The sequence below is a fragment of the Mesocricetus auratus genome, unplaced genomic scaffold (genome assembly GCF_017639785.1).
Source record: "Mesocricetus auratus isolate SY011 unplaced genomic scaffold, BCM_Maur_2.0 Super-Scaffold_100003, whole genome shotgun sequence".
Lineage (NCBI taxonomy): Eukaryota > Metazoa > Chordata > Mammalia > Rodentia > Cricetidae > Mesocricetus > Mesocricetus auratus.
In genome coordinates this window covers 28,455,491-28,527,579 of record NW_024429188.1, presented here as the reverse complement: position 1 = coordinate 28,527,579, position 72,089 = coordinate 28,455,491, and the positions used below count along the sequence as shown (strand labels likewise).

The window sequence follows — 72,089 nt, the reverse complement described above, 5'->3', positions numbered from 1 at the left end:
CCTATAACCCCTATGGAAATAGAAACTGTCATCAAAAGTCTCCCAACCAAAAAAAGTCCAGGTCCAGATGGCCTCAGTGCAGAATTCTACCACAAATTCAAAGAACAGCTTATACCAATTCTTCTCAAAGTGTTCCACACAATAGAAGCAGAAGGGTCTTTGCCAAACTCTTTCTATGAGGCTTCAATAACCTTGATCCCCAAGCCACACAAAGATACAACCAAGAAAGAGAACTTCAGACCAATATCCCTCATGAACATTGATGCAAAAATACTCAATAAAATACTGGCAAATCGGATCCAAGAACACATCAAAACAATCATTCACCACGATCAAGTAGGTTTCATCCCAGGGATGCAGGGATGGTTCAACATACGAAAATCCATCAACGTAATCCACCATATAAACAAGCTGAAAAACAAAAATCACATGATCATCTCACTAGATGCTGAAAAAGCCTTTGACAAAATCCAACACCCCTTCATGATAAAGGTCTTGGAGAGATCTGGGATAACAGGGACATACTTAAACATAATAAAAGCCATATACAGTAAACCAACAGCCAACATCAAACTAAATGGACAGAAACTCAACGCAATTCCTCTAAAATCAGGAACAAAACAAGGCTGTCCACTCTCTCCATACCTTTTCAACATGGTACTTGAAGTTCTAGCTATAGCCATACGACAACAAAGGGGGATCAAGGGGATACAAATTGGGAAGGAAGAAGTCAAACTTTCACTGTTTGCAGACGATATGATAGTTTACATCAATGACCCAAAGAACTCTACCAGGGAACTCTTACAGCTGATTAACACCTTCAGCAAAGTGGCAGGTTACAAGATCAACTCAAGAAAGTCAGTAGCCCTACTATATACAGATGATAAAAGGGCTGAAAGAGAAATCAGAGAAACATCACCCTTTACAATTGCCACAAACAACATAAAATACCTTGGGGTAACGCTAACCAAACAAGTGAAAGACCTGTATCGTAAGAACTTTGAATCTTTAAAGAAAGAAATTAAAGAAGCCCTCAGAAAATGGAAAGATCTCCCATGCTCTTGGATAGGTAGGATCAATGTAGTAAAAATGGCAATCCTGCCAAAAGCAATCTACAGATTCAATGCTATCCCCATTAAAATCCCAGCACAATTCTTCACAGACCTTGAAAGAACAATAATCAATTTTGTATGGAAAAACAAAAGACCCAGGATAGCCAAAACAACCCTGTTCAACAAGGCAACATCCGGAGGCATCACTATCCCTGACCTCAAGCTCTATTATAGAGCTATAGTCCTGAAAACAGCTTGGTATTGGCACAAAAATAGACAGGCAGACCAATGGAATCGAATTGAAAATCCGGGTATTAACCCACACACGTACGAACATCTGATCTTTGACAAAGAAGCTAAAAATATACAATGGAATAAAGAAAGCATCTTCAACAAATGGTGCTGGCATAATTGGAGACTGGCATGTAGAAAAATGCGGATCGATCCATGTTTATCGCCATGCACAAAACTTAAGTCCAAATGGATCAAAGACCTCAACATAAATCCAGCCACACTGAACCTCTTAGAAGAGAAAGTGGGTGGTACCCTTGAATGAATTGGTACAGGAGACAGCTTCCTGAACATAACACCAGTAGCACAGACAGTGAGATCAACAATTAATAAATGGGACCTACTGAAACTGAGAAGCTTCTGTAAGGCAAAGGACACAGTCAGCAAGACAAAAAGGCAGCCCACAGAATGGGAAAAAATATTCACTAATCCCACATCTGACAGAGGGTTGATCTCCAAAATTTACAAAGAACTCAAGAAGCAAGTCTCCAAAACAGCAAAGGACCCAATTAAGAAGTGGGCTGCAGAACTAAATAGAGAGTTTTCAATAGAGGAGTCTAAAATGGCCGAGAGGCACTTGAGAAAGTGCTCAACATCCTTAGCCATCCGGGAAATGCAAATCAAAACAACTCTCAGATACCATCTCACTCCTGTCAGAATGGCTAAAATCAAAAACACCAATGACAATTTATGCTGGAGAGGATGTGGTGAAAGGGGGACACTCCTCCATTGCTGGTGGGAGTGCCAACTGGTTCAGCCACTTTGGAAAGCAGTATGGAGATTCCTCAGAAAAATGGGAATAAACCTACCACAAGACCCAGCAACTGCACTCTTAGGCATATATCCAAAAGATGCCCATTCATATAACAAAGATGTCTGCTCCACTATGTTCATAGCAGCTTTATTTGTAATAGCCAGAACTTGGAAGCAACCTAGATGTCCCTCACCCGAAGAATGGATAGAGAAAATGTGGTACATCTACACAATGGAGTACTATTCAGCAGAAAAAAATAATGGAATCATGAGATTCGCAGGCAAATGGATGACACTAGAAGAAACCATCCTGAGTGAGGTAACCCAGTCACAAAAAGAGAAACATGGCATATACTCTCTCATATATGGATTTTAGACATAGATCTGGGGAGTGCCAGCCTACAATCCTATTGCCAGAGAGTCTGGGAAACAGAAACTTCATTTACTGGCTGGTTAAGTACTGAGCTGAACTCAAGAAAGCCAGTATCAGAGAGGGAGGACTGATGATCAAAGGGATTAAGACTGGGCTGGTTGAACCCCCCGAAACAGCTGACCAGACAAAGGTTAACTCTTGAATCCCAGGCATCAGCCTGGGAATCCAGCATGGGACTGATCAAGACCCCCTGAATCTGGGTGTCAGTGAGGAGGCCTAGGTAATCTATTGAGCCTTGGACAGCAGATCAGTACCCATCCCAAGTATACACACGGTCTCTGGACTCCCATAGAACAATGTGAGGTGCACTCTCACCCTGAACTCTTGGGGAAGGGTCTAGGCCCTGCCCTATATGAAATGACAGACTATGGACACCCCCATGGAGGGCCTCACCCTCCCTGGGGGAATGAGGGGATAACGGGGGGGGGATGGGGGGAGGGCACGGGAGGAGGGGAGGGAAAGGGAGAGGGACCTCGTACTGACTTGTGAAGCAACCTTGTTTCTTATCTAAATTTAAAATGGAAAATAAAAAAAAATAAATAAATAAAAAAATTTCAAAAAAAAAACAAAGCAAAATTTTAAAAATCTTTAAAATTTTTCAAAACATATAAATTTATTCAATGTAACTTTATTATAAAATGAGAGTGTAAATATGAAAATCTAGGAAGCATAAAATATAAGATTTTATGCTTAGGGTTGATATAGTTAGACAAAGAAGGTGACTTAATGAAAATTTGTTCCAAGTGAAAGTCTTATTTAAGGTAGCCTCTCCACTATTGCTTAGATTCTTAGTTGGGGTCGTCCTTGTGGGTCTCTGGCGATTTGCCTAGTGCCAGCTTTCTCAATAAGCCCGTAAGGGCTTCCTCTATTAATGTATCTCTTTTCTTGCTCTCCTTCTCTGTTCTCCCAACTCGACTTTCCTGATTCCTCATGTTCTCTTCCCCTCTCCCCTTCTTTCCTCCTCTTTCTCCTACCTTCCTACTCCCACCCCCATGCTCCCAATATGCTCAGGAAATCCCCCATGGGAGGCCACACCCTCCCCGAAGAGTGGATGGGGGTGGGATTGGGGATTGGTCAGGAAAATGGAAGGACGGGTGGGTGAGGGAACTGGGATTGCTATGTAAAGAACCTCAGGAGAAAGGATATTCAGGCTGTTTTTTTAACCTGTTTTTTTTTATTTAAATTAGAAAAAAGCTTGCTTCCCATGTCAATTCCATCTCCCTCTCATTCACCTCCTCCTCCATCTCCCAACCCCCTTCACCCAGTCCCAACTCCACGGGGATCTCCAAAGTCTATCATATCGTCCCTGGGCAGGGGTTAGACCCTCCCCCACGTATGAGACTGAGAGAGCATCCCTGCATGTGGTATGGGCTCCCAAATTCCATTTTGATGCCAGGGATAAATACTGATCTATTGACTGAGGCCCCAAAGAATGTCGAGACCTCCTCACTGACACCCACATTCAGGGGGTCTGGATCAGTCCCATACTGGCCTCTCAGCTATCAGTCTGGGGTCCATACACTCCCCCTTGTTCAGGTCAGCTGTTTCTGTGTGTTTCACCAGCCCTGGTCTTGACTCCTTTGTTCATCTCTCCTCCCTCTCTACAACTGGTTTCCAGGAGTTCAGTTCAGTGTTTAGCTATGGGTGTTGCTACCTCTGCTTCCATCAGTTATTGGATGGAGGCTCTAGGATGTCATACAAGGTAGTCATCAGTCACATTATCAGGGAAGGGCATTTAAGGTAGGAGAAGGATGAGACAAAGAGAAAGCTTAAGTTCTGCTGTTATCTAAATTTCCCATATTTTAAGGTGACTTTTCCTGAACTCCACCCTTGTTAGATCTATATCCATTGTGGGAATATAAGCTACTGAAATCAAAGTCCACAAAAGAATCGCTACAAATTATTGTAAAGTGTGACTATTCTCAAGTTTGCCTGATTTTTTTTTGTGGAGGCAGGGGTTAAGGCTGACTTGATTCTACTTCTAGTGATTGTGATTGAATAGTGTAAGAGCGTTTAAACAAAGAAATATTTAACTACTTTCCAAGTGACTCTAAGTAGAAGGCAAAGTGGAATGCACCCTATGTGAAGAATATGTGACAAAGCTCATGCTTCCACTGCGTCACTGACCTAGTTCAATTGCTGTGATGAAACACCACGACAAAAGGTACTTATAAATAAAAAATTTAATTGGGGTCTTGCTTAAGTATCAGAGGGTTGGTCCATTACCCGCATGCTAGGGAGCATGGAAGAAGGAAGAGTGTTGGAGACGTCGCTGAGAGCTCACATCTAATCACAATTTCACAAGTTGCAGAGAGAGAGAGAGAGAGAGAGAGAGAGAGAGAGAGAGTGAGTGAGAGCGAGAGTGAGAGAGAGAGAGGGAGACTTTCATGGGTTTTTGAAGCCTCAAAGCACACCCCCAGTGACACATCTTCTCCAAAGGCTTCATCTACTAATTCTTCTAAACAGTCGCATTACAAATGGGGAACAAGCATTCAAAATATGGTTCTATGGGGCAATTGTCATTCCAACCACCACAGTCATGATACATACCTACAGAAACATACCTAAACATGATACAGTCAATATACAGCAAATTAAGAGCCAACCAATTAGATGGAGAGAAATTCAATGTGATGCCTCTAAAATGAGAAATAAGACAAGGTCGTCCGCTATCTCAATATCTCTTCAATATTGTACTTAAAGTTCTACATAGAGCAATAAGACAACAAAAGGAAATCTAGTGGATATAAATTAGAAACGAAGAAGTCACACTTTTACTATTTGCAAATTATATGATAGTTTGCATGAGTCACCCAAAAGTTCTACCAGGGAACTCCTAGGGATGATAAACACCTTCAGCAAAGTGGCAGAATGCAAGATTAACTAAAAAAGTCAGTAGCCCTACTATATATAGATGATACATATGCTGATAAAGAAATTAGAGAAACATCACTCTTTACAAGCCACAAACAACATACAATAGCTTGGGGTAACACTAACCAAACAAGTTAAAGACGTGTATGACAAAAACTTTGAGTTTTTATAGAAATGAATTAAAGAAGATAGAAGAAAATGGAAAGATTTTCCACCCTCTTGAATAGGTAGGATCAACATAGTAAAAGTGGCAATCTTTTACCAAAAGCAACCTAAATATTCAATACAATCCCCATAAAAATTCCAGCACAATTCTTCACAGACCTTGAAAGAACAATACTCAATTTTATATGGAAAAACAAACAACCCAGGATAGCCAAAACAACCCTTTGCCATAAGGGAAATACAAATCAAAACAACTGTAAGATACCATCTCACACCCATCAGAATGGCTAAAATCAAAAACACCAACAACAATTTATGCTGGAAAGGGTGAAGAGAAAGGGGAACACTCCTCCATTGCTGGTGGGAATGTAAACTTGCACAATCAGTTTGGAAAATAGTATGGCGTTTTCTCAGGAAAATGGGAATCAGTCTACCACAAGATCCAGCAATTCCACTCTTAGACATATACCCAAAGATGAATATTCATACAAGGACATCTGTTCAACTATGTTCATAGAAACATTATTTGTAATAGCCAGAACCTTGAAGCAGCTTTGATGTCCCTCAATGGAAGAATGGATAGAGAAAATGTGAGACATTTGCACAATGGAATACTACTCAGCAGCAGAAAAAAAACAATGAAATCTTGAAATTAGCAAGCAAATGGATGGAACTAGAAGGAACCATCCATAGTGAGGTAACCCCAGTTACAGAAAGACAAACATAATGTGTACTTACTCACATAATATGGATATTAGACATAGAGCATAGGATTACTAGCTAATAATCCACACCTCCAGAGAAGCTAAGAAACAAGGAGAAGTCTAAGAGAGACATACAAAGGCCCCCAGAGAAGGGGAAATGGACAAGAGCTCCTAAATAAATTGAGAGCACATGGGAGGGAGGAGTGGGAAGGGGAGAGGGGAGAAGAGGAAGGGTAGAACATGAGGGATCAGAAAGATTGAGTTAGGGGATGAATAGTGGAGAGCAAGAAAATAAATACCTTAATAGAGGGAGCCATTATCGCTTTAAAGAGAAATCTGGCACTAGGGTTGTGTCCAAAAATCCACAGGTATTACCCCCAAATAAGAATCTAAGTATTAGGGGAGGGGCTACCTTAAATGCCCTTCCCCTATAATGACACTAAAGCCTACCTCAAATGCCATCCTATTGTTTTCATCCAATAAGCAGAAGCAGAAGCAAAGATCCACACCTAAGCACATCCAAACTCCTGGAATCCAGTTGTATAGAGGGAGGAGTGATGATCACAGGAGTCAAGACCAGGCTGGGGAAACCCACAGAAAAGGCTAACATGAGCAAGTGGGAGCTCATGAACCCACAGCAAGTTAACTGGGTAACCAGCATAGGACCGAACCCAGGCCCCTGTGCTTAGGTGACAGTTAGGAGGTCTGGGCAGTCTATGGGGCCTCTTGCAGTGGAACCGGTTGATGGGGAAGTCCTGTGTATATGTCAATAAAGCACTGTTGGCCAATAGGGAAGCAAGATAGGTGGGATTAAGAGTTGAGGAGAACTCTGGGAAGGAGAAATACAGGAAGTCAAGATGTAGCTGCCATAGGGGTAAGAAGTTCGGAACTTTTCTCTGATAAGAGGAATACTTAGATTAACAGTTATGGGGTAAATACTTAAGTCAGAGCTATCCAATAAGAAACAAACAAGGACAACAGCTTAATAATACAACATCTTGTGTGTTATTTGGGGACTATAATGCGGCAGAGCCCAGGTGACTGGTGGGGAAAAACCAAAGCAGCTGGCAAGGAAAAGCCTTCTCTCTACAACCGGTATTTATTCTTAGTGCACAAATGGACTTTGGGAACCCATTCCCCCATGGAGGAATACTCTCTCAGTCTAAATACATGGGAGGACCTAGGCTCTGCCCCAAATGATGTGACAGACTTTGATGATCCCCAATGAAAGGTTTCACTCTCCCTGTGGAGTGTATGGGAAGTGGGAACAGGGAAGGGGAGGAGTGGATGGTGGTTCGATGGGAGGCATGGGAGGATGGGAGGGAGAAGGAACTGAAATGATATGCAAAATATTATTGTTTCTCATTTAAAATTTAAAAACATAAATAAGTGTCTAGGCTGAGAAAGTATCCCTCTATGGGGAATGGGCTCCCACTGCCCATTTGTACACTAGGGATAAATACTGTTCTACTACCAGAGGCCCCATAGACTGTCCAGGTCTCCTAGCTGACACCATGTTCAGGTGGTTTCAGAACTGTCAGTCTGGGGATCATGAGTTCCCCCTTGTTCAGGTCAACTCTTTTTGTGCAATTCCTCAGCCTGGTCATGACCCCTATGCTCATCACTCCTCCCTCTCTAAAACTGGATTCCAGGAATTTGGCTCAGTGCTTAGCTGTAGGTGTCTGCTTCTGCTCCATCAGCTATTGGATGAAGGCTGTAAGATGGCATTTAAGGTAGTCATCAATCTCATTACAGGGGAAGGGCTTTTAGGATAGTCTCTTCACTATTACTTAGAATCTTAGTTTAGGTCATCCTTGTATATCTCTGGACATTTCCTAATGCCAGATTTTTCTTTAAATCTATAATGACTCCCTCTATTAAGGTATCTCTTTTTTAGCTTTCCTCTATTCTTTGACTCAATCTTCCTGGTCCCTCATATCTTCCTCCCACCTTCTGTTTTACCCTTCTCATTCTCCTAACTTCCTCTCCCCTTTCCCCATGCTCCCAATTGTTTAGGAGATCTTATTCCTTTCTCCTTCTCTGGGGGACCATATATGTATTTCTTAGGGTCCTCATTGTTTCCTAGCTTCTTTGGAGGTACAGTCACTATATATTTTTTATTTTCATCTTCATTTACACTCATATCAATGTGTTTCAGATGTTGGCTTGTTCCTATTGTTGATAATTATTGGTAGGATATATTACCATAATGTGTAGGAAGATGACCAAACTACTTGAATTTTTATCATTTTTTATTTTAATTTTAAATAGCTTGTTTTACATGTCAATCCCAGTTCCCTCTCCCTCCCCTCCTCCCGCACTCCCCTTCCCCCCCAACCTCCCACCCTATTGCCAAATCCTTCCACATAGGGGATATCTAGAGTCTGTCATTTCATTCTGGGTAGGGTCCAGGCACTCCCCTAAGAGAGGCTGAGAGAGCATCCCTCTTTGTGCTATAGGCACACGAAGACTGTTTGTATACCAGGGATAGACACTGATCCACAGCTCAGGGCCCCATAGGTTGCCCAGGCATTCTCGCTGACACTCAAATTTGGGGGGTCCAGATCAGTCCCATGCTGGCCTCCCCACTGTCGGTCTGGGGTCCAAGAGGTCTCCCCTATTCAGATCAGCTGTCTCTGCTGGTTTTGCCAGCCCATTCTTTGCCAATTTGCTCATCACTCCTCTCTCTCTGTCACTGGGTTCCTTGGGTTCAGTTCAGTGATTAATTGTGTGTTTGCCTCTGCTTCCATCAGTCACAGGATGAAGGCTCCCGGATGGTTATAGGCTTCAAGTTCATTATCAGGAATGGGCATTCGAGGTGGTCTCTCCACTATTGCTTAGCTTGCCAGTTGGTATTATCCCTTTAGATCACTCGAGGTCCCTCTGGTGCCTGATCTGTATTCGATCCTATGATTCCCTCTTCCCCCTATTCTACCCCCACTCCCTCAACTTCCTGTTCCCCCATGACCAACTCTCTTCCTCTTCACCCCCTCTCTTCTTCCCAGGTCCCACTCCCCCCCCACCCCTCGCCATGTTCCCCATCCATTCAGGGGATCTTATCTCCATCCTCTTCTCTTGGGCACTATGCATATATGCATATCTTTTAGGTTCTTTCCTGTTTCCCAGACTCTCTATCAGTGGAAGTGCAGACTGGCACTATCCTGATCCATGTCTAAAATCCATATATGAGTGAGTACATACCATGTTTGTCTTTTTGCGACTTGGTTACCTCACTCAGGATGGTTTCTTCCAGTGCTATCCATTTACCTGCGAATTTCAAGATTCCATTGTTTTTTTTCTGCTGAGTAATACTCCATTGTGTAAATGTACCACATTTTCTCTATCCACTCTTCAGTTGAGGGGCATCTAGGTTGCTTCCAGGTTCTGGCTATTACAAATAATGCTGCTATGAACATAGTGGAGCAGATGCCCTTGTTGTATGAACTTGCCTCATTTGGATATATGCCTAAGAGTGGAATTGCTGGGTCTAGTGGTAGATTAATTCCCATTTTCCTGAGGAATCTCCATACTGATTTCCAAAGAGGCTGTATGAGTCGGCACTCCCACCAGCAGTGGAGGAGTGTTCCTCTCTCTCCACATCCTCTCCAGCATAAATTGCCTTCAGTGTTTTTGATTTTAGCCATTCTGACAGGAGTAAGATGGTATCTCAGAGTTGTTTTGATTTGCATTTCCCTGATGGCTAAGGTTGTTGAGCACTTTCTTAAGTGTCTCTTGGCCATTTTAGCCTCCTCTACTGAGAATTCTCTATTTAGCTCTGTACCCCACCTTTTAATTGGATCCTTTGATGTTTTGGAGACTTGCTTCTTGAGTTCTTTGTAAATTTTGGAGATTAGCCCTCTGTCAGATGTAGGGTTAGTGAATATCTTTTCCCATTCTGTGGCCTGCCTTTTTGTCTTTTTGACTGTGTCCTTTGCCTTACAGAAGCTTTTTAGTTTCAGAAGGTCCCATTTGTTAATTGTTGATCTCAGTGCCTGTGCCACTGGTGTTATGTTTAGGAAGTGGTCTCCTGTACCAACTCGTTGAAGTGTATCTCCCACTTTCTCTTCTAAAAGTTTCAGTGTGGCTGGATTTATGTTGAGATCTTTGATCCATTTGGACTTAAGTTTTGTACAAGGCGATAAACATGGATCTATCTGCAGTCTTCTGCATACCAGTACCCAGTTATGCCAGCACCATTTGTTGAAGATGCTTTCTTTTTTCCATTGTACAGTTTTAGCTTCTTTGTCAAAAATCAAGTGTTCATCGGTGTGTGGGTTAAAATTAGAGCTTTCGATTCGGTTCCATTGGTCTACCTGCCTATTTTTGTGCCAATACCAAGCTGTTTTCAGGACTATAGCTCTATAATAGAGCTTGAAGTCAGGTATGGTGATGCCCCCTGAAGTTCCTTTATTGTATAGGGATGTTTTAGCTATCCTGGGCCTTTTGTTTTTCCATATAAAGTTGATTAATGTTCTTTTCAGGTCCTTGAAGAATTGTGATGGAATTTTGATAGGGATTGCATTGAATCTGTAGACTGCTTTTGGCAAGATTGCCATTTTTAGTATGTTGATCCTACCAATCCAAGAGCATGGGAGATCTTTCCATTTTCTGGTATCTTCTTTGATTTCTTTCTTTAAAGACACAAAGTTCTTTATATACAGGTCTTTCACTTCCTTGGTTAACATTATCCCCAGATATTTGATGCTGTTTTTGGCTATTGTGAAGGGTGATGTTTCTCTGATTTCTTTGTCAGTCACTTCATCATCTGTATATAATAGGGCCACTGATTTTTTTGAGTTTACCTTGTATCCTGCCACTTTGCTTAAGGTGTTTATCAGCTCTAGGAGTAACCTTGCGGAGTTTTTTGGGTCACTTATGTAAACTATCATATCATCTGCAAATAGTGAAACTTTGACTTCTTCTTTTCCTATTTGTATCCCCTTTATCTCCTTTTGTTGTCTTATTGCTGTAGCTAGAACTTCAAGTACAATATTGAAGAGATATGGAGAGAGTGGACAGCCTTGTCTTGTTCCTGATTTTAGAATTTTATGTGTGTTAAACTTTCTGATAACTTCCAAAAAACATAATATGAACACAAAATCTTTCAGATAATTTGGCTATATACAGCTGTCTTTTAGATTACTTACTTGGAAAGAAAACATTGACTGTTGGGATGAACAATGAATTCATAATTTAAAGTAAATGTTTTAGGAGAATAGGAATTACATGGGAATAGGTAGTTAACTGGAATTTATATTATGGTTCTACTAAATCAGTATGTTAGCTCTGAAGAAACCGATTGATAAGACTCAAAGATAACATGTAAAGGGCAATGAATAGCACAGATCAAGGTCTTGAAACAGCATGCCAAGGTAATATCAATGGTGAACTAAAGGTGAGCTACCTCAGGGGCCCCAAAATAGATGTAAGGAGGAAGTGTTGATAGAGGTAAAAGCATATATTAAAGCAACTTCCAGACTCTCTCTTCAAGTGAGTATGCACAGAATAAAATTAATTGCCCCTTTCTCTAGTAAGTTTTTAAACTTCAGGGTATCTAAACACTTATACATGTTTTGGTATCTCATGTACCTTCTTATAACAGACTGAGTACTGGGTAAAATGGACTTCTGAGAAAAAGAACCCCTTTCTTAGAAGTGCTAACCCTGGGGGGAGGTAAAAAAAAAGAATGGACCACAGGAGATAGAATTATAACCCCATTGAATGTTAGGATGAGGATCTTGCTTCTTATCTTAGTATGTTGTTTTCCTCAGATATATGTTTGTTTCCTTGCTTTCTCTAATTAAACTTTTGACTATTATGTCAATATGACTGTGTCCATCTAAATTCTTTGTATTTGAGACTATCACAGAAAACTGAAAACCTCCCTATAACATGTCTTCTGCAGAGAAGAGATGGAAAATTGGAAAAGAAAATGGTACCATGTCCACTTTATTCTTAATTTTAAATGTGTAATTGTAATAAAAGCATATAAGGTAAAATTTACCTCCTTAGCAATTTATACACTCACAGTAATGGTAACAATAGTGTTATTATATGGTTAGGCACCAGAAAAATTTATGTTAGAATTGAAACTCTATTCTTTTAAAACAACTCCCCTTTCTCTTCCCAACTAGTTAGTCTGCTTTTGAAATATTTGTGCTTTATTTCAGTTAAGAAGTTTGAATTCTCACTCTTGAAAGCACTTAATATTTAAGTCATTTCTACAGTGTAGAAAAATGTAGAACAGCACAAAGACAACAGTAAATAAAATAAAGTCTCAAGTCAGATACTACATTTAGAAACCTCTAGCTGGCTCTATGGACCATATTACATTAGACCTTTGTGGTGGTGACTGAACAGAGGAAACAATTATACCTCAGGACATTCTCAGCCTAATTTCACCAAGAATCTGTCCTGGAGAACTTTGATGCCATTACTAGTGACAGGCTCAATCCTGTCCTCCTAGGTTAAAGAAGGAAGTTATCTGACAGCATTGTTCTGGACTTCCCTTTTTCCACTCTACTTGTCCAAGCTTCTCTTCTCTTCTCTTCTGCTCTCTTCTCTTCTGTTTTCTCTTCCTTCCCTCCTCCTCTTGCTTCCTCTCTTCCTGCCTGAGTTCCTTTTGTTTTTCAAGAGTAAACAATTATTAAGTAACTGAACCTTCTCTTCCTGACATCTAAATAGGAACGGTGTTAAGAAGATGTTAATACTCTTAGCTCATACTGTAGAAAGAAAGGAAGAAAGAAAGAGGGATGGAGAGAGAGAAAGAGAGAGACAGAGAGACACAGAGAGACAGAGAGGCAGAGAGTGAGATGGAGAAAGAGAGGGGGTATTGCTTATGATTTTATTCTCTGGGAATTTCAGGAAACATGTTTTTATTGGTAGTAAAATATGAGAGAAAATGCAAGACATTAATACTGCTCAAGTACAGATTATCTATTTCAGTTAATTTGGAAAACAGGACCCCCCCACCCTTCTACTGATGAAAAATCATGTCCTTCAATTGTTACAATTAAAACTACAAAATATTGTTGTAGGAGACTGAATTGTGTTTAGGGAAATACTGAGAAAAACAAGACAAGGCTGTATTTCTAAGGACACCTGATAGAGGCCTGCACACTCTGGAGAAGAGTCTTCATTGTTTCTACCAAAAATAAATCACATGTAATAAGAATTCACATTTATAAAGAGTAAAAAGGGAAAAAGCATTGGCAGTATGCCATTTCAAAACCCAGAAAGGGCATTTGATCGAATGATTTTCATCTGTCATGAAAAGCTTTCTGATAAAGGAAAAAGGAATCTCCCCATGTTTTTAACAGTAAAATGGCTGATTCTAATTTCCTGCTTAATGAATTACTCACATACTCCACCGAAGGCCATTTATGCTCAATTTACACTTAGGCAACCTTCGAGAACATAACACAATAATTTATAATATTGTTTCTTCTGAATTCAATATGCTCCCTTCATTATGTGATAATATTTATGTTCTCTACCTTGTTGATGAATGAAGACCATGTTAACACACAGGAGCTCTTCAATATTGCACAATGGATGAGAATGTCTTTTAAGGTTATTATTATCTGGACAATGCAAACAGAACAAAAAGATGAATGAGAAAATGTAGCACGATTTCTAATTGGTCTTAATAATAAAAACTCAGAGTCAGCATTCAGAGGTGGAAGCTGAAAAAGCAAAGAAGCAAAGTGACAAGCCACTAGAGTTCTTACCTCTACTAATGCTCAGACCAAATGGGGCTATCCTGTCTCTAGGAATCCTCAGACTGAATGCATTCTCAGACTGAGTGCCTAGAATGCTGCTTCATACTGGCTTCCACAGACTGCCATGTGTTCCTGTCTCCTCAAGCTTTGTATTTCTCTCTTTGGTCACGCATCTCTCTTCCTGTCTCCACTTACTTAGTACTGGGGTTAAAGGCATGTGACTCCAAATGCTGGTATCACCTTTGTGTGAGCTGTTTCTCTTTTAGACTGGATCTATTCGAGTAGCTCAGGGTGGCCCTGAACTAACAGAGACCTGTCTTATTTTGTCTCTGTAGTAATGGGAGTAAAGGTGTGTGCCACCACTGCCTGGCCTCTGTGACTAACTAGTGTGGCTGCTGGCATTAAAATGTACCACGACTTTGGCTATAGCTAACTATTGTGGTTAGCTAGTTTTGCAATCTAATCTTCATGTAAGCTTTATTTGTTAAATCATAAACAAAATATCACCGCAAGAAACAGCCACTGCAACCTGAAAGTGTGGCTCCGCAAGTACCCAGTCTGTTTTAGGAACCTGCTGCTACCTCTTGACATTACCCCAGCTTATTTCTCCCTGACCTGGTTCATCCAGGTCCTAGAATTTCCTCACTTAGAATATGCACAGGAGAACCAGGAATACATTGGAGACCTTACATCAAACAAAGTGATTTTAATACATGGGGAAATGTATAAATGACACATTAGGGGATGGTTTTAGGCTATTTTACCCGAAGTTGTGTTTACCATCCCCGTCTCCTTCACAGAAAAGGGGAAAGTGGTTGTCTTACACAGAATCCTATTCTTGCACCAGATGACCCCATCAGGAATAATGGATACTGAAATCTCCCTAGTCTTCTCCTGTTTTCAAATTTAGCATGAGTGTCTTGCAACAGCTGTGGGAGCAGCTAGCTATTTTGGATACCAAGGGTAACTGCAAGTGAAGAAGAGACCAGTTGGGTTTCTTCTTTGCATGTTGCTGACAGAGTTGATTTTCCCACTAATAAATGAGCTTGGCATGTATGTACAGCTATTCTGATTTTAGACCAAGTTATCACTTTCCCTGTTTTTGACCTGATATTAACTTCAAAATAAAATGCATTCATGTGCATTAAAAATGTGACAATGAAATCAATGGATATGTGGCAAGAGCAAGACTTCTTAGAGCCAGATTAGTATTGCAGCAATAAGATATATTTCACTATAAGTTTTTGCAAATCAGGACAACTCCTCAGAGGTAAAGTCAGGTGCATTTTAATTTAGAATTGCTAGCCTTCCCTTAAGGATTTCTACTTTAAAATTCAAATTGTGATGTTAAAATTGACCTTCATATTACTAATCCAGTAGCTCTGGATCATTAATTTACTGAATGATAATAACTAAATTTGAAAATTATGAATAGTGTTTCTTTTGATTATCAAAAATTTTTAATCTTTTTTTAAAGTATTTTTGCATAGTAAAATTTACGAAAGCAACTTTAGAATTAAGTGTTCTAAATTACTATGAGCTACATTATCTATAGGTAGCACATATGTGCAGCTTACAGAATAAATTAACAACTAGAATAAAACCATCAAAACAGGAAAATAGATTACTGTTGGCCAGCAAGCATGTGAACAGCCTTTGGGGACCTCATTATATAATACCATATTTCCTTTAACCCATAGTTAACATGAGACTTTAATGTTTTCCTTGATATTGCATGTATGACAAACATAAATAATATATTGTTTAACTTAACTTGAACTTTAAATAGATTCGAACAGAAAAGTGTCTTTGTGTATTAATTCAATAAAATTGTAATTGTGAAATTGCCCTTTATATTATGTGACCATATTTCATTGCTACATATCATCACATATTATTTATTTATTTGCACGTTTTTTGTTTATTTTGAGGTACAGTTGACAAAACATTGTGCATGGAACACGCTAGAAAGGTCTCTACTGAGTGAACTATATTACTAGTCCTAATTATCCATTTTATTTTTGAGAAAAATGTATGGATTTACATCTCTTTCTATGACAAGCAATGATTCAATATTCATTATTATCTGGTTGTGCCAGATACTTTTATGCCAACTTGACACAAGCTAAAAACATCTGAGGGATGTAAATGGAGATAAGAGGCCAGAGTCAAATATATAGGGAAATGCTGAGATCAGAGAGAAGGAACAAGTCACAGCATACCTTACCTCCTAAGAGTCTCCACAGAGAAGAGAGTGATATTCTGTTTGTTCTTGCTTATATACTGTTACTACCCAGCTATGTCACTTTCTGTCTGTCCATACATACCTCCAGACTGCTAAGGTTAGCTAGTGGCAGTTTCTGCCCAGGTACATCACTTCCTGCCTGTCTGTACAGACCACCAGACTTCTATGGCTAGCTAGTGCCAAGCTCCTTATTCTAAGACAAGACAGACCTTATTTGTGCAAGATATCACCACATATCCCCCTTTTGTCTAAAAAAAATAAAAATGTTATAACCAATATGAGAAAAACTATGTACAATCAGAAAAGTAACTATAAACAATATGTACATGTCAATAAGTACAATGTCTAGTCCATAAGCTTATGGCAAATTCTGAAACAATACTCCATCATATTTTCTTTATTTCTTTCTCTCTTTCATTCTCTCTTTCTCTCTTTTTTTGGCTTTTTGAGACAGGGTTTCTCTGTGGCTTTGGAGGCTGTCCTGGAACTTACTCCTGTAGACCAGGTTGATCTCAAACTCACAGAGATCCACCTGCATCTGCCTCCTGAGTACTGGGATCAAAGGCATGTGCCACCAATGCCTGACCATATATTCTTTCTTGATGAGTCCAAAGTCTTGTACCTCATTTACTTTCTATTCTAATATGCATATAAAATTATTTTAATGTATTTTAAACCTATTACACTTAATACATTTATAGTGAGTTTCTTTACTGATTCTGGTAAACAGGGAAAACTATAACTATATTATCTAGTCTTCAACTCCCTCAGAGACCCAACAAGGAATTAATACTAACTGAGTAAACAGAAAATGCAAGCAAATGACTTCCAAAGAATGTGAGAAATGACAGAAACAGCTGGATGCCTGGACAGTCATCCAAGATTACTCTGCATCGCTGGGGCATCCATCTTCAGTCAATAGGCCTAGCACATCTGACAGACTTTCTGTGAACCAGGATAACCAGAAGGACTGGACCACCTTGTCCTGGAAAGGTTTGCACTCACTCTTTATTGTGTCCTGTATGTCGAATTTGGAGAGAAAACTGTCAACAGTTGAGGTCAGGGCATTTTCTTGCCCAGTGACTTGCCTTCACCACAAACAACTCAAACTCCAAGTGGAGTTTCTTCTCTAAGGTAGATTTAATAACCTATGTTATTAAAACACATTAAATGCCATATTTTGTTCATCTCTGAAGTGTTTAAGATGATCTGTCTTTCTAATATATCAGTTTGACATTGAAAATATACCTAAAGTTCAATTGCTATAGTTGACTAATTACTAAATTACATTTCCTAATTGTCTTATAAGGTTGATAAGCAGATATTGACTTTCTCAGGGCCAGACTGGGATCCTTACAAGGCAATTTGCCCCTGTCCTGCTTTTAATGTTCTGGCCACATGGGCACCAGTATGTAAATGGAGTCCTAAATTGGTCTAGCTAATAAGTCCGGAGTCATATATAGAGGGAAATGCTGAGAGATCAGAGAGAAGAAGCAAGCCACAGCAAAACTTACCTCCTAAGCATCTCCACAGAGAAGAGAGCAATATCCTGTTTGTTCTTGCTTATATACCGTTACTACCTAGCTATGTCACTTCCTGCTTATCTGTACATACCTCCACAACTCTATGGTTAGCTAGTGGCAAGCTCCATACTCTGATCCCGAGACAGGATTTTTTTGTACAAGGTATCACCAAAGAGGGAAGTAAATCTCAATTGAGAAAATGTCTTTGTCTTAGTTAGGGTTATTATTGTTGTGATGAGTCACCATGACTCAAAGCAACTTGTGGCAGAAATCATTTATTTCACTCACAGTTCCATATAACAGTTATCAACAGAATCAGTGCGGACAGGAAATTACTCAAGGCAGGAACCTGGAGGCAAGAGTTGATGATAGAGGCCATGGAGGTGTACCGAATCTTATGGAAGCATTTCTCTATTAAGATTCTCTCCTCTGCCGGGCGGTGGTGGTACACACCTTTAATCCCAGCACTCAGGAGGCAGGAGGCTTATGGCAGGCAGGTTAGGGGCTTGCCAAAAAGTTGTAATTGAAGGACAAAGGAAATAAACCAGCTCACATGAGTGTTCTTCTCATGGCTCTTTATTCTTCAAAAACAATGTTCTTACCCAAAAGATCGCTCTTAAAAGCTCTCTTTAAGATTTCTCCTTAAAAGTTCTCTCTGATAATTTTCCCTCTATAATCTCTCTGTTAAAGTTCTTTTACAAAATTATCCTATCTTTCTCAAATATGTCTTTGTATGACCTTGAAAACCTAACTAGTATGACTATAAGTTTACTGTTATAGGGGACTCTTAATCTGTATTTCTTAATTATACAGAACATTTTAAAATGAGATGCATAAACCTAATACCATAAACAAGAGTAGAAATATACATACAGTATAACAAAATGAACTTTAAATTTGTATCAGTAAACCAAAATTCATACCAATGTAAAATATGTAAGATTAATAGTTGTATTTTGGATTAAAGTAGCTTCTATAATCTACCCTTTTTCCTGTCATTTGTATAGCACCCCTTCTTGTTTTCAGAATAAGATCCCTGAGTCTGATTTCACTTGATCACCCATTTCCTGAGAATTATCCTTAAAAAATTGTAACCAACCCCCTAAATGATGGTAAGTATTCATAATTTATTTTTGGGAATGTGGGCATAGTTTTCTAGACTACTTACTGTTGATTGGGGTGCTGATAATCTTTGGGGAACCCTGATAAAATCTGGATTATGGTCACGTAGTTACTAGACTAGTCTGTGAGGCTATATCATCTTAGCCACCATCCTTGAAGCTGTTATGGATGCAGAACTCAGAGCAAACTGCAACAGAGGTACTCTGAAATGTTGGCTTATCTGTGGCACTGATTCCCATTAGACATTTTCAGGAGGTGTTTCTCTATCAAACCTGATTTTCTTAACTTAGAATGAATCCAGAGGATCTCATTTCCTGTGGAAATTAAAGCAGAACTTATTCATGAAAGTAACATATCTTTTGACTTAAATTTTGAAGTCAAGGTATTTTAAAAATATATAAGTTGGTTTAATCTAGAAGCTTTCATAATCAAATGTCTCTCAGAAGCTATCATTTGTTCATCGGCCATCAAAAATTAAAGACAACTCAATAGCATACAGTATCCAGACTCTGAATATTTTCCACCTTTACATAACTTATTATGCTTCTTATTATTGTATTTCTTTTGTAAGGACTTTCTCTACTCTTTTCCTTTTCTCTCATAAGAATACTTATATTTTTAAACCTCATTCAGAGGGTATTATCTGAATCTTTCTTCACTGTATAGAGCTATCTTTTACTGACCACATGAGTCTTTAAACTGCTAAGTGGCATGGCTAGCTTTGGCAAATGTTTCGGCCCCATTCCTTGGTTCCTTGAGAGGCTAGCTTTATGATGAAGGTACTCTTACCATCAGCGGTGGGAGTCATGTGTACTGGCTCAACTCTGGGAAGTTTCTAGTTCCACTTAGTCACTAAGTAGTGTGCTACCCTCTGCTCATAAACCCCATCTAAATATCTGGTAGCAGCGCCTCTTAAAAGAGCCACATGTTTTTGTCACTAGTCCTGAGCCAGCAAACTGCCTTATAAAGGAACCCCACCTCTGCTCACCACCAGCAAACAGAGCTGCTACAGAGAAATTGTGCTTGACTCTGTTCTTTTGTGTGTTTAGAAACATTTTTTTAAAAAAACAGTTTTCTCAGGTTTTATGTGGAAATTATTGACAAACGTTTGAGTGAAATATGTAGTAGGACATTTCTCTCCCACCCATCACTTCTGAAATAGCCAACACAGAGGTTTAATATTACTTGTAAATAATGGGTTTATTATTCGCTAGCTCATACTCTTAAATTAACCCATAATTCTTATCTATGTTTAGCACATGGCTTCATACCTTTTCTCAGTATAGCATTCTCATCTTCCTTCTCTGCATTTGCTCTGGACTCTGACTCTGGATTGCATGCTCAATCTTTTCCTGCCCAGCTTTCAGCCAACTGGCTTTTTGTTAGCAGATGAGAGTAATACATATTCATAGTGTAGAAAAAGATTGTTCCACAGTACTACAGGGAGTACTGAGAAGGCAGACTGGGAATGAAAAGGTTTGCAAAGCATAAAGGGGGCAAGAGAATTGAAGAGGATAGCGTTAAGACTGATGGGAACTAAAGGTTATGTCAAAGGTGGTAAATGAAAAGGAGGGTATAGATCAGAGATATTGTAGAAAAGGGAAAAATCTCAGACTTTGGGTAGGAAAGATGATTTTGAATAAAGTAAAGGATTCTTATAAAGTTTTGTAGGATACAAATCTTATATATAAATAAATAATTAGCAGGCATTGCTTGGATGAGGTCTTGAAGATGTGTGATGGTTTGAATGACATGTCCCTCACAGTCTGGACATTTGAATACTTAGTCCCCAGTTGGTGGTTGTTTGGGGAAGCTTAGGACTCTGGTCTTACTAGAGGAAGTATGAAACTGGAGGTGCGTATTAAAGTTTTGAAAGACTTGTGTCATTTCTAGTTTACACTCCCTGTGCTTCCTGCTTTTGGTTCAAGATGTAAGCTCACAGCTTTCAGCTCCAGCTGCTGTGTTTGACTACAACAGTGTTTCCCTGCTATGGTGTCAATGGACTATTATCCCCCTGGAACCAAAAGCCAGTTAAAACCCTTCCTTCTGTAAGTTGCCTTGAATATAGTGTTCTGCCATGGCAATAGAAAAGTAACTATTACAACAAGCCAAATTCAGGAACTCTGGTAAGTAAAATGGTTTGGAAATATTCCAAGATCCTTTCTTTCCCTTTAAAGCAGGCTATTGTACTTATGCAAAATCTTATTTTAAGTTCTGATATTGGAAGAAAAATAAATGCAATTAGAACTTTAAATTTAGATCTTGTACCTTGTATGGTGGGCACTTAAGGTATATCAATTAGTTTGAAGTTTCCTGTGATAATGAAAGAAACACTAGTAAGTTTAAAAGCCTTCCAAGCTGTGACTTCTCAAGGTAAACTCAGGGAAATAAATTTTACTTAGGAAAGCCTTGAGGTATATCAAAATGTATGATATTTTAAGAAATAATCATGGTAATGTCATTGACTTCTTTAGAAATACCACAAGACAAAGGAACAATAGTGTATGCAAATAAGGGAAATAATACAGTCAAATCTTTACCATACTAAAAATAACAAATGCAGAGTGTAAGAGATAAGGAATTCTTACATAATACAATGAGTCCTGATTTTGTTATTCAAGAAAGATCAAAAATAGTTCTGAAACCAGACTAATATCTGAGTAAAGACAACAGAGTACAAGTGTCAGTCAGCACTCCAAGCCACATCAATATATGTCAAGGTTTGACAATTTAAGAAAATAAACTCAGATTTTATGAATAATTTTATTTATTTTTTGTTTAATGGGTTATTATAATTAAAGACAAAATAGTCAATCTCTAAGACAGAAACAGATAGGGGAAGTACTTCTGTGTATATGTTGTCTTACTGCTTGATTAATAAAGTACTGTTGGCCAATAGGGAAGAAAGAGGTGGAAACTAGGAGTTGACGAAGATTCTGGGAAATGTAGTCAAGAGTAGAAAGTCCCCATGTCATCTCCTGGGAGGAAAGGACATGTCAGGGTGGTGTCCTTGGATACATAAGTCCTTATAGAAATATATATTAGTAATTATGGGTTAATAATGAAGTCATCTGGTCATTAAGAAACCATAGCAAACATCCAACAGCTTCATAATTAATACAGTGTCTTTTGTGTTATTTGGGGGCTGAGACAGCATGGGACCCAGGCGGCTGGCAGGAAGAGTACATGTTACAAAAAATGTTTCAGAGAATGATGAAGAGGCTAACTCATGAATGCAGAGGCCATGGGATTGGTGAAACATGGGGGAAAATCAAACAAAAAGTGAATATATTTAGTAGCCATCATAGAGGATACATGAATCAAAGGTCCACAGGTAGGGGGTACAGTCAAACTAGGGAAGGAAACAGTAGGAATTGAATAAATGAATGTATGGTTGGTACTATGGAAGAACTAGAAGGCCATGTACCCCCTCCAAGTTATCATCTTCTGTTTGTTTTCCACTGGAATGCTTTAAGTTCATATTTTTCCAGTTGACATTTTTGTTATAAAGGTAGAGATTATAATTGTTCAGCCTGAGTGAGGTTATGGAATTTGATTAATTAAAGCAAATTGCAAATGCCTGAAAGATTGTTATAAATGTTCATTTATTAAGCTGGAAAAAAACTTGTTTCTCTGTTATGGCTTTGATATGAAATTGCTACCAAAGCTCATGTGTTAAAGAGTTGGTTCCAAGGACAATGTTCAGAAATAGGGGTCTGATAAAATAGTTGCAACCAAGTGTAGTGACGTACATCTTTAATCCCAGCACTCAGGGGGCAGAGGCAGGTGGATCTCTGAGTTTGAGGCCAGCTTGATCTACAGAGTGAGTTTCAGAACAACCAAGGATACACAGATATACCCCATCCCTCCAAAATATAACAAAAAGAAAACCTTTGTGTCATAAAGGTTCTGACCTAATTTAAGTTATAATCTAGTAAAGAATTTTTAATTTGATGGCATTATTAAGCGGCATAGAACGTAGGGTATGGGACACATCAGAAGTCATGAGTCATGCTCCTGAAGGCTATACTTTGCCATTGCCCTCCTCTCACTTTCCCTTCTGTTTGACAAGCAGAGACAACTTTTATCCACTCAGTATTTTCCACAATGATTCTATACCCCTATGCATGGTCTCAGAGGAAATGAAACCAAGTTGGATTGAAACCAATGAATATAGAAGCCAAAATAAGTATTTCTTCTTTTTAAAAAAATCTTTCCTGTTTTAGAGTTCTTTGGTTGTGTATTTTCTCATAGTCATGATAAGTGATGAATAAGTAGGAAATAGGAGGAAGTACATGACCAGACCTCTTAGGGTGTTTATTGCAATCATTTCATTTGAACAATTCTGCATAGAGTAGAATTGTTAAGCAGTGAATAGTGATAAGTTAATCCAATATACACCAGAAAATGAGTTTGAAATAAATCCAGATTAAGAAGTGCCTAAAGAAGGTTTATCAATGAAGTTTCAGCTAGTATATAGGTATGTCAGGGACTGAATATTTTTAGGGCATAATGGCACTATTATGAAACACTGTAAGATATGGGTAGTTAATGAGTACATTCAGCCTAGGCAAAAATCCACTAAGTATTTAACATAAATCCAAAAACTTAAAAAAATTCCATCAGGAGTGTCTTAGTCAGTGTTCCACTGTTGTCAAGAGACAGCACTACCAAGGGAGCTCTTACAAATGAAACATTTAATTGGAGTTTGCCTCCAGTTTCAGAGGTTTTGTACATTTTTATCTTGGTTGGGAGCATGGTAGCATGAAAGCATAAATGGTACTAGAGGGGAATCTGAGAATTCTACACCTGGATCCACATGCAGGAAGAGAAAAACACTGGGCATATCTAGGGCTTTTGAAACCCCAAAGCCCACCTCTTGTGACACACTTCCTTAACCAGGATGTACCTACTCCAACAAGGCCATATCTCCTAATCCCTCCCAAGAAGTACCATCATACATTCAACCATATGAGCCTATGGGGGCCATTTTATTTACAAGGAGGCATATAGAGACAGCAAACATTTAAGCTAATGAAGGTATAGCTTAAGAAGAGCTCCCAGTATGAAATAACATATAACCTATGGTAGAACTGAATGGTCAAACAATAGGTAGAGGAAATGGTCAGACAAAAGAAATAAAGACCATACATTTGTGAATGTGGAGCGAAGTCTTACTCACTATGCAGATTTGTGGAGTGAAGCCAACTTAGTGGAGGCATTGGATGTATTGGAAAGCGATTCATAGATAGAGAGAATAGCTACTTGAAAGCCTAACATAGATGGAAGTAGATGAGATATGGATCTAATAAAGTTCAGGAAGCTTAAATAGAAGACATACAGATAATCTGACAGCAAATGCAAATGCAAAGATCATGAGTATGTCTCACGGAAATCTAGATTCAAACAAAAGAGAATGGAACCAGCCTTGAAGCTTCATAATACATCCATAAGTAAAATTAGTGAATATAAATGGCTGTAGTATGTCTAATTTTCTATTCATCAAAGTGATGATATGATAATAAACATAGTATTTAAATAAATACAAATACTAATCAGTCACAGAAATTGGGAGGAAATAATGGAAAATAAATTGAAAAACAGACTATAGAATATCATTCTAGAGAGATATTAAGCATCAACCATTTAAACAGTTACAATTTTATGGAAAGGGTGAAATTTTAAAACATTAAATTAAAAAAATCAAGAAATTGATCATTTTCAAGGACAGTAAACTAAGTTTTATGTTTGCATCACTATTACTTGATTTTAAAGAAAATAGACTCATCATCTTACAATCTTATGATGAAGTCTATCAAAACAGAGACAAATTTGTCACAAATTTTAAAATATCTATATTTTTGTTTTGGTTTTATAGTGCTTTTTAACCTTTACTTTTATTTATTCTTTGTATCTTTCACAATGTGCATTCCTCTTCCATCCATCTCCTTTCCCCTCTGCCCCTGCAACATCCCTTCCCCAATTAAAGCAACATAAAATTTAAGACAAAAAAAAGAGAAAAAAGAGAGATAAAATCTCACCATGGAGACTCGGTGTGAGTCACACAGTAAACAACTTTATCCATACATCCTTACATGGAGGTGCTCATCGCAAAGAATCATTGGTTTGGTTTGATGCCCCTTATCTCTGCTATACTATCGACACTAGACCCTAACTGGGACCTTCCTGGACATTCCATTGCTGCCCTGTGTCATAAACATCTTATATCTCTGGGTCCTCAGACTGACCCAGACCCCATCTGTGCCCCAGTAGATCGCAGATAGGGTGAATGTTGGGGTGGGCCAACACTTAACACTGGTTCTGGGCCTGAGTAGTTGCAGGGTTGATCAGGCTGTCAGTTTCCCTGTCTTCACCACCCGCCTGAGTTCTCCAGCATTACTCTGGCAAGTTCACCCCTTTAGCAATGAGCAAGGGGTGTTATCATTTCTCCCACTTTCACATCCTCAGGGTCAGTTCTATTATGTTGTTCAGTCTAGGTATAGGGGCCACTCTCAGGTAATGCAGCTGATGAGGGACAGGGTAGCTCTCCCACTTTTATGGCATCAGGGCCACCTCTCCCACCCGAGGTATGGGAAGAGGAATCTCTCCTCCCCACATGCTGCCACATGACATATAATTGGAGGCAGCTCTTCCATCTTTCCAGCAACCACATGGTGACTTGCCTATGTTATTTTAGTGTCTCATTTTGTAAACCCTCAAGCTAAAACTCATTACTGAATAAATACAAAATTATCCTAATGATTCAATTTGGTTTCAACTCTACATAAAGAAATACTAAAGATTTGCTACATAAACATTTGTCTGTGGTTAATGACACTTACTATACTAAATACTAAAAACTTGAGGAGTCACATCTCATGTACTGTATTTTTTTCAAGGCAGGGTTTCTCTGTGAAGATTTGCAGACCAGGCTGACCTCAAACTCACAGAGACCCTCCTGCCTCTGCCTCCCAAGTGCTGGGATTAAAGGTGTGCTCCACCCTCCCCCAGCTTATACTATGTATTCTTAACATATTAAAAGGTGTATTTTATAATGCTAAACAATAAATGCAATTATAATCTGTATGACAAAAATTTATTTCAATTTTGATGAAGAAATTCAAGAAGAAAAAGGTATATATCTGTTACATGTATCAATACAAAAGAGTTCCTTAATTTTATTTTATTTACACAATCAGAATTTATTTACCCAATAAAGAATTTTAGTTCAACTTTCATTTCTGGAGTATGGAGTTATGCATGTTACAAGAGTTATATGGCTTTTCATCTAAATTTTGAATATTTCATCTATGGTAAAGTGTAAAGAGAAGAGCAGTAAATTAGCTTTACATAGATATCACATAGCCATTCACCATTTGAGATCGTGAAACTCTTCTTCATATTGAGATGAAAAATGAGTAAGTCAAAGACTGATAAGCCAGATTCTGCTTTTTGTCACAAAACACAGAGCTTATAGCCTCAAACTACTGATCTATTCATACACTCCAATTATCAGATCAAAAAATTCTCACCACATGATGAAGAACTACAATTTTAGTACACACAGATGAGAACACATTACATATGATCACACAAATATTTACACATGAGACACTCCCATTGTTCCACGAACATTAATCTCAGAAAGACAAGTAAAAAGAGGTCACCTGACCCTCCAATCTTATATTCATTTCCACTTTTCTGTGTGAAATCAGTCTAGATAGGAGAGACCTGGAACCTTGTGCCTGCCACACACAATCTGCCCTGTGATCACCCTGCCAAAACTGGTAGTCCTCACCTTTTATCCCTCTGAAAGCTCGTGCTAAGCAAATAGATACTACCCAAGAAGACCTTGCTATGCTTCTCTATGGCACTGTCACCAGAGGAGCTGCAGGGAGAACCTCCTCATTCTACAGAGTATCGAATGGTAAATTTAGAAACTTCACCTTTCTCTAGCGGAACTAGGATCACCTCAGTGACCCTATTCACAAATCAGTAGAGAGTAATTGCAGCATTGAGCTTAAAGCAGCAACTGAGTCATCTAGCACCTGTCAAGTCAGAAAAGATAAACATTTAAATCCACATTCAACTTAGGCAGGCCAGAAACCAAGACCAAAACACAACCAATGACCAAACTCCATATTTTCAAGTCACACCATCAAAACAGAAATAACACACACACACACACACACACACACACACACACACATCAGAGAGTATGCCTCCTCAAATAATATTAGTTCCATTGTAATGATCAAGAACAAGTTAGACAAAACCTAAGACAATGAATTCAAAACAATAGTTAATATGCTCAAAGAACTCTATGGGACTTTAATAAAAGTCAGTATAAAGAGTAATAAAATATAACAGCTGAATGAAATAAGAATGAATTAGGGTATGAAGATATTACTTATTAAAGTGATATAAATGCTAAAGAAATTTCAAACTAAACTAAAACACAGAATAAAAAATTCACTACCTCTAATAAAAAGCTCAGTTGAAGGGTGTGTGTGGTAAAGGACAACATCATTTAGACAAAGTGAGCAGCTACAGAATAGGAACAAACATTTACCAATTACACATCCAGTGGAGGCCTAATATATAAAATATATAAAGATCTTAAAAACTTGACAATCAAGAACACTAATAATCTAACTAAAAGTTATCCAGGAACTAAACAGAGAATTCTCATCAGATAAAACAAAGATAGCTGAAAAACAATTAGAAATGTTCTACATCCTTATTCATGAGAGAAATGCAAATCAAAACCCCTTTGAGATTTTGTCTCCCATCAGTAAGAATATGTCAAGATCATTAAAACTAATGCTGGTGAGGACATGGGGTAAGGAGAACACTCATCCATTGCTTGAGGATGAGCAAAGTTATATAGACACCATGGAAGTAAATGTTGTTGTTCCTCAGTAAATGAGGAATTGATCTACCCATAAGACTCTACACATTAGAATAGAAACAGTTGCACAATGATGCTCATTGCTGTTCTATCCATAATATTCAGAAGTTGGAAAAAGTCCAGATGTATGGACATGTATGAACTGATAAAGTAAAATATGTTTTCAGAAGGGAATATTGTATTAATCTGATCTTAGAAATAGGTGGTTAGCCTTGAATAATTTTTTGATGTATCATTTTGTTAGCCTTGGAAAAGTTGTGTGTTACTATGCCTAGTAACAGTGATGTCATTTTTTATTATTTATTTTTAAGCTTAAATTTAGATTAGAAACAAGGTTGCTTCACAAGTCAGTTCCAAGTCCCTCTCCCATTCCCTCCCCTCCTCCCGTGCCCTCCCTCCAACCCCCCCCCCATTATCCCCTCATTTCCCCAGGGAGGGTGCGGCCCTCCATGGGGGTGTCCATAGTCTGTCATTTCATCCAGGGCAGGGCCTAGACCCTCCCCCAAGAGTTCAGGGTGAGAGTGCATTATTGGATGGGAGTCCAAAGTCCCTGTGTATACTCGGGATGAGTACTGATCAACTGCCCAAGGCTCAACAGATTACCTAGGCCTCCCCACTGACACCGACATTCAGAGGGTCTTGATCAGTCCCATGCTGGATTCCCAGGAATCAGCCTGGGATTCTAGAGTTAACCTTTGTCAGGTCAGCTGTTTCTGGGGGGTCAAACCAGCCCAGTCTTAATCCCTTTGGTCATAACAGAAAATCTTAAAAACATGTCTTAAAAACCCATGATTCTGTCGGGCGTTGGTGGTGCATGCCTTTAATTCCAGCACTTGGTAGACAGAGGCAGGCAGATCTCTGTGACTTTGAACCCAGCCTTGTCTACAAAGTGAGTTCCAAGACAGGCTCCAAAGCAATACAGAGAACCCCTGTCTCAAAAAACAAAAACAAACACACACACACACACACACACACATGCAAATCCATGATCCACCAAATGAAAAGTCTAAAAGATATGAATCAAATTCTATATGCATTTCATATATGAAACAAATAATGTATGCAGATATATAAGGAGCAATGAAATTGAGGCAGAAGAAAATCTCAAGTAAATGAATAGCCCAGAGCCAGGTGGACTCACAGCATGATTTTAACAAACATTTAAGGAAGAACAAGAACCAACAGTACCCAAATTATTCCATGAAATATTAAAGGAAGAAACATTTACAAACTCTTTTAACAAAATCATTATTTTTTTGAGACAGGGTTTCTTAGTGTAGACCTGGCTGTCCTAGAACTAACTCTGTAGACCAGGCTTGCTTTCAACTCACAGAGATCCATCTGCCTCTCCCTCCCAAGAGCTGGTCTACCACTGAGCAGCGAACAAAGGCATTTTTACCTTCATGCCAAGAATAGATAAAAAATATGTGACAGAAAATGTAAATCTGATCTCCACAGGATCATATGTGAAAAATTAAATTAATTTTTAATTAAAGTGCTTATGAACTGAATTAAAGATCATATCAAAATATCTATTCATCATCACCAAGTTGGCTTCATTCCAAATATTCAGGAATTGTTCAATACATACATAAATAAATAAATATAATCAATCATGTAAATTTAGTGACAGGAGCTGCATGACCATTTCAACAGACAGGGAAAAGTCCTATGACAAAATTCAACATTCCATCATTGTAAATGTTATGGAGAGGCTAGGGATGAAGAGAGCACATAACACAAAGAATACATAGTAATCCTATTGTCAACATAGAACAAGAACACAGAAAAAACTCAAGGCATTCTCAGTAAGATCATGAAGACCAGACTGTCAACTCTTTTACTCCTATTCAGTATAGTACTTGAAATCTTATCTACAGCAATGAGAAAATAGGGAAATAAAGGATACATGTATGAAAAGAAGTAAAAGTACTCCTCTTTGTGGACAATAAGATTCAATACATAAGAGTGTTTGAGACTCCATAAAGGTGAAACACACACAAACATACGCACGCACACACACACACACACACACATACACACACATCTCAAAAATAATTTCAGCAAAAGTGACAGGATACAAAATAAACATACCAAAATCAACAGACTTCTTACAGAACAATAACAAACATACTGAAAAGGAATTGGGGAAAAATAACTTTCACAACAGCCATAAAAGGAATAAAATACCTGGGCAGAAAACGTAAACAAACAAGGGAAAAACCTGTATCACAAGAACTTTGAGTATGTAAAGAAAGAAATTAAAGAATATGCCACAAAACGGAATGATCTTCCATGCTCTTGGATAGGTAGGATCAGCGTGGTAACAATGGCAATCCTGCCAAAAGCAATCTACAGATTCAATACAATCCCCATTAAAATCCCAGCACAATTCTTCACAGACCTTGAAAGAACAATAATCAGCTTTACATAGAAAAACAAAAACCCAGGATAGCCAAAACAACTCTATTCAACAAAGCAACATCTGGAGGCATCACTATCACTGATTTCAAGCTGTATTATAGAGTTATAGTTCTGAAAACAGCTTGTTATTGGCACAAAAAACAGACAGGTAGTTCAGGGGAGTCAAGTGTTACACTCTGATATTAACCCAAGCATATTTGAACATCTGATCTTTGAAAAAGAAGCTAAAAATATACAATGGGAAAAAAGAAATCATCTTCAACAAATGGTGCTGGAGTAACTGGGTGCTGGCATGTAAAAGACAGCAGATAGATCCATATCTATCAACATACACAAAACTTAAGTCCAGATGGATCAACATAAATCCAGCCACACTGAACCTCTTAAAAGAGAAAGCAGATCTGCCCAGATCTGGAGAGTGCCAGCCTACAATCCTATGGCCAGAGAGTCTGGGAAACAGAAACTTTATTTAGTGGCTGATCGAAGAAGAAGCAGACTCCCTTGGTTAAGTACTGAGCTGAACTCAAGAAAGCCAGTAACAGAGAGGGAGGACTGATGATCAAAGGGATTAAGACTGGGCTGGTTTAACCCCCAGAAACAGCTGACCAGACAAAGGTTAAATCTTGAATCCCAGGCATCAGCCTGGAAATCCAGCATGGGACTGATCAAGACCTCCTGAATCTGGGTGTCAGTGAGGAGGCCTAGGGAATCTATTGAGCCTTGGGCAGCAGATCAGTACCCATCCCAAGTATACACACGGACTTTGGACTCCCATAGAACAATGTGAGGTGCACTCTCACCCTGAACTCTTGGGGAAGGGTCTAGGCCCTGCCCTATATGAAATGGCACACTATGGACACCCCCATGGAGGGCCTCACCCTCCCTGGAGAAATGAGGGGATAACGGGGGGGGGAGGGCACGGGAGGAAGGGAGGGAATGGGAGAGGGACCTGGAACTGACTTGTGAAGCAACCTTGATTCTTATCTAAATCTAAACTGGAAAATAAAAAAATAAAAAAATAAAAAATAAAAGTAAAAAAAAAAAAGAAAAAAAAAAGAGAAAGCAGAAAGTACCTTGAACGAATTGGTACAGGAGACTGCTTCCTGAACATAACACCAGTAGCACAGACACTGAGGTCAACAATTAATACGTGGGACCTCCTGAAACTGAGAAGTTTCTGTAAGGCAAAGGACATAGTCGGCAAGACAAAAAGGCAGCCCACAGAATGGGAAAACACCAAAGGATCCAATTAAAAATGTGGGCTACAGAACTAAATAGAGAATTCTCAATAGAGGAGTCTAAAATGGCTGAGTGGCACTTAAGAAAGTGCTCAATAGCCCTAGCCATCAGGGAAATGAAAATCAAAACAACTTTGAGATACCATCTTACTCTTGGCAGAATGGCTAAAATCAAAAACTCCAATGACAGTTTATACTGGAGGGGATGTTGAGAATGGGGAACACTCCTCCACTGCTGGTGGGAGTGCCAATTGGTACAGCCATTTTGGAAATCAGTATGGAGATTCCTAAGGAAAATGAGAATTAGTCTACCACAAGACCCAGAAGTTCCACTCTTAGGCATATATTCAAAAGATGCACATTCATACAACAAGGATGTCAGATCCACTATGTTCATAGCAGCATTATTTGTAATAGCCAGAATCTGGAAGCAACCTAGATGCCTCTCAACTGAAGAGTGGATAGAAAAAATATGGTACATTTACACAATGTAGTACTACTCAGTGGAAAAAACAATGGAATCTTGAAATTTGCAGGCAAATGGATGGCATTAGAAGAAACCATCCTGAGTGAGGTAACCTAGTCACAAAAGGACAAACATGGTATGTAATTACTCATACATGGATTTTAGACATGGATAAGGGGGATGCCAGCCTACATGCCCACTGCCAGAGAGTCTGGGAAACAGAACCTTCAACCAGTGACTGATGGAAGCAGAGGCAGACACCCACAGCTAAACACTGAGCTGTACTCAAGGAACCCAGAGACAAAGAGGGAGGACTGATGAGCATAGGAGTCATGACTGGGCTTATTTGAACCACAGAAACAGCTGACCTGAACAAGGGGGAGCTCTTGAACCCCATACTGATGGCTGGAAATCCATCATGGGATTGATCCAGACTGCCTAATTGTGGGTGTCAATGAGGCCACCTAGGCAATCTATGGGGCCTTGGGCAGTAGATCAATATTTATCCCTGGCAGATGAATGAGCTTTGGGCACCCATCCCACAATCAGAGAAGCTCTTTCAGCCTGGAGTGTTGGGGGAGGGCCTAGGCCCTGCCCTGGATGAAATGACAGACTGTGGATACCCCCCATGGAGGGCCTCACCCTCCCTGGGGAAATGAGTGCAGATTGGGGGAGGGGAAAAATGGGGGTGTTGGTGGAAGGGCCTGGGAGGAGGGGAGAGAGAGGAACCTGGGATTGAAATGCAAAGCAACCTTGTTTCTAATTTAAATTTAAAAACAAAAAATAAATACATTTTAAAAAGTAAAAAATAGCAGGGTGAGGAGAAAAGGGTGTTTTGACTTACATTTCCATATCACTGTTTATTTTTTTAAGGAAATTGGTGTAACACAATAAATAAATAAATGACACGGAGACTGATATTGGGGGTCAGGCTTTAAGCTGAATATCAGAAAAGCAAAGCAGCTGGCCAATACCTTTTATTGCTACTTCACAATGAAAGGGCTGATCCACTCAAGAGCTCTTCACCAAGTCTCAAACTGTTGACACTATGGAGTGTGGCTGGAGAACAATGCCTCTCAGAGACCTTGCTTTTTTCTTATATACTTCCCTAACGTTGGGATTAAAGCTGTGAGCTATAATACTCACTCTTGAGTAGATCTGGGTGGTTGTGGCCTCACAGAGATCTGTCTATCTCTTAATCCTGAATTTGAGGATTAAAGGTGTGTACTACCAGCTCCTAACTTCTGGCTGCTGGGATTAAAAGTGTGTGTCTGGATTCTACGTCTTGTGATTGACTTTGTTTATCTTAATCCTCACTCAAGCTTAATAAATCATAGGTAATGAATCACTACACACCAGGCCTGAACTCAAACAGAGCAGTATCCTGGAGGCAAGAGCTGACACAGAATTTATGGAAGGGTGCTATTTTCTGTATTACTTTTTATGGTTTTCTCATCCTGTTTACTTATAGAACCTAGTACCACCATCCCAGGTATGGCTCCACTCACCATGAGCTCAGCCTACCCCATTGATCACTAATTGATAAAATGCCTTATAGCTGGATCTCATATAGGTATTTCCTCAACTGAGGCTCCTTTCTCTCTGATGAGTCTATCTTTTGGCCATTTTGACACACAAAACCAACCAGTACAACTACTACTGGGCATATACCCAAAGAACTATTTATCTAAATATAGAGGAACTCAGCCATGTTTGTTGATGCTGTATGTATTCACAATAGCTAAGAAGTATAATCACCCTACGTTTCTAGCAACAGGATAGTGTAGAATGAAAATATGGCACATACAAACAGTGGAATTGCACTCAATTGCTAGGAAAAATGAAAACATGAAAATTTCATAGAAATGGATGCAACTGATAAAAAAATTCTGGGTGAGGTAGCCCAGGCCCAGAAAAATAAATGCCACATGTTCTCTCTCATGTGTGTGCCATAGCTTCCAATCCAATCTATTAATTCATTTGCTTAATTTATAGTACCTTTATAGGCCAGGAAGCTAGAAGAGGACCACTGGGTTGGAGGTGCCTTAAGGGTGGGTGTGGGGAAAGCAGAACATAAATTATATGAAAACAGTAATGAAGACTACTACAGGGGAGATATTTAAGCAGGGATAGGGATGATCTGAGAGTGTTAACTAAAATAAAGTGTATATGAAAAAGCTATATGGAAACCTACTGTTTTGCAGTGAAAATAAAAAGTAAATGTTTAAAAAGGGTGTAGCTTCTGGTATTACTAGGAGATACAATCTCATAGCAAACTCCATAATCCTAGGGCTCTTAAAATATTTCTGTTCCTCTTCTGTAATGAAACATGAATCTTAGATGTAGGAGTTCATTTGTAGAGGAATCCATTAGGATTGGGCTTCACAACGCTGCATTTAGATTGGTTGTGACTTTCACCAACGGTATCCATCTGTTGCAGAGACATTTCCTTGTTGAGGGTTTAAGATTACTACACTTACCGGTGAGTACAAGAACAAATGTTTAGATTGCAGTTAGGGATTACGGTGGCTTAGTAAAGCAGAGGTTGTAGTTTATTTTCCAAGATTCGTTACTTCACTAGGCCTGAGTATTTGGCTTTTTCCAGTACCATGCATGATTTTCCTCTTGTTGTGTTGGTCTTGAGTCCAATTAGAAAGCTACTGGCTACTACAGATTGTCAATCCTGAAAACATACAGACATACAAGTAACATCATACAGACTGAGTATTTTGTATTTTGGAATGGATGTGTATACAAATATACATATATGCATGCAAAAACAATTAATGAAAACAAAAGCCATTAATTTGAAGAATAGCAAGGAGGGTATATAGGAAATTTTGAAGGGAGGAAAGTGAAGGAGGAGATGATGTAATTATATTATAATCTCAAAAATAGAAAAAGTAATTAAAAACAAAAAGAGAGATTGAGAAAATTAGAAAGCAAATATCTTGCATGATCAGATAACCCTATTTTTGAAAGTCATGAGTCATGAAACAAATATCCCAGTGCCAAGAGTGAGATAACTACTTACATGTTGTTTGTTGAGCAGGACTCAGAGCCTCCTAAAATAATTCAGGCCCTTGACATTCCATCTTGCTTTCCCATTAGAACTAATTGATCCTTATGTTAGTTAGGGTTTCTATTGCTATCATAAAACACCATGACCAGAAGCAACTTGGGGGAGAAAATTTCTACTTCATCTTAAAGTTGTAGTCTATTATCCTGGGCAGACATGGCAGAAACCTGGAAGCAGGAATTGATACAGACTTCATGGAGAAACACTATTTACAGACTTATGCCTGGAGCTTTTTCAGCTTGATTTCTTAGATAACTCAGGACCCCCAGCAAAGTGATAGTAGTACCACCCACAGATAGGCAGGGCCTCCCACTTTGATCACTAATCAAAACAATACACCACAGACTTCTCTACAAACCAATCTTTTGGAAATATTTTCTCAGTTAAGGTCCCCTCTTCCAAGCTACATATTTGTGTCAAGAGGATAAGGAACAACCAGCACAACTCTATTGCTGAAATGTCACATCTTTGTTATGGGACATAGAGAAATAAAGCTCACATGTAACTGGATGCTTCCTCCCATCTTGAAGGTGCTATCCACACTACAAGCTGTGAACACTATGAATTGTAATACCAATCTACAAAGTAAGATGTGCCTACTAGTACAATGGTGGCATGATTGTCATGGGGAAAATAATTGCTCTTGGATTTGAATTATGCCTCATGCCACAAGAGAGAATCCCTGTCTGGTGTGCTGGTTAGGTTTTTGTCAACTTTATACAAGGTATAGTGATTTGAGAAGTGGGAACTTAAACTGAGGAAATTTACCCCATATGATTGGCATGTAGAAAAACCTATGAGACATTTTTTGACTAATAATTGATGTGGTATGACCTAGTCATTGTGAGTGATGCTACAACTGGACAAGTGGTCCTGGAGTATATAAGAAAGCAAACTGAACAAGCAAGCAAACAGTAGTCCTCCATGTCTTCCTCTTCTTTTCCTGAATACAGATTTCAGTAGTTCCTGCCTTGCATTTTGCCAATGTACTAAGACCCTAAATATGTATAATAAACCCCTTCCTTCCCAAACTACTTTTGGTCATGGTGTTTTAGCGCAGTAATAGAAAGAAAACTGGGACATCTGGTAATATAAACCGTGCCAAAAATCCTAGGCTAGAAATTTCCCAGTGGAGCAGTTATTACTATTGTTTAGCTAAACTGATATATCACCAAGCTACACTCTAAATATACATGCTTATACTTACAGAGAAGTACTACTCAAGTCTTAACCACAGAAGAGTCTCTTTGCAATGAATGCAGAATCTCATGGCTTCTCAAGAATTGAGAATAGGTTGAGTGTTTAACCCTAGTCAAAAAAAAAATCTATTACCTCCTCTAAAGATCAGGAAATATTGCTGAAGAGGTAATGGAAAGATTGTTAAGGCCAAAAGACAAACAGAAACATTATGAAACACCATTTTGTGGACAAGGTAAAGTCAATTGTAACCATATCCTTACAGCAGCTATGGATGTTTGCAATGGACCTGCATGATACTGGGCCTGACACAATCAATCATGGATTGTTGAGGGACTCAGAGGGTCCTATGCATCTCTGCTGTATTTTTAGCAATTGATGGATTTTGAAGGAGGAAATGTAGCACAAATAATAAAAACCCAGAGACAGAGACAGATATTGGGGTTAAAGCTGAAGATCGGAGAAGCAAAGCATCCAGCAACTAGAGAGTTCTCACCTCTACTAATGCTCAGATATGGGCTATCCCATCCTCACATTGCATCTTCAGACTACATTGCTCTCCATCAAACCTCAGACTCACCGCTTTTGTCTTCGCTGGCTTTATATTCCTTTCTATTGCTGGGATTAAAGGCATATCATCCCAAGTTCAAAAGAAGCTATTTTAAAATTATGCATAAAGACTCATAGCAGTAATTTAATTTTGATACAGGGTCCTGGCTCTTTTGAAGCTCTATATGTAGACTAGGCTGGACTTGAACTCACAGAGATCCATCTGCTTCTGGTTTTGCCTCCTGGGTGCTAGGATGAAAGAGATGCATCACTATGCTTAGCCAACACAAATGTTATGATAACTAAAGAGAAAGACTACACAAGCATTTTCAAGTGAATATATATATATATAGTGTGTGAAATGTACATATAATGAACAATTCATAGCCATAAATCATTGATCTGTCTTATGTGAATGAATCATGAAAATATTATGCTGAAAATAAACCAGACAAAAGGCCATATATTGTATTATAGCATTTTATATAAAATGTTTAGAATAGCCAAACCCATAAGAATGAATCATGAAAATATTATGCTGAAAATAAACCAGACAAAAGGCCATATATTGTATTATAGCATTTTATATAAAATGTTTAGAATAGCCAAACCCATAAGGAAGAAAGATTCATTTTTCAGGGATATGTTTGGAAAGCATTGTAACCATTGATTTTATTTCTTAATTGCTTGATAGAGTCATACATAAATATAACAAATGTTAGTCATTGTAACTCCTCATTCTTCTCCTTCTGGATCCCGTTGTCTTAAAACTTACTCCACCTATTTTCATGTCTTTTGTGTTTGCATGTAGTCCACTGAGCTTAACAAGAGTTAGTTTGTTAAGTTGGGTAGGGTTTTTTTAGTAAAATAAGAGCAATTTATGTATGTCTACACTACTGAAAAAAATGACACTACCCCAACAACTGTTATTTTCTAATAATCCCCCAGGAGAGGTGTGTTTCATAGACTCCACTCCCTTAATCCAGAATGAAATATTGATGGCTCCAAACTTGTGTAGGTATTATAAAGACACCCATTTGACTGATTAATATGTTTTAGAATCAGACAGTGTTTCACAACATTTGAACAAGCTAAAAAACTGTACCTCTAAATTGCTAAAATTTGAATTTTGTGCTATGTGAAACTTGTCTTAATAGATTTTTTTAATCAAGTGGGTGTTCTTGGACCCCAGACTTATGGCTGGGTAGACAGCATGGGACTGATCCAGACCCCCCTGAATGTGGGTGTCAGTGAGGAGGCCTAGGTAATCTATGGGACCATGGGTAGTATTTATCCCTGGCGTACAAATGGACTTTGGCTGCCCATCCCACAGTGAGGGATGCTCTCTCAACCTGGACTCTTGGGGGGAGGGCCTAGACCCTGCCCTGAATGAAATGACAGACTCTGGATATCCTCACCCTCCCTGGGGATCAGAGTGGGGCCTGGGTGGGGGGTTGGGAAGCCTGGTGGGGGATCAGGGGAGGAGGGGAGGGAGAGGGACCTGGGATTGACTTGTAAAGCAAGCTTGTTTCTAACTTAAATTAAAAAAAGGAAGAAAAAATTCCTAGCCATATTTGTCAATAATGGGTAATAGCTTGTCAATTATAAGGGAATAAAAAAAATGGCAAGACTAAGTGAGAAATCAAGAAAATAAAAATTTGGGAAAGAGAATAAAATGAATTATTACAAAAGTGCATTGTACGCATGTATGGAAAATCATAATGAATCCTAAGTTTAAGCTTTTTTATTTATTCATTGCTTATGGGTAATGAGCATAGGTTTGTGAATATGTATGTGTATATATGGGTGCACGTCCATAACACAGTAAGATTTGGAGATCAGAGCACAACTTACATAAGTTGATTATCTCCTGCCATGCGTGAACTTCAGTTGTTAGGCTTGGTGACAAGCATGATTACCCAAAGAGTCATTAATATATATATATATATATATATATGGTGTAAAAGTATATATATAATTATACATATATTAAATTATATTATATACTAAATTATATTATATACTAAATTAAATTATATATAATTTTAAAGTTTTCAAAATATTCTTTTGATAATTGGATTGACATGGGAAAAGTGTAAAGGGCAGGAATGGGAATAGAGTTCTCTCACTTACATTGACATGGCTCCAAATTCTATAACATAACCTGAACAAGTGGGGAATGTGAGTGGGTGTTTTCCAAAATGGGTGAAGATAATTGCCTAAAATCGGGAAATCACAATGTTCATAGAGATAGGAAGACCTGTTAGAATATTTATCTGGCAGATAGTAAACAAATTGATAATAATATAATTTAAAGAAGAGGCAACAAATAGAAATTGATAAATATAATTTAAAGACAAGGCAACAAATAGAAATGGGAACACTGATTGGGAATACGAGGGGACTGGTAAGGGAGGCAAAACTGTTTTGGTCACTGTGTGGGAAGAGGGCAGTTGAGCCTATGCTGAAAATTTTATGCATGTTAAATGAACTAGGACTTAAATATGGCTGTAAAAGAGGTTAGAAACAACAGAAAAATAATCTGCTGCATAATCTGGAGCTACATTATGTAAACAAAAGTATTCCACTAAAACAAAAAAAATGGTAGGAGGTGAAAATAAAATAGAAAGCTAGATTTCCCTGAAGAAGGGGATGTATTCACTAAGGTGAGTAGTTTTCTAACATGGTAAACACCAGACTCCCATTAACACCAATGACATCATAAAAGTACTGACTCACAAAGGCCTCCCCTGATGTAGCAAGTAAAACACTGTGGGTGCTTATGCAAACTAATAGTTGTGAAAGACCCAGGCCAGAAGAGAGGTTGAGCTGAGCCATATCCATCAAAATTACACCATGTCAGGGAAAAGGCAAAGACGATCCAGTTCCAGAAGAACCAAACTTCAATTTCCCATTAGTCAAGTGAATCGCTTCCTTCGAGAAGGCAACTGGTCCCAGCGCCTGAGCTCTTGTGCTTCTGTGTACCTGACTGGTATAGCGGAGTACTTGTCATCCAACATTCTTGGGCTGGCTGCTATGGAAGCCCACATTAACGGCAAGAAATGCATCACCGCAGAGCACTTGCATCAGGTGATACAAAGTGATGAAGAGCTCCATCAACTCTTCACAGAAGACGCCACATCTGTGGTTGCTTTGCTAGACCCTAAAGGGAACTGATGTTGCCTGGGTCTTATAGGGTGGAGGGTATATCCCTTCAGCCTCAAACAGTCCCTATTCTCCACTAATTAGGGGAGCTATTGATACACGCCAATAAAACATCTAGACTGAAGCCAGTTCTGACTCTGTTTGGTTTGTCATTTTGAGCTGTGAGATACTAAGAAGATGGGCTGGAGCAGAATCTGTGGTCAGCATGGGGCATTTAAACCATTATATCAATAGGCAAGTTTCTTCTGGGAATGGTACTGGCCACGTTCCTTGTGGGAGGTATCTGGAGGAGAGGGAATAGAAGCCATCCTGATGGGCTTTGAGAATTGGAGATTTTGGGAGACCAGGAAGTTGCCTGGGGCCTGCAAACTATGTTGCCTTCCTACACTGATGAGAGGTGTAGGCAAAGCCTTGAATTTTGGTGGAGAAGGCTTATTCATGGAATGGAAGATCTCCACTGAGGCAGAGATGGCACTGTTCATATGAAAATTTGAACTACTGGCTCTGCTCACCACCAAATGATGCCTTTGGGAGCTGGAGAACAGAGTAACATACAGAGGATGGAGGCAATACCAGATGAGCCACATTGTGATGTCTTCTTTGCTCTTTATGCCTTCATGTCTCCCTGTCTTTACATTGGTAAGGATTGGCCTTGGCGCATTTAGTGGTAAGGCTTGGCCTTGGCTCATTTAGTGAAGTAAAGTGTCCTGGAATGCTGAAAAGGGTGTCAGCATTGAGCTCTTGATTCTTTGAAAAGTGTTCTTGTTAAAAATCTAAGGAATGCCAAACATGGTGGCACACCCCTTTGTTTCCATCAGAGAAGCCAAGGTAAGTGAATTTCTGTGAATTATAGGTCACTCTTCTATATAGCCACTTCCAGGCCAACCGGGGTTACATAGTGAGACCCCATCTCGAAAACAAAATCAAAAATCAAAAAAAGATTTATTGCCACATGATGTTCATTGGGCCTTAATACATACGGAAACATCTTTGTCAAGATGACCATCACAAATACATCTGGTTTCTTGTAGAGCCAATAAGCACCACATAGACAAATTCTTCCCTCATGGTAATTTCAAAAGCAAGCAGGTGACGGCATGTTAATGGTTGGTTCCCCCTGATGACATTATCAGGGCAAAATCCTTTCCTTGTAGTGAAACAGCTATGTCCAGGGACTGGGATTTCATTATCCCAGCGGAAATATGAACATTTCTGATGTGCAATATCATGACATTGAACATATTTTTAGTCTGGCAAATATGTTAAAGAGCTATCTCATGTTTAAAGGGTGTTATTTTTTATGTGTCTATGGTTTATTGCATTCCAGTACCTACAACTGAGCACTTCATAGGACACCATGGCAGAGGAGTTGACTTGGTATGATAGAAGTCATAACAAGCAGGATAAACACATAAGGTGAGCAGCTGAACAATCTGGACAACAGTGAACACTACTACTCATGGTGGCTCCCATAAGGAGCCAGGCTTCCTGGGATATTTCAGACTCTATGTGTTTTCTGAAGTGGAGCTTGGCAGTTATTCTTGATTGAGCCCCAAATGGCAAAGCCTTTAACTAATCAGGGTGCCTGCACGTTTATAAAAATCATGGGAGCATGAAAATAATAGCAAAAGCCTGATCCAGCACCTTACTAAATACTCCATCCACACATGTCAAATTTCAGGGAGTAAAAGGGGCAGCATGAACATTGCTGACTTTAAGAAAGCATCAAGCCTAATTCAAAGTAGTCTTTCTGTGCTTTCCTGAGAGGAAGAATTCCCTTTAGTTTGGGTCTTATTGGCTTCTAGTGCTCTGTTGAGAAAGGGAAGCCTATTAACACTTGTGAACACAGAGAAACTGCCAATTCAGTGTGTGGTCAAGTCAGCCTCATGGCATGGCATGAGTCACCACGGCACAAAATAAGAGTTGAGGGAATAATTGATCTGGAGAGTCAACACTACTGGGAACTCACTGTGTAAAATGACTTGGTGTTGGCTTGAACATAAGGTAGCATTTTTATGAAGAGATCCAAGCTCTCACTTCCAAAAACTTATGACTGATCTTACAGGATGTAACTAAAGAGAGAGAGAATCTGATACTAAAAAGGGCCTTTGTTATCCTAAAAGTAAGATTATGAAAATGTATTATTTCAGTAAACTTGGGTATGTTATTTCTTATTGCAAAATCACAGTGAGAACTTACATACCTAATCTAGACAGTAAATGTATTTGTATTAAAAAGAAACTAAATATTTGCTGACATTTAGATATCAAGATGTCTGGGTTCCTTTTCTTCCTTGAAAAGTCAAAAATTCTGGTCATGGCCAGATTTACAGTCATCTGGAAATGGCTACATGCTGTCTCATTAGCACAAACATCCCTGGTTTGTCACAGTCTTATTGAGCTCCATGTCAGCTTCACCTCACTCATTAACCATCAATTCTTTCCCCAGTCCACAAATCAATCTTATGAGAACTGAAAGTCTGAATTTGTTGCCTTTGTTCTTTTAGGAGTATGCATATATCTAATGGTGGCAGTGACTAAATATTTGAGTATTTTTTGTTAAATCTTTTCCAGAAATGTAAAGTTTATCTCCCTTTCACAATATGTAATTTATTGTAGCATGGGAGGATGACTCTCTGAATTTTATTAAATCAGAAATTACTAAAATAAACCAGTAAACAGCCAGGAGGCAGATTACACAGTACTTAACTAAGTTCTACATTTTAAGACGGAAGGAATCCACAAACTCACCTATGCAATGAGTCTTCATGATCTGAAGGGTCAAATAGTAAAATAAGAGGAAGGAGAAATGAATTCTGGTCTCCAAGTGTTGTTCTCTTGGGATTCCATCACTGTCAGGACTATAAATAAATTTAGGAGATTAGAAAAAATGATTTTGAAAGTCTACTAGAAGTGTGTAGCTGTCAGGTTGAATCTTTTCCCAAGAAAAACTTTTACTGGATGAGGGGAAAGTGAGGTAAGAAAGCAGGACCTTTGTATGATGTCTACTTTACAATGGAGGCCAGAAAGTTCTAGAGATGGTAACCAGATCTCTGAAGACTATAATGTGAGAGCAGCATAGCCACAGTGAGGGTCCAGCACTCAAGCATGTAGTGTAGACTCTTACCTCCAGCCAGTCCTGAGAGAAGCTCTGTGAGGTAGAGCTCATGTTATATTTTCCCCTCTGAAAATGAAGCTCAAGCCTTCATTGCAAAACTGTGGGGAATCTAGGATTTTAAGACAGCACTTTTAAGAACTGATTCTTAAGAACTTTCACTTCTACTTTCTTTTTCTCCAGATTTTTTTTAATTTAAATTAGAAACAAGCTTGATTTACATGTCAATCCCAATTCCTTTCCCTCCCCTCCTGACCTGCCCCCACCAACCCCCTATCCTATCACTTTTCTGCTCTCCTGGTGGGTAAGGCCTTCCATGGGGATCTTCAAAGTCTGTCATATCATTTGTGTCCAGGCTGAGAGAGTATCCCTATATGTGGCACGGGCCCAGTGTCTGTGCTACTGGTGTTACATTCGAGAAGGAATCTCCTGTAACAATTCGTTCAAGGGTACTTCCCACTTTCTCTTCTAAGAGGTTCAGTATGGATGGATTTATGTTGAGGTCTTTTATCCATTTGGACTTAAGTTTTGTGCATGGCGATAGACATGGATCTATCTGCAGTCTTCTACATGCCTGCCTCCAGTTATGCCAGCACCATTTGTTGAAGATGCTTTCTTTTCTCTGTTGTATAATCTTAGCTTCTTTGCAAAAAATAAGGTGTTTGTACATGTGTGGGCTAATGTCAGGGTTTCAATTCGATTACATTGGTTTACCTATCTATTTTTGTGCAAAACCAAGCTGTTTTCAGGACTATAATAGAACTTGATGTCAGGGTTGTTTGGCTATCCTGGGTCTTTTGTTTGTACATATAATGTTGATTGTTGTTCTTTCATGGTCTATGAAGAATTATGCCAGTATATGGATGGGGATTGCACTGAATCTGTAGTTTGCTTTTGGGAAGAATGCCATTTTTACTGTATTAATCCTATCTATCCAAGAGCATGGGAGATCTTTCCATTTTCTAGTATCTTCTTTAATTTTTTTTAAAGACTAAAGTTCTTGTTATACAGGTCTTTCAGTTGTTTGGTTAGCATTATCCCAAGATATTTTATGGTGTTTGTGGCTATTGTAAAGGGTAATGTTTCTCTGATTGATTTCTCAGCCCATTTATTGTCTGTATATAGTAGGGCTACAGATTTTTTTGAGTTAATCTGGTATTCTGCCACATTTCTGAAGGTGTTTATCAGCTGTAAGAGTTCCCTGGTAGAGTTTTTCAGGTCTCTTGTGTAAATTACCATATCATCTGCAAATAGTGACAGTTTGACTTCTTCCTTTCCAATTTGTATCCACTTGATCTCCTTTTGTTGTCTTATTGCTCTAGCTACAAATTCGAGTACAATATTGAAGAGCTATGGAAAGAGTGAACAGCCTTGTCTTGTTGCTGATTTTAGAGGAATCACATTGAGTTTCTCTCCATTTAATTTGATATTGGCTGTTGGTTTACTGTATATTGCTTTTATTATGTTGAGGTATGCTCCTGTTATCCCTGATCTCTCCTGTGCCTTTATCATGGAGGGGTGTTGGGTTTTGTCAAAGGTTTTTTGCGGCATATAGTGAGATGAACATGTGGGGATTTTTTTACAGTTTGTTTATATGGTGGATTACATTAATAGATTTTCTTATGTTGAACCATCCCTGCATTGCTGGAATGAAGCCTACTAGATCATGGAGAACAATTTCTCTGATGTTTCTTTGGATTCAATTTGCTAGTATTTTATTGAGTATTTTTGCATCAGCACTCATGAAAAATATAATTGTGTAGTTTTCTTTCTTAGGTGTGTCTTTGTGTGGCTTGAACAAAGGGAATTGTAACCTTCTAAAAAGAGTTTGTCAATGACCTTTCTGTTTCTATTATGAGGAACAATTTGAGGAGTATTGGTATTATTGGTATTAGCTCTTCTTTGAATTTCTGGTAGAATTCTGCACTGAAGCCATCTGGCCCAGAGTTTTTTGTTTGTTTGTTTGGTTGGTTGGTTGGTTGGTTTGGGAGACTTTTGGTGACTGCTTCTATCTCATTAGGGTATATAGGTCTGTTTAAATGGGTTATCTGTTCTTGCTTTAATTTTGGTATGTGATATCTATCCAGAAAATTGTCCATTTCCTTTCCTTTAAATTTTCAAATTTTGTGGAGTACAGGTTTTCAAAACATGACCTGAAGATTCTTTGGATTTTCTCAGTGTCCGTCATTACATCCCCCTTTTCATTTCTGACTTTGTTAATTTGCATGTTCTTCCTCTGCCTTTTGGTTAGTTTGGATAAAGGTTTGTCTATCATGTTAATTTTCTCGAAGAACCAACTCCTTGTTATATTGATTCTTAGTATTATTTTCTTTGTTTCTACTTTATTGCTTTCAGCCCTCGATTTGATTATTTCCTAGTGTCTATTCCTCCTGAGTGAGTTTGTTTCCTTTTGTTCTAGAGCTTTCAGTTTTGCTATTAATTCTCTAATGTGACTTTTCTCCAGTTTTTTCATGTTAGTCCTGTGAACTTTCCTCTTAGTACTGCTTTCAAAGTGTCCTATAAGTTTTGGTATGTTGTGTCCTCATTTTCATTGAATTCTAGGGAGTCTTTAATTTCTTTCTTCATTTCTTCCTTAATCCAGGAATGGTATGATTGAGCATTGTTCAATTTCCATGAATTTGTTGAGGTTCTGCAATTTGTATTGTTGAATTCTAACTTTAGAATTCTAACTGGTAGTCTGACAAGATCCAGGGGGTTATTCCAATTTTTTGTACCTGTTGAGGTTTGCTATGTTGCCAAGTATGTAACTGATTTTAGAGAAGGTTCCATGTGTCGCTTAAAAGAAGGTATATTTTTTCATGTTTGGATAGAATGTTCTATAGATGTCTGTTAAACCCAACTGGGGACAACTACTGTTAGTTCTTTTGTTTCTTTATTAAGTTTCTGTCTGGTAGTCCTGACTAGTGGTGAGAGCAGGGTGTTGAATTCTCCCACTATAACTGTGTGATGTCTTATGTGTGATTTGAGTTTTAATAATGTTTCTTTTATGTACATCCGTGCCTTTGTATTTGGGGCATAGATATTCAGAATTGAGACTTCATCCTGATAGATTTTTCTGCAATGAATATGAAATGACTTCCTTCATCTTTTTTGATTGATTTTAGTTTGAAATCTAATTTGTTAGATATTAGGATTGCTACACCAGCTTGTTTCTTGGGTCAATTTGATTGGAAAATTTTGTTCCCACCCTTTACTCTGAGGTAATATCTGTCTTTGAAGTTGAGGTGTGTTTCTTATATGCAGCAGAAGGATGGATTCTGTCTTAATATTCATTCTGTTAGCCTGTGCTTTTTTAGACAAGTTAAGACTATTAATATTGAGGGAAATTAAGCACCATATATTGTTAATTCTTGTTTGTTTTAGATTTGTTGTTGCTGCTGGTATTGTGTGTAGATCTACCCCACTTTTTGTGTTGGCTCTTGGTAAATTGGGATTATCAATTGGCTGTGTTTTTGTGAGTGTAGTTAATTTCTTTAGGTTGGAGTTTTCCTTCCAGTAATTTCTATAGGGCTGAATTAGTAAATATGTATCATTTAAATCTGTTTTGTTCATGGAATATCTTGTTTTCTCCATCTATAGTGATTGGAAGCTTTGCTGGGCATAATAGTCTGGCTTAACTTGCTCTTGCGGTGGTTGCAAGCAGGTCCAATACTCTGTTGGGTCTCACGATGGGTATAGGCATGTGTGATACACTCCTTCCGGTGGGTGGGAGCAGGTCTAGCTCTGTAATATCAGCAGACTCTGGATTGCTTGATTCTCAAGGGGCAAGTCAACCTGCATGCAGTTCCCAAGCCAGGAAATCCCAGGGTGGGCAAGCAGAAGTTGGGCCTGAGACCTTACTTCTCTTTCTTGATGTGGTCTGCAGGATTATGTAGTGAGATTTCAGCTAATAAGAAGGTCAACCCACCAGGACCTTGAATTGTGATGGAGGAGACAAACCCAAGGCATCAGAACTACTGACTTCTGAGTGTTGGTTGCCCTTACTGTAAATCCCCTGTGTAGCCATACCATTATCCTTCTATAGTGGGATTCATCCCAAAAGCTCCAGCAGTGTATTAATTACTGGGCATAATTTCCTCATGTACTGGTATATTGAATGACCTTCCTCCACACCATGGGGACCTGGTGTAAAAGGATTCACACAGTCAAAGAAACTTCATTCTCATAGTCTAAACTTTGCTCCATTCCCTGATATAATCTTTTAAGCTAGATACCCACAATTATCTTTTATGGCAGTACATCTGGCCAGGAGAGGTGTTTTGCAAATGGACCACATTTGGATCCTCCAAGGACAGGCACTGAATGGGACGATATAGCATGTCTGAACTAACTGACTGTTTGCCCTCACAGATTGGGAGGACTGGGTGCCCTGAATTCTCCCACAGTCAACTTGATAGAGTCCAATCTCAATTGCCCCCCTTCTACTCTAACAGGATATTAATATACTATATTATTTCCATCTTGGTTTTATTGATACAGTATCTCAGTGTACGAAATTAGCTGTTTTATTCTTAACCCTGAGAGATACAGGAAAACGGTATTGATCACTTAACCAGCCCCAATGAAAGGAAATCCTCACTCAGGTGTCAGCAGAAACAAACCTGCTGATGCTTAGCCCAGAGGCTGGAAGTGTCAGGCTCTGGATTTTACACTCGATAGCCATATCTAACTACTTCAGATGTAAACTTTAGAGCTGAGAGGTCCCCTTTAATTAGCTAACATTTGGCGGAAATGCTAATACTGATCAAATGGCACAAGTTTTTTTTTTCCTTCAGCAGCTTACATCAGTTGTCATGGCTACTGTTCTGCTTTCCTTGATGCCAAGGGAGTGAAAAGGAGTGCTTAGTACACAGTGCTGCCAAGTCTCTCCCCCTCAAATTTCTACATTTATCAATTACAAACTTCTAGCTTCACTAGCCACACTTAGGTCCCGACACACAAAAACAGCCAAAATTTTTCTGATCTCTAACAATACAATCATTTCCCTTCCTTTCCTGAGAACTCATGTCTCCCCAAATGATGGCCAACTGTCTAGGACAATTTTCCCAGTACTACTCTTCTGGTCTATTGAAGCCCATAAAATAATCAGGGGTTCCTAATGATTTTTTGATACAAGGACACAGTGCACAGTTATTTTGGGTAACTTTTCCTTTTTCAAACAAAGAGAATTTGGTGACCATTTGATGTTATAGTCCAGTAGACTGAATAATTCTCATGCTGATTATCCATCTATACCCAATTACAAGCATGAATGTCACTTTCAGTCACCTCCGAAACTGAAACAAAGAAGTATCTGTAGCACTTGCTGTTTGACTAGTGTTAACAAATATCTTGGATTTTCCACCCCCCTCACCATCTCAACCCTACACAAATAATTACAGGCAACTAAGGAATACTGAGTGGGAAAAATAGTCTTTGAAATGTTCAGGCATCATACTGGCCTGCCCTGTTACCTGGCAGAATGCACTCAGTCAGTTCTCTGTCCAGCCCATAGCTTCATGAGAACTAGTCTGCATGCGGATACAAAGGACTCCTTTAAGACCCAGCCAGGAGTTGGTGGTGCACTCAGGAGGCAGAAGCAGGAGGATCTTTGTGAGTTCAGGGCCAGCCTAGTCTACAGAGCGAGTTCCAGGACAGCCACCAGAGAAACCCTGTCTCGAAAAAACAAATAAACCAACAAAAAATAAAATAAAAGGCAAACCCCTGCCCACTTCCTCTCTCTTACCTCATTCTTCTTACCTCTATCTCACTCTTATCTTCCCTCTCACCTCACTCTTTTCTTACTTACTTACTCTGTCTCTCGGTCATGTCTGTCTCCCCCCTTTCAGTCTCCCTCTGCTATAATAAACTATGGTTAGTGTTCTCCATGGCTTGTGCTCTGTCCATTGCGCCGGTCTCGGTTCCTGCTCACACTCACGTTTCACCTTTTCTCCTCCTTCTAACTTCTAATTTCTAATCTTAAGCAAAATAACAACAGTCTTATCCATAGAAAAGCACACCAATTGGCTATCTAATACAAAAATAGTCTTCCCTGAAAGTGTACATACAAGTAATATTATACAGACTTAGCAGGTTGTATTTATGTAACACACATACACACACGCACACACACACACAAATGTACAAACCACACAGCAAAAATTAATGAACAAAACCAATGAAATTGTAAGAGAGCAAGAAGGATATGTTTGGAAAGGTTTGTTGGGAAGAAAGGAAAGGGAAATATGATGTAACTATATTACAATCTCAAAAAATTAAAAATTGTTAAATGTCTCAATATGTAAAAGTATACAATTGGGCCCTGGCCTAATTTTTCATATTTTTAAAGTACTGTGTTTTCATTTCCAATACTGCTCTCTTTAAATTTTCTCACCTTCCCAGAGCTAAATGCAGATAAAATATAGGTTACTGTCATCTCAAAGCATTTGTTCTGTTGATGAAAGTAATTTATTCACATCACCAAGGTTGTTATTGACATTCAGTCTGTACTTAGTGATTTCATTGTGTTAATAGACTTACTCAGTATTTTCTTACAATATCAAATGCCAAAGATTAATAGTCATTGTATGTCTTACTGTTTGAAGGCACAGCACTCATATCCACTGAATAACCTATGACATATTTCAACAGTTCTCTGTAGATAGGACCTATATTTAATGAATTTATACAATTCCTGCTTCTGTTCCTACTCAAATGAACTCATAAAAGATTGTCTTGAGAGGCTTTCAAACAGAAGTTTCACACTTGTATACCTCATATCTAGGATGGAGACAGAGGAGAGATATGTACTTTGAAAAGATAACAAAATTCCTGGAAACGTTGTGTAAACCCCTCACTCTCCGTGTATAATACTACTACAAAAGCCTCAACATCTCTCAAACATCTCCAGAAGCTTGGAAGAACACAGTCAACATTTATCTGTCCTATTATGGATCAACTTAAGGTCATTTACAAGTTTATTGCCTTATGTTGAGGTTGAGGATCCTTGCTACAGTAAGACCCAACTATCACAATAATATACAATAGGTATTGCCTCTAGATCTTATGGAGTGCCACTTCAAAGTCAATGCTTCGGCTACTACAATTTGTGTCATTTAGCACCTGGGTAGGCACACCTTTAAGTAGTTATCTATGTGCTTCTTGGAATACAAAAATTTCTCAAATAGAAAACAGATACATTCCTCAATTACCTTGGCTTTTTCAGAGCCTCAATCACTAAATGATTCAACTTCAATCAGCTTTTGAACAAAAATTCTTATCATAATTCAGAACATAGGCTTTAGCTCCAAGACATTAGGGTTAGCTATACAACCCCATTAAGTCAAAATGATACATCATGATTTAGTTAATCTAGGTGCTGCAGCCTACTGGAACCTCAAAGGGATATGGATTCTCTGTGCTTCCTTATCATATAGTTCTTTGTCTTTGATTATTGATAGTAACTCTCTAACAGAGAATTTTATATGTGACATATCTGGGGACACGTCCCAGTGTTTTATATTATGACACTTGTTATTATTGTAAACTTTGAAAGTTACAAATTTCTTTAACTCAACAACACTTTCTAATCATAAGAATGAGGAGTTATAGCCCCAGGTCAGCTTTATGGTGCATTATGGAGTGCCAAAAGATGCAAAGATAACTAAGAGTAGGTTGACTCAAAGACAATACAAAATGACTACTCACATGCTCATTGAGATGTCTCCAATTACCCCGAAGTCTCAATTACAACAGTCCATTATTAATACCTTCATTATGACAAAGGAATTAAATAAAGATATGTTGGTACTTCTGTTCACCCTGGTTGTGGTTACAGTTAGGTCTGTACTTGATCTGTGTGTTGTAACTTCAAGGGTTCAACTTAGGAGCACTGAAGAAACATAACCATACCATCAGAATGCTATGAAAACTGGAAATGAGCAAGGATATCATCATTCCATCAGTTCAATTCTAAGTGACATAAACAAGTCAAATTGCACCTAACTCAGCAGGAGAAATTTCACAGGGAGATGAACAGAAATCATATTGGAGAATTTTATTTCCAATGTAATATATGAGACAATGATCATCATTCCCTCAGATAGCTGACATGAACTGGGTAAATGGGAAGAGTCCTAGACTGTTAGTATAATTAGAAGAATATTAGCATAAGAGTAATTGGGCATACCATGTAATGAGAACACACAGGGCTAGTCTCTGACCACAGGTATAGCACTATAATAGAATTGTAGGTGAAGGTACCAACTGGAACAACCTTATGTAACCTGTGAGGTTCCTGTAAAAGGAAGAGGCTTTGAAAAGAAAGAGGAAAGTACCATTATCAGTGCATCATAGAGCTGGGTATGCGGTGTGGACAGGACAAAGTAAAGCATCCTGTATCATCACTGCAATGGTGCAAATGGAAAACAAATAAAAAGGAGGGAAAGCAGGCCACTTAATACTGCTTACCCTACCGGAGATTTTGTGAGAGTAGATATAGAACACGAGTTAAGTAAAAATCAAAATCTGGTGCTTGCATCTCAATGGAACCAAAGACTCATCATCACTGCAGAATTATATTCATCCCATTCATGTAGCACTCCTATTAACTTAAGTATACAAATGAAGAAAAGAAGAATGAAAGTCCTTCTCCATCACCGAAGTTGTGGAATAACAGCACGCATGTAGCAAACAAGAAGACTACAGAAAATTCAGTGTTGGTTTATAATTCAATTTAGGATATGATATAACTATAGAGAAGACTAAGAGCCCTGATCCATCAGTAACATGCTGTACTTGAATAGGGGATATGAGTGGGACACAAAGGGATGATGTAACACTGTTAGCATGTTTGTACTGGTGTATAGTATGTATGATTCTTATAATCAGTCATGGGACATGATCTGGTCATTAGTAGGAAGAGTGTGACTGGGAAGGGACCTAGCCCCATTCCTGCCTGGCTTAGCATTCCTACCTCTCTGTAACTTGAGGAAAGCCCAGAGTGACTTTAATGCTGGAAATGTATACCCCTCATGAGTCCCTACAAATTATAGTGCTGCTCTATAGCATTCTCAGAGAATTACAAGTCTGCCTTCAATATAGTGTGATTCATAGTAACAGAGTCATAAACCATTTCACCTGCAAGACACTGATCTGTTTTCTAAGGTGTGAGTTGACCTGCCAAACACTGCTGTGGTAGTTAAGTAGGAAGCCAATTCATTCAGGCTCCTCAGAGTCTGCCAAATGTATCATAATATATAATGCTACTGCCATCTCTCAGAGGAGAGACCCTAAATCTCCAGCCATTTGGAAATCCTATGACATACAGTCTTCAATAAATACTCATAATGTTTGTAGTTTAATGGCAGGTGACCATTATGAGCACCAGTTCAATAATTCAAACCCAGCTGTGATCACAGTGATCAAAACTCATCATGACCCTGAAGCTTTGAAATTCTGAGGCTCAGATGAAAAAGGATAACAAAACAACCCTTGCCACAAGAGTCATTGATTGTATTGACAGTTTCTGCTGCCCTGACCGGGAAATCATTGGCTGTGAGTTCCAAGTCCTCTTCTTACCTCTGTAAGAAATTTCTGCAGATGACTTGCAAGACAATGGCAGAATGAGTGTGAGAGGACACACCATTCTGATAGCTGCTTCTGTTCTGGAACTGCAGGAACCATTTTCAGTTCAAAACTTAGAACTTGATATTGGATTAAACTACTCAGTTTATCTCAGAAATATCATTTCGAGCAGCTGTGTTTCTCACTAAACCACTCTATGTTGTTAAATGTGCCAAAACATAAAGTAAGTGGGAAAGGAGATATCAAATTAGTTTTCACAGGTGTAGAAAGGAGAAGAAGGGAATATAGAGGACAGAATGGGATAAACTTGAGTAGAGATATGATTCAGCAAGGTCACTTTGAACAGGTGGGGGCATGTGTACCCAAGCGCACAGTACTCCTGTAAGGTGTATTGCATACAGCACCACATCATGTTGTGGGAAGGCACTGAAATCCCACCCATATTCCCATCTACAATCTGAAGGCCTTCATGCTGCATCTGCCAGGGGCACTACTTGTGGAGTCACTGGCTTTCAAAGGAAGCTTCTTCATAGAGTAGGACACAAGTCTCCTAAAGACAGTTCAGTTTCACTCAAGAATATCTGCCTTTTCCTAATTCATTACCCAGAGTGGCAAACTTCCATTCCTTAGCTCTGTTCCTGATGACAACTTGTCCTTGCCACCGTGAAGCCAGCATCCTGCTCTCTTAAAGTAAAATGGTGTCCCTAAATAACACAAAGGTGCTCTGTGATAATTTGGTGCAACTATGATATTCTGCGGGTACCAGAGTGCATAATAACCTTGGGGTTCTGGGGTACCATGATTCAGAGGTGCCACTCATTGCTGCTGCCAACTTTGCCCCTTATGCAAGATCTGGCTTGTGAAATACTTGCAATATTTGTTGTGGAATAATTCTAATATTTTTCATAACTGCCTTGAGGCCAGTTTACAAATGTACTTTTAGTTTTCAAGACCCATGATACCGCATTCCTACCTACTACGAGGATATTTTCACTGGATGGCATTGGTTTAATCCAGACTTGGTGTTCTTTCTTCTATTGCCCTCTCTTTCCCTCCATGCATTTCCTTCCTTCTTATCTCCTCCTAAACCATAGCTCCTGAGAAGCATGTGTGGAAATCATTAATTATCCAGAGCAAAGAGCCAAGATGAGAACAACTGTTGAGCCATTCACTTCGTGATGTGTATGTGGTCTTCTACTGAGAGCTTATATCTGAGCTCTTCAGGGTGCCACCTTCATCCTTGTTGCCTTAGCACTACAATGCAAGCTCTGACACTTCCAATTGTTGAATGACTTTCCTTAACAAGAAAATTCTGGGAAGGATCCCTCAACCAATTACTAATAAAAGATCAATGCCAAAGTCATCAAACTCATACCCCTAAGAAGAAACAGGTTTGAGTTGTGACCAGTTGTTTCCTGTGAGCTTTCTTTTCTTTACATAGCTTAAACTAGGACTTCATATCCTTCCTTTAGAAACCATTTTTAGCAACAGTAGACTAAGTCAGGTAAGTGAGAATCCTTGTCATTTCGATTTCATAACTCCGGATCTTGATTTAAAATCCTCCTCCACCCTTCGTGTCTGAACCCCCTGAACATTCTTCAATTCTGTTAAGCCAGAGCCTCCTCACTTCTTACCTCTGACACTTCCTATTCTTTTGTTATAAATGCATACTTGCCAGTGATGTATTCACCAAAATGCCCAGTTTTATACTGAGTTACATTTCGATAGGTAGTTTTTAATCAACAATCAGGATCTAATAAAACAATATGTATCTTCATTGTTTTAATTTTATTCAACTCTAGTTTTCTCTAATATGCATGTGTCCTATTCTAACTCCCTGGGTTCCCTAAAGAAATTGAACTCTAGTAACGAATCCACAGTAACTTACTTGATACAACACTATTTATTGGCCATCATTCCTGTTCGGTCCTTTGGTACTATCCCCACTCAAGCTTTTGCTATTTACACTTCAATTTCATTTCATGTCTGCTTCTGAGGAACACAGCTTGAGGCATTTTTTTCAACACCTTCATTTTTTATCAGACTATTGACATTTATAGGAGGATTCTTTTCCAAACCTATATTGACTCATTGATACATGGCACAATAACATTTATCTATTTTCTAGGCCCATTATAGAACAGGCATAGTACTTCAGGTATTTATTTCCTTTGTCTATGATGTAGTGCAGGACCAAAGTCTTTTGTTTTCTACTATGAGAAGATACTTCAAAAAGGCAGGTATTTCCAATAATGACATCAGAAGGCATAAAGTTTCTATTTCATTGTTTAAAGCATCAATCTATAAGAAGTACCAAACATTTATTAAGAAATTGTGATAACCTGAAGAAAAGGTCTCAGAATGAACTAATATTGGTGCTGGTTGTACAAATCTATATAAAGTCCCAGACTCAGAAAGCCGAGACAGAAACACAAATAAAACTTCAGGAAAGCAGTCTAAATCAGCTTTGTTTGCGTCATGATTTTAAACTTTCCAGCCTCTAAAGCTGTGAAAAACAAATTTTGCTTAATCATGAGTCATTCAATTTGTACTGCTTTGTTATAGCATTAGAAACCAAAAACTTATGAAGCAAGATCCCAGCCTATGCAGGCTCCCCAATTCCCTACATTGAAGTATTCACTTCCTTATCAACAGAAAACAGGCCAGTATTTTTCTATGGCAATCTAGCCTAAGAAAATAAGTGCCTAAGTAAGTAAACATAAATTACACTGATGATCAGCTCCTGCGTAAAAGCAAGTGCATAAAATGTATCTATAAGTCGACAAGCATCTATCACCCATTGTGTTTTATGCCACATAGTAAAACACAGATGGATTTCCCCTTAGAGAATTATCTGCTCTCCAAAGAAATACCTTGTATATATACTTAGAACAAAGAATTGATTGAAGATGTCATATTATTTATTTCTGATATTCTCACAGTAAAGTAGAAACCAACACTTCTATACACACTGATGACACAGTGATAAAGGCCAGCTAATGGAAATTTCTTCTGGCTAACAGAATGAGAATTTCTGACCTAGGCAGAGATCTAACATTTTAGTTGGGTGGGGCCCTGGCTAAAGGACCACACATCAGGAAGATGGGAACTCCGCTTATGAAGGCATATTCACCTTAATCTTTGCTAAAGAGATAGGTACAACAGTTATGCCTTTGATACTACCATGTACTATTCCTTTCTAAAATTCCCATCCCTACCATAGTCTCTTACATAGTATAGCCAGGCTGCTTCATAATTATGCTCACTTTTCTTAATTACTCAGAAAAGGACAACTTCTGTATGTTTTCCCTAACTTTGGGATTCCTTACACTTTCTTTAAAGCCCCTCTCCCTGATAAAGGACTGCTTGTGCCACCAATTGACTTGTCTCCATGTTTGTTTAACCCAAGAGTCTTTGCATTTTTCCTTCACTTCTAGGCAGCTGCTGTTCTTTGCAGCTTATCTACCTTGGAATTTTCTTTAAACTCACAAAATTGTCCTTGCGTTTCCATCTGTGAGTGTTCTTAAATTATTCTATTACTAAGGGTAAGAACCCCATGAGGAGATCCCAATTCCCCAAGTGTCATCTGTTGACCAAAAAGGAAGACTCTAAAATGTCCAGCAATGCCACCAGAAGATACAGAATTTCTAATACATATTTTACATAATTAATCTGTAACAAGTAGTAAAAACTCATGTAGAAATTATTATTACCTAAAAGAAAAGAATCAAAAACAAACTGATCCTATTGATACACTCCTAAAAATCCCAGACTCAGAAGGCCGAGCCAGGAGATTCTCAAATTCAAGACTTACCTTAGGTAATGATTGAACTCAAGGCAAACAGGCAAATGAGTGAGCCCCTGTCTCAAAATAAAAAAGTAAAGAGGGCAGGAATAGAACAGTGGTAGAACATATAGCCTGCCAGCCCCTCCTTTCATAGTCTCATTCCATATCAAAAAAACTTGAAAACCAGCACAACACAGGAAAAAGAAGAAATCTTACATAGTTGATATCCTCAAAATAGGAGAAAATGTTTACTAAACAAAACTAAATTGCTTGTGAGACCTTTGATTTTCTCTCTTTTCTACTTCTTTCCCTTCTCCCTGTCTGTCAGTGTATTCCCAGGAAAGATCAACATTTGAAAATGTATAATGAATAAATAAGATTGCCATAATCAATTTTGGTAAGCACGACCCAATGCTGAGGTACCCAAATCAAGGAGATAGAAGGGGAAATGGAAATTTCTGATTAAAGTTTTCGGACACCTGTGTGTTTATTTCACTGTTTTACTGTTATGTACCCATAGAACCCTGTAGCTTTGCTTTCAGCCTGGTTAGTGTTCTATTTACGGTGCAAAGCAAAATCCCTGGTTTTATACTTAGTGTGAATTAAAGTGGATGGAGATGATCTGAAGAAAGTAAAAGTGGAGAGATAAAGTGTCATTCAGTAAAAGAAAATGAGTTGTGTGTCTGCTTCTCTGCCCAGATCTTTCTGATGTGAATCTGTAGCATAAAATCAAATGTGATTTTTTTCCTGATTACCTCAGAACTAATTAGAGAGTACCTGCCCACCCAAGACCTACATCTAATTAGAAATATCTGTTAAGATGTTATTTGCATATTTTCAAGTCGTATTATGTCATGAGGACATTTGAGCTGATGAAAACTGACATTCACTACAAAATTAAAATGCACTACATGGAAACTAGGAGCCATCAATACTCACAGCTGCAGATTTGAGGCCCTGTTTTAATTGATGATACACAGTTGTTTTGCTTCAAAAAGAAAATCAGAGCATGAAGCACAGGAAAGTAAATAGGCAGATCCAGAATATCATAGCAAGATGTACAGCTACAGACTGTAGTTGATGCAAGTTCCTGAATGTTAAGCAAGTTAATCATATGTATTTTGTTACCAAACCACTAAATTGATCTACAATGAATGTTATTCTTTCCATTTTCTAGCTGGCACAAGAAGAGTACATGATTTGCCAAAGGCCATGCAAGTAAGAACTTTACTTTGATGGAATTTGAAACTAAGTCTTTCAGTCTGGATTTGCTGTGTCTTTCTCAGAAGTGTATTTTGTCTTTTGTTTCTTCCCCACTATGGGAAGTTCTTATAATCACAATACAATACATATCAAACATAACTTAGTTCTCAGTTTACATAAAGCTCTGTCTCAAACAAAAAATGTGAAAGAGTTATTTTCATTCAGAGTTTTCTTAATTAGAAAGGCACACAACTAAACTCACAAAAGAAAAAATCTTTAGTTCAATATTAATTAAGACAAATATCTAGTACATTTAATTCCTTATTAATTACAAGAAATATCTAGTGATTATACAACCTGTTGGATATAGCAAATAGATTAAAACACGAATTGTGCTTTGGAGGAAGATCAGATAAAGTTATAATGCAAGAGCTGTTGGAGGAAAATGTGTTTCTATTCCAAGGAGAGGAAACACAACTGAGAGCAAACAGCAATCATATCCACAAAACCACTCCATAACATGTATGTCTGAATTTCTACTCCTGTGAATATGCCACCTGATATTACAAAGAAAAAGTAAGGTTGCAGATATAATTAAGTTTGTAATTATTGTGTGTTTTCAATAATTAAAAGGCTGTGTATATTTATCTTTATTAAAAGTATGAAGAAATATGAAGGGCCACAGAATCTGCTCTCATTGCATATTGAAATTACTATGAACACAGATTTGTTCTAGAAGCTACACATCAGGAAATTACACAATGAAACTACCAAGCTCAAGTCTTCAGGGTTATCATAAATCTTAACATTTACTTATTGTGCTTGCATGTACATACTTGAGCATGTGTGTCACTGCATTCATGTAGAGGCCAGAAGATAACTTGTAAGAGTTGCTTCTCCCCTTTCACTCTGTGGCTCCTGAGGATCAAACTCAGGTGAGGATTGGGAGAAGGCTTTTACCTGCTGAGCTTTCTAGAGTTATCTTTAGTGAACTGTTTATACTTCTAATCTGTAAATGGTGGCTGAACAATAAAATGTTCAGCATCTCAGCAGTTTATAAATTCTTTACCCACCCAGGTCCCCTGATCCATGGTATAGATGAGAGTAGAGTCAGAAAAAAGAGCAAGTTCATCCCTTCATCAAAGAAGAATGGGTAAATTTCAGGATGCCAGACAGTCATATATTAGGATAAATTAAAACAGCATCAGTAAAAGTTGAAAGAATTTTAAAGCTTATGTTTTAGTGAAAAAATATAAACAATCTCATTCTCTCCATTTTGAATTAGAAGCAGTGTGAAGTATTGGAACACATGAAAACGCCTTCCTAGAGAACAAGCTCCCCTTGGAGCCATGCCAGTGATGGCTACCACAGAGTAGATAATGCTGTGACAAAGAGACCACCTCTGCAAGATAAGAGACCGCCTGTGCAAGACAAGAGACAATCTGTGCTAGACACGAGACAGCTTATATTAGCCAGACCTGATGAAGGAGGCTACAATAGATATTACAGTCATTTTTATTACTGGGAACGTGACGAGGGCCACAATTTTACTCATGATCGAAGAAGTGACCCACATCACAGAGATAATTCTGCTTACAGATGCACAAGAAGGACACCCCACACAGGAGATATGGTTCCAGTCTCAGCAGTAGAAGCTACTGTCCAGAAAGAAGCACCACATGCTCGCTCCTTCCATCAGTACAGAAGTAAAGAGTGTTCCATCCAGTCTTTGAAAACATAAAGAGATACTTCATCCTCAAGTTCTTCAGCAGTTTCTTCATTCAAGATGTTAGACTAACTTAGCCGGCTAAGTGAGAAGGAACTGACTGAGCTTGCAAGCAAGTGGGCAAATAAAAATCCAGAGAAGGCAGAAGAAAACAACTTGCCTAAGATTTCCAAGTTTGTGAATGGATCCACGGCACCATTATTTATCGACCAGACAGAAGAATCCGAGTTGAACTCAACAGATGGCACAGAATTGTATGAAGACAACCAACTCAGTAGTTGCTGTAAAGCAATCGCTTCAAAAACCAAAGATACTGAGCAGGTTTACCGACAAAACTTTGAAACTTTCAGGATGGTGGTGCATATGCTGGTTGAAAAAGACCCTTCATTAGAAAAATCGATACAGTTTGCATTGAGGCAGAATTTATAAGAAATGGGTGAGCAATGTGCTGAAGAACTCAAATATTTCATTATTGAGTATGATAATTCTACTCCAAACCTTTTTAGACAAATTCGTGCCCAAGTAAAAATTTTTTTCAAAGTTTCTAGATTTTTTTCTCCTTGGATTGTTCAAATCCTTACTATTTTGTGATGAAGAGAAATACTCTATAATAGCTGACCACATTTCTACTATTAAATAAATATCTACTATAGCTTTTAAAGTAAAAAATTTAAAAAGGCCCTTATTGACCCTAGAATATGTTTTCAGCTTCGCAACCCAATCTAATCATGTGAAAACAACAGTAATATTCTACAAAATACTTGACCAATCTTCCACAAACTCTCGTGGTCTTACAAAACCAAGAGAAGAAAGAGGCATATTGGCACAGATGCGAGAAATGTGATTAGCTCAACATGCAGTGTGGTGCTTTGTATGGGACCCTGAACAGAAAAAGGACAGCTATTGAAAACCAGGACAAATACAAATAAACTCCAACATTTAGTTAGCAATAAACTGACAGACTTGGATATTTTTCCTCTAGGTTTCTTCATTTAAATCAGAAACAATCTTATATTAAATAGCAATCCCAGTTCCCTCTCCCTCCCACACTCCCACATCCCCCACCAACCTCCAGTCCCATCTCCCTTCTGTTCCCTAGGTCAGTGAGGAATTCCATGGGGGATCATCAGTCTGTCACATCAGGTTTGGAGGGTCTAGGCCCTTACCCATGCTGACAGAGTATCCCTCTATGGGGAATGAACTCCCAAAGTCCATTTGTACACTGTGAATAGATACTGTTCCAGTACCAGAGGACCCATAGACTGCCCAGGCCTTCTAATTGACACCCACATTCAGGAGGCCTGGATCAGTCCTATGCTGGTTTCCCAGCTGTCAGTATGGAGACCATGAACTCCCGCTTGTTCAGGTCAACTGTTTCTGTGGGTTTCCTCAGCCTGGTCTTGACCCCTGTGCTCATCCCTCCTCCCTCTATACAACTGGATTGAAAGACTTTGGCTTGGTGCTTAGCTGTGTGTCTCTGCTTCCACTTCCTTCAGCTACTGGATAAGGGCTCTGGGATGCCGTATTAGGTAGTCATCATTCTCATTATATGGGGAGGACGTTTACAGTAGCCTCTCCACTATTGCTTAGATTCTTCGTTGGGGCCATTCTAGTGGATCTCTGGCATATCCTTAGTGCTAGATTTCCCTTTAAACCTATAATGGCTCCCTCTATTATGATATCTCTTTTCTTACTCTCCTCTATTCTTCCCCAAACTCAATCTTCCTGCTCCCTCATGACCTCCTCCCCTGTCCTCTTTTCCCATTGTCTATCTCTCAATTCCCTCTGCCCTCCCCTGTGCTCCCAATATGATCAGGGAATCATGTCCCCTTGCCCTTCTCCAGTGGACCCTGTATGTCTCACTTAGGATCCTCCTTGTTTCCTAGCTTCTCTGGAAATGGATTATAGGCTGGTAATATTTTGGTCTATGTCTAATATCCATATATGAGTGAGTACATACCATATTTGTCTTTTTGACTGGCTTACCTCATCAAGGATAGTTTCTTCTAGTATCATCCATTTTGCTGTGAATTTCAAGATTTCATTGATTTTTTTCTGCTGTGTAGTACTCCAATGTGTAAATGTACCACATTTTCTTTAATCACTCTTCAGTTGATGGCCATCTAGGTTACTTCCAGGTTCTGGCTATTAAAAATAATGCTATAAGCATAGTTGAGCAGAGGTCCTTGTAAGTACGTGCATCCTTTGGGTAGATGCCTAAGAAAGGAAACGCTGGATCTTTTGGTAAACTGATTCCCATTTTCCTGAGGAACAGTCATACAGATTTCCAAAGTGGCTATATGAGTTTGCACTCCTGCCAGCAGTGGAGGAGTGTTACCCTTTCTCCACATCCTTCCCAGCGTAAACTATCATTGGTGTTTTTTATTTTAGCCATTCTGACAGGTTTAAGATGGTATCTCAAAAGTTGTTTTAATTTGAATTTCCCTGTTGCTAAGGATGTAGAGAACTTTCTGAAATGTTTTTTTACCCATTTTAGATTCCTCTGTTGAGAATTCTCTATTTAGTTCTGGACCCTACTTTTTAATTGGATTATTAAGTGATTTGGTGACTAACTAGTTGAGTTTTTTGTATATTCGGGAAACCAGCCCTCTGTCAGATGTGGGTTTGGTGAATATCTTTTCCCATTCTGTAGGCTGACATTTTGTCTTGTTGACTATGTCCTTTGTATTACAGAAGATTCTCAGTTTCAGTAGATCCCATTTATTAATTGTCAATCTCAGTGTCTGTGCTACTGGTGTTATGTTCAGGAAGCAGTCTCCTGTAACAATTCGTTCAGGCATACCTCGCATTTTCTCTTCTAAGTGGTTCAATGTGGCTGGATTTATGTTGAGGTCTTTGATCCATTTGGACTTAGGTTTTATGCATGGTGATATACATGGAAATATCTGCAGTCTTCTACATGCCAGCATCCAGTTATGTTAGCACCATTTGTTGATGGTGCCTTCTTTTACCTATTATATGGCTTTAGCTATTTTGAAAGCATGAGGTATTTGTAGGTGTGTGGGTTAATATCAGGGTTTTCAATTCGATTCCATCGATGTACCTGTCTTTTTTGTGTGCCAATATCAAACTGTTTTCATAACTATTGCTCTATAGTACAGATTGAAGTTAGGGTTGGTGATGTCCCTGGAAGTTCCTTTCTTGTATAGGGTTATTTTTGGCTATCCTGGTTTTTTCTCTCTCATATAAAGTTGATTATTGTTCTTTCAAGTTTTGTGAAGAATCCTACTGGTATTTTGATGAGGATTGCATTGAATTGGTAGATTACATTTGACAAGATTGCCATTTTTAATATGTTGATTTTACCTATCCAAGAGCTTAGGAGATCTTTCCATTTTCTGGTGTCTTCTTTAATTTCTTTCTTTAAAGACTCAAAGTTCTTGCTATACAGGTCTTCCCCTTGTTTGGTTAGAGTTTTGTGGCTATTGTAAAGGGTAATTTTTCTCTGATATCTTTCTGAGTCCATTTATCATCTGTATATAGTAGGACTATTGATTTTTTGAGTTAATCTTTTATACTTCCACATTGCTGAAGGTGCTTATCAGCTGTAGGCATTCCCTGATAAAATCTTTTGGGGCTTTTATATAAAATATCATATCATCTGCAAATAGTGAAAGTTTGACTTCCTTCTTCCTTTCCTATTTGTATCCATTTGATCTCCTTTTGTTGTCTTATTGCTCTAGCTAGAACTTCAAGTACCATATTGAAGAGATATGGAGAGAGTGGACAGTCTTGCATTGTTCATGACTTTAGAGGAGTCCCATTGAACTTCTCTCTATTTAATTTGATGTTGGCTGATGGTTTGCTTTGTATTGCTTTTACTATGTTTAGGTGTGCTCCTGTTATCCCTACTCTCTCCTGAACCTTTAACATGAAGGGGTGGTGGATTTTGTCAAAGGCTTTTTCAGCATCTAGAGTGATTATTGTTTATTTTTTCTTTTGCAGTTTGTTCATATGGTAGATTACATTGATGTATTTTCATGTGTAGAATCATCCCTGCATCCCCGGATTGAAATGTACTTATTCAGGTTGGATGATTTTTCTGACGTGTTCTTGGATTCCATTTGCCAGTATTTTATTGAGTATTTTTGCAAAAATGTTCATGAGGGAGATTGGTCTGTAGTTTTCTTTCTTAGTTGTGTCTTTGTGTGGTTTGGATACCAAGGTAATTTTAGCCTCAACAAAAGAGGTTGGCAATGAGCCTTCTGTTTCTATTTTGTGGAACACTTTGAGGAGTATAGGTATTAGGTCTTCTTTGAATTTCTTGTAGAATTCTGTACTTAAATCATCTGTCCCTGAGATTTTTTTTTGTTGGGAGACTTTTGATGACTGCTTCTATTTCATTAGGTGTTATAGGTCTGTTTAAGTTGCTTTTCTGTTCTTGATTTAATTTTGGTAAGTGATATCTATCCAGAAAAATTTCCATTTCCTTTACATTTTCAAATTTTGTGGAGTACGTATTTTTAAAGTAGGATGCAATGATTCTCTGGATTTTCTCAGTGTCTGTTGTTATGTCTTACTTTTCATTTCTGATTTTGTTAATTTAATTTCCATGTTCTCTCTCTGCCTTTTGGTTAGGTTGGATAAAGTTTTGTCTGACTTGTTGATTTTCTCGAAGAACCAATTCTTTGTTTCCTTCATTCTCTATATTGTTTTCTTTGTTTCTACTTTGTTGATTTCAGTCCTCAATTTGATTATTTCTTGGCATCTACTTCTCCTGAGTGAGTTTTTTCTTTTTGTTATAGAGCTTTCAGGTGTGCTGTTAATTCTCTATTGTGACTATTCTCCAGTTGCTTCATGTGGACACTCAGTGCTATGAACTTTCCTCTTAGCACTTCTTTCAAAGTGTCCCATAAATTTGGGTATGTCATGTTTTCATTTTCATTGAATTCTAGGAAGTCTTTAATTTCTTTTCTTATTTCCTCCTTGATCCAGGAATGGTGCAATTGCACATTGTTCAATTTCCATGTGTTTGTGGGCTTTCTGCAATTTGTATTGCTGTTGAATTATACGCTTAAAGCATGGTGATCTGATAAAATACATGGGGTTATTCCAATTTTTTGTATCTGTTGAAGTTTGCTATGTTACTGAGTATGTGTTTGATTATCAAGAAGGTGCAATGTGGTGCTGAGAGAAGGCATATTCTTTTGTGTTTGTATGGAATGTTCTATAGATATCTGTTAAACCCAATTGGATCATAACTTCTGTTAGTCCTTTTGTTTCTTCACTCTGGTGGTCCTGTCTAGTGGGAAGAGTGGGGTGAAGTCTCCCCCTATAAATGTTTGTGGTTCTATATGTATTTTGAATTTTAGAAACGTTTATTTTATGAATGTGCTTGACTTTGTATTTTGTGCATAAATGTTCAGAATTGAGACTTCATTTTGATGTTCTTTTCCTGTGATGAATATTAAATGACCTTCTTCATATCTATATTGAGTTTAGTTTGATGTTTGATAGGCATTAGGATTGCTACACCAGCTTTTTTCTTGTGTTCATTTGATTGGAAAACATTTTCCCAATCCTTTACTCTGAGGTAACATCTGTCTTTTAAGTGTGTTTCTTGTATGCAGCAGGATGGATATTGTCTTCATATTCATTGTGCTAGCCTGTATCATTTTATAGGTGAGTTAAGACTACTGATATTAAAGGTTATTAATGACCATTGCTTGTTTTGAATTGTTTTGAATTCATTGGTTTTGGTGTTATTGTGTGTGGATTTCTCCCTTTTTTCTTTTTGTAAAGTGGAATTATTTATCGCCTAAGTTTTCTCGAGTGTAGTTAACTTCCTTGGGTTAGAGTTTTCCTTCCAGGATTTTCTGTAGAGCTGGATTAGTGGATATGTATTGTTTAAATCTTGTTTTTTCATGGAATAACTTGTTTTCTCCATTTGTAGTGATTGAAAACTTTACTGAGTGTAGAGGTTTGTGTTGGCATCCATGGACTCATACTTTGTAGAACATCTACCCAGGACCTCCGGCTTTCAGAGTTTCCATGGGAAAGACAGGTGTAATTCTCTTAGGTCTGCCTTTAAAAGTTACTTGACCTTTTTCCATTGCTGCTCTTAATATTCTTTCTTTATTCTGTATGTTTTGTGTTTTTATTGTTATATGGTAAGGGCACTTGACTTTTTGTGGTCCATTTTATTTGGTGTTTTGTAATCTTCTTGTTCTTTCATAGGCATGTCCTTCTTTAGATTTGGAAAGTTTTCTTCTATTATTTTGTTGAATATGTTTTCTGTACACTTGAGCTAGATTTTTTCACCTTCTTCTATACCTACTATTTTTAGACTTGGGTTTTCTCTGTGTCCCATATTTCCTGGATATTTTGTGTTATGGATTTTTTGGACTTAAGATTTTCTTGGATAATTAATGTTCAACCCCTGATATTCTCTCCTCCATGTCTTGTAATCTGTTGGTTATGCTTATACATCTGCAGTACTTGATCATTTACCCAGCTTTTCTATTTCCAACATTCCCTCATTCTGTGTTTTCTTTATTGTTTCTTCTTCACCTTTAAGCCTTGAGCTGTTGGAATTGTTTCCTTCACTAGTTTGGTTGTTTTTCTTGGCTTTCTTTGTTTTCTTTGTGAGAGTTATTCATTTATTGTATTTTTTGTTTGTTTTTGCTTTCATTTCTCTAAAGGATTTTCTCATTTGCTCTTTGAGAGTCTCTATCATCTCCATAAAATTTTTATAAGGGCATTCCCTTCTGCTTCTTCTACGTTAGGATGTTCAAGTCTTGCTGGTGTAGAGTACTTAGACTCTGGTGACATCGTATTGGTCTTTCTATTGTTGAATGTATTTTTATATGGTTGTCTTCCCATATCTTCTTCCAGTGAATTCAAGTGTGCTCTTTCCTTCTCCTCACTTCTTTTGGTGGATATAGGCATGTCAAAATTTAGATGTCTGAAGACATTGGATAGGGCAGCCTTCTGGTACAAGTCTGCTGCATGCTGGGCAGACCCAGAAAACTTCAAGGAGAGGACAGCAATGAGCCTAAGCCAGGCCCACACACACCTCTCCAGTTAGGTGTATGGGACCAAGACTGAGATGTGGGCAGACTCTGGAATGTCTGACCTGCTGTGGTGGGTCTGCTGTAAGTGGAGCAGCTAGTTAGTGTTTTTAAAATATAATGATAATTCAAATGATTTCACAGTGATTGTGACTGCAAAAATATAAGCTAATTGGATATTATAGTTTGTTATTATTGTGTTGAATTTAGTGGCTTTCTCCTGGGTAGACGAGAGGTAAGTGAGAATTGGGATGGGAACATTAGGGATCAGGTTGAGGGGTGGATGGAGTGATTGAGTAATGAAAAAGATGTCTTGATGGGAGAGGACATTTTGGGATCAGATGGAAACCTAGTGCAAGGGAAACCCCAACGAATATATAAGGATGACCCCAGCTAAGTTCCCTATCAGTAGTGGGTAGGTAGACTGAACTGGCTATCTCCTGTAATCAGATTGGTAATTACCCCCAGTTATCATCGAAGAGCCTTCATCCAGCAACTGAGGGCAACAGATGTAGAGATTCACAGCCAAGTCCTGGACCAAGCCTGAGGAATCCTCTTATGAGAGGGAGGAAGGATTGCAGGAGGAGCTAGAGACATCAGGGGCATCATGAGGAAACACACAGAAGCAACTGGCCTTCTCATGGATACTCACAGACTCGGGACCTACAGCTAGAAAGCCTGTATGGGTCAAGCCTCGACCCTTTGCTTATGTGTGATGATTGTTTGGCTTTTTCTAAATGTGGGACTCCTGGCATTGGGAACAGGGCCTGTTCATTATGCTTGACTGGCTTTTGAGAACCTCTTCCTAATGATGAGTTACCTTGACAAGCCTTAATAAAAGGAGAGGAACTTAATCCTACCTCAACTTGATAGGCCATGCTTTGTTGGTACCCATAGGAGGCCTCCTGTTTTCTGAACAGAAATAGGAGGACTGGATTTAGGAGGGTCCATAAGGAAAATAGGGGAAGGGTGTGGGAGGAGCAGGCAAGGGAAGCTGCAACAGGATCTGAAATAAATGAAGAAAAATTTAATTTGAAAAATGGGGCTGGAGAGAAAGATGGTCCAGCAGTTAAAATAGTGCTTGCTAATGTTACAAAGAACCTGAGTTCACTTCCCTGCATCCACATAGTGGTTCACAAGCACTCATAACTACACTTTAAGGGCTTTCAACACTTCTTCTTACCTTTATGTATATGCATATAAATGAATGCTGGCAGAATCATTATACACATAAAATGAAATAAACCTTTAAAAATAACAAAGGTCTGTTTTTATTCTTTGCTGAAGAACAGAAGTATGAAACACATGTAGTGGTGGTGGACTGAAGGTAACCCAACATTGAATTTATTGTAGAAGCTCTAAAGAAGAATTTTTTAAAAAATGTTTTTCCTTTTTAAATAAGAAACAAGCATGTTATACATACCATTCCTAGTTCCCTCTCCTTCCCCTCCTCCCCTGTGCTCTACTGACCCCCCATCCCATCTCCTTTCTGCACCCCAAGGAGGGTGTGGCCTTCCATGGGGCATCTTCAAAGTCTGTCATATCATTTGGAGCAGGGCCTAGATCCTCCCCTGTGTGTCTAGGCTGAGAGAGTATCCCTCTATGTGGAGTGGGCTCACAAAGTCCATTCATATGTTAGGGATAAATACTGATCCACTACCAGAGGCCCCATAGATTGCCTAGGCCTCCTACCTGACTCGCACATTCAGGGGATCTAGGCCAGTCCAATTCTGGCCTCTCAGCCATCAGTGTGGGGTCCATAAGCTCCCCCTTGTCAGGTCAGCTGTTTCTGAGGGTATTACCAGCCAGGTCTTGACCCATTTGCTCATCACTCCTCTCTCTCTGCAAATGGTTTCCAAGACTTTGGCTCAGTGTTTAGCTGTGGGTATCTGCTTTAAAGAAGAATCTTATGCCATGTCTTTTCCATCTTATAAAGAATGCCTGTATTCCTTGGCTAATAACAACTTCCTTTTTTCTTCAGTCAGTATCCCAGATGCATAGGTTCTTCTCACGCTGCTATGTTTCTTTCCTGTCTACCTGCATCTAACAGAATGTTGTCAGTTCACAGAGCCCATTTAGATAACCCACGATGTCTAAAAAACATGTGATTACAAATTTAATTCTATCTATAACCTTACTTTTCCTTAGTAAAATCATGTGACATATTCACCAGAGCAGGAATTCAGACATATATGTTATGGTGTAGTTTTTGTATGATTGTTCTTTGCTCTCAATTGTATTTCCTCTCCTTGGAATTAAATGAATCTGAAAATCTATCAAGTTTTTCTTACTACTTAAGTGTCTTGGGTAAAAGAATAAGAACTCAAATCTTTAGTATGCTGAATAATCATAAAGATAAATAACTTTCACATCATAGGGAGTATTTAGGAGGTAAATTTCATCTCTCTTGGCAGACTTTTCCTGTCTACTTGTATTTTATGACACTCTAAAGCTCCAATTCATGCTGGAGACAAATGTAACTATTCATTACTGTTAAGAGTTGATTGATCCCAACAGGTGACATTAACGTGTGGGCACAGCTGTCTTAGAAATGGATCTAATGGTCCTACAGCACTGGCTAACCATGTTGCTTATAAGCAATGATCACTGGGTTGACATGAGAACAGAAAGCCACTAAACAGTGTACTAGGCTCCTGACAATCAACATGTAAAATGTTTTACCTGTCTATTTGAGTCATATGTAGCTCTTGATGGAAAAGTCAAAAGACTTTAACACATGGTCTTACTGTAAAACAGACTGGCCTCACACTCACTAAATAACCCATATTAGACTCTAACTCATGATAAACTTTCTGCTGAAGCCTCTTTAGTGTTGGTGTTCTATGTGTGAGACAGCATACCCAATACCCAATTGAAGATGCACTCTATAAGCAAACATATGTATTTAAACACAGTACTGCAGTAAATTGCTATTTAATGGATAAAAACAAATGTTTGGGGGGGAAATGTGAAACTTCAATTGCTGTTTAAATTAATTATGACCTAATAGTTTGCATCCAGGCATTCCAGGTCACCTGTGATCTATGTGTTTTCACTCAAATTAGGTATCCTATATCCTCACAAGTCCTCTAGAAACCGAAGACTGCCACAACAGCCATTCCAGCAGCAAATACAGTAGAACTATTTTTCTTTTCAGATACAATGGCAATTTAGAGAACGGAATTTTGAACTAGCACAGTTTGAATCAACCTTGCCAAATAAAATCCATTAAAGTTGAATTATATAGACCTTCAGTCATTTGACAACTGATTTCTGTGTGAAGAACTGGTCACTGTCAAAAGAAGAATGACAGGAACCATTTATATCACATACATCAGATAATTGTAGTTTATGTGTGTCTCCAGGAAGATTCCATCTGACAAAGGGAAAATGGCATTGAATTGGGGTAAACATACTAAATATCTACAGAAAATAAAAGTAAGTGGAAAATTATAGCTTTGACATTTAACTGTATCCAAAAGAGACCGCCAATCTTTTCTAAGAAAGATGTTTAGTGTAGCAGATCCTTAAAGATGTAATATTCTTCTTGCTTTGTTTACTGTCTTAGTCTATCTGTCTGTCTATCTCTCCATCATCTATCTATCTTACATAACACAGTAGAGCCTATGCTTCTTCATCTAATCTAAGTGATATGTTATTTGGATTATTTTTCTCTTAATTACAACTTTGTGGCACTTGTTATAATTGAATCAGATTGCATGAAGTTTATACTACAAAATGAATTGTTTCTAATAACAATATCTATAACTGAAAGAGCTAAAAAGAAATTATGTCTAAATAATCTCAGATTTCTTTATATGTCTGTAACAATGAACATCAATTAGAACATAATTCAACCACTTTACACTTTCTCTATGTCAATCCATTTATTAAAATACTGAATGCATATTTTAATAACCCTTAAGACACATCAGTTGTTTTCATTATTTGCCATTTCCACTTATTTTCATGTAAAAAATTTGAAGTTCATATTTTATCATGATAAATTAAGACATATAAATATCAATTTTTCCATGATTTATTGAGTTTCAGATTAATATTTTATCAAATATTTTTTAAATGTTAATATATTTTATACTTTTGGATTACTTAAATGTTTTCAAATAATTAAACTAATTTAGTCAGTACAGAGTTTAAACATATGAGCTGAAAATTCTTTGAGAGGCTTTCCAAAATGTAAACTGATTATACTTTCATTCACTTTATCATTCATATGCATTCTAAAAATCTATGATGCATGTGATCTTGAAATTATATCATATTGAAACTAAATCTTAAATGTGTTAAGTCAGCGTTCTATTTTTTGGAACTGTCAAAACCTATGAAAGATCTGACATTTTATTCTATTTGCAAGATAACAATTTAGCCTGCCACATTTTAGGAAATGCTGACAGAAGCTATTAGGTTACGTTTGCTGGTATATTATTCAGAGAAATAGCAGTAGTCAGGATTGAAATATTTAAAAGTTCATTGGACATCATGCTCCATGAACAATGAAAGGAGGACCAAGTGCCAAATGTACTATCACACTATTTTGTTACAGAGGAGAAATATTAAGCTCAGAGAAGTCTTTTGGGATGCCTTTGTTACACATGAATTTAAGGTGGTCACCAATCTTCTCTGCCTTAGATATATATGTACTTCCTCTTTATAATCATCATAACTACTAATATATTTTTTGCTTTTTAAAGTTAGGAACAAGATGGTTTTACACTTCAATCCAAGTTCCATCTCCCTTGTCTCCTCCACTGGGCCCAACAAGCCCCCATCCCATCTCCTTTTTGCTCCCTAGGGAAGGTGAGGCCCTACATGGGAGATCCTCAAAGTCTGTCACATCATTTGGAGCAGGGCCTAGACACCCCTCTGTGTGTCTAGGCTGAGAGAGTATCCCTCTATGTGGAGTGGGCTCCCAAAGTCCATTCAAGTACTAGGGATAAATACTGATCCACTACTAGAGGCCCCATAGACTGCCCAGGCCTCCTAACTGACACCCAAATTTAGGGGTTCTGGATTAGTCCCATGCTGGCCTCTCAGCCATCAGCCTGGGGTCCATGAGCTCCCCCTTGTTCAGGTCAGCTGTTTCTGTGGGTTTTACCAGTCTGGCCTTGACCCCATTGCTTTTCACTCTTCCCTCTCTGCAACTGGATTCCAGAGTTCAGTTCTGTGTTTAGCTGTGGGTGTCTGCTTCTGCTTTCATCAGCTACATGATGAAAGCTCTAGGATGGCATATAATGTAGTCATCAATCTCATTATCAGAGAAGGGCATTTAAGGTAGCCTCTCCACTATTACTTAGATTCTTAGTTGGGGTCATCCTTGTAGATCTCCCGACATTTCCCTAGTGTCAGATTTCTCTTTAAATCTATAATGACACCCTCTATTAAGGTATTTCTTTTCTTGCTCTCCTCTATTCTTCCCCCAACTGAACCTTCCTGCTCCCTCATGTCCTCCTCTCCCTTCCTCGTATCCCCTTCTCCATCTCCTAACTCCCTCTCCTGTCCTATTCCAAGAAATGCACCATATAGTAAGATAAATTGACTTTAGGAAAGAGGTATAATCAATGTTTGCTTAACCTAATTACACAGGCCTATATACTTAGACCTAGCTTTCAGAGACAGAGAAGTCAAACATAGTTGAATAAATTTATTCAACAAGGTATCCGTTTTCTATTGCTATCTTTGAATACAGTGATTGCCACATGAGAAGGAATCT

At 38.4% G+C, this 72,089-nt stretch overlaps 1 protein-coding gene and 1 pseudogene across 1 annotated transcript; both read left to right on the top strand.

Moving 5' to 3' along the window:
- The first annotated feature begins 39,536 nt into the window (after window positions 1-39,536).
- LOC101843827 (histone H2A-Bbd type 1-like) lies at window positions 39,537-40,034 on the top strand. Its single transcript, XM_005087125.2, has one exon. It carries the CDS (start codon window positions 39,604-39,606, stop codon window positions 39,922-39,924), a length of 321 nt encoding a protein of 106 aa, XP_005087182.1. The 5' UTR covers window positions 39,537-39,603; the 3' UTR covers window positions 39,925-40,034.
- Window positions 40,035-40,701: 667 nt separating this feature from the next.
- Window positions 40,702-62,622, top strand: LOC101844084 (annotated as a pseudogene).
- The last annotated feature ends 9,467 nt before the right edge of the window (window positions 62,623-72,089 follow it).

What these genes read in the sequence shown, in the direction of transcription:
- LOC101843827 (XM_005087125.2), top strand. Translation starts at nt 39,604, where the DNA reads ATGTCAGGGAAAAGGCAAAGACGATCCAGTTCCAGAAGAACCAAACTT.